Source organism: Impatiens glandulifera, chromosome 2, assembly GCF_907164915.1.
Source record: "Impatiens glandulifera chromosome 2, dImpGla2.1, whole genome shotgun sequence".
Taxonomy (NCBI): Eukaryota; Viridiplantae; Streptophyta; class Magnoliopsida; order Ericales; family Balsaminaceae; genus Impatiens; species Impatiens glandulifera.
In genome coordinates this window covers 59,650,406-59,721,363 of record NC_061863.1, presented here as the reverse complement: position 1 = coordinate 59,721,363, position 70,958 = coordinate 59,650,406, and the positions used below count along the sequence as shown (strand labels likewise).

Genomic DNA, 70,958 nt, shown 5'->3' with positions numbered 1-70,958 from the left:
TCGATTGTGTTTACCAAGTAGGGGATTGGGTGTTTGTAAAGTTACAACCGTACAGACAGTCTTCGGTGAGAGGAAAGATGCATAAACTCAGCCCTAAGTTTTATGGACCCTTTCAAATAATGGAAAGAGTGGGGAATGTGGCTTACAAGATTGATATTCCCTCTACAGCAAAGATGCACAATGTCATTCACGTCTCTCAACTCAAAAAAAGATGGACAATACAATAGTCAATCCATATAATCCTATCCTACAAGAGGACAACATTGTAAAACTAGTGGCAATTCTAGATGAGAGTTGTTTGGAATGATGGAGTTAGTATTGGACAATTCTTGATCAGGTGGTCTAACGCTTCAAATGATGATACTAGCTCGGAAGAAGAGTCATGGTTGATGACAAAATACCCTCAGTTTGTGTTGATAGTGGGAGACACAACTTCTTTCAATCAAGTGTTGATGGGAGGCTAATATTATGAGAGCATTTTAGGATTAGGTTTTCTAACCCTTAATAAGTCGACGAATTGTTAAAAAGTCGGCATGTTCGGTAATTTCGTTTTTAATAAGTTGTGCAAACAACATGTTTTTAGATTTGGAATAAGTTGTCACATAATAGATGATGATAGTTCAGGTAGCAGCTGATTAAACTGCATCAGTTATAACATCAGTTATAACAGAATAGGCAAAAACAACTAGTTTTGCCAGCTAGCAGAGGCAGTTAGATTGTACTGCAGAAGGGTGAAATAATTCTGAAGGCAAGAGCCCTTAAATACCTACTGAACAGGAATGGAAACGACTACTGATCATTTGAAAACTCTTCAGGTACCTAATTATCTCTCTGTACTCATACTCTAATTCTCTTCTAATTCAGTCTGATCTTCCTATCAATTGTCGATCTTGCAGTTATTTTCATTCTCTACTCATCTAAACCCTCATCTACTCTGTAGTTACTAAGGTACTGCCTAACTAGACAGTGTATAAATATAATTCCCAAAGAGGTCCAAAATTTTAATTAACCCCAATAATAATAAGTCTCAATTTCACTTGGCTATAATAATATTTTGATTTCTAAGTTAATGTATTAAATTAATCTAATAAAAAAACAGAATATAATAATAAAATTCAATTGATAGATAATAGCATTGCTTTATGATGATCAGGAAGAAACCTGAAACAGAATATCAATATACAAATAACAAGAACCCCATTCAAATTACCCTTCTTTTCTTTTTGTTAAGATTCTTCTTAATTATGTAAAACAAGTAATGACAGTCGCACCATCGCGACTGAGCTACAAAGAAAAAGACATGATTGAATGAATAACACAAACTTTCAAATGCAGAAAGACAGGATCAGGACATGATTGTTTCATCTTAAGGATGAGCAAGACCGCAAAATAGTTGGTTGACGGGTGGGTTGTATTCAGTGAACAAGCTGGGTTCGTCGTTCCAAACCTTAAAATACAATTGTTGTCCGAGATATTGTCTAGCCCAGTTTGCAGATCTTAAATTCCACATCCCTTTATTGTCTAGTGACACCAATATTACACTCCAACCATATGGGTATACCTATAATAAACATAACAATCAAAAACCATTCTGAATATATATGTATAAAAGTGTTTCAAAAATAAATACCTGAACAGTGTTTCTGGTGGTCGCATCAGCTCGATTGTATCTTCTTCTCATGGTAGTATTCCATTGCCCGTTTCCAAATCTGTTTATACATCAAAATAAAACAACCGCTTTTAAATCTAATTTTATATACATTAGAAGAAAAAAACAGTTTATAAATAATAACATACGCCACTGTCCAGAAATCATGTCCATCCAGATGCCAAGTCTGAACTGTGTTCTCAGTATTCTGGAAGACAATTTCCACAAAGTCGTGAAGACTGAGGCCTATTACAGACGGCTCAAGGCTTACTGGTCCAGGAGGAGTCATGGGGGTGCTCTTAGTCAAGTTCAAGGTGAAGACGTCGGGTATGTTCAACCAATCAGCTAGTTTCAAAGGAGTGGCTGGATTCACATGGGAGACTCCATTAATGGCATATCTTGTCTTTCCATCTACCTTTGCAGCTGTGTTTTGCAAAATAAGTGTTCTCACTATTGGTATTTGTCCATAATGGAATGACCCTTGAGGATTCGGCCTAGCTGCATTTGCTGTCAAATTCCATCTACACAAACAAACAAACAAACTGTTAAAATGCCTAAACATACAGCAAAGGGTTTGGATTCCATAGGATCCAACGAACCTAATTGTTCTTGCATGCTTCATAGACAAGTGAAGTTGATAAGTAGGAGCAACAGGTAATGGTCCACTAGCAGTGACAGTAGAATCATTGTAGTGAAGAATCGCAGTGGTTGTGAGAATGGGCTTTGTGAATCGTGTAGAAGCCACTATGAAATAGTCCTTTGATTCCATGTTTAAGGTTACTAAAACAGCCACGGATTGTCCAACATGGACGTCAATCCATTCGTACTTTTCCTGCAGTGTATGGGAACCTTCAACCTCAACAAGTGTCATGTTATGTCCCTGGATCCTAAAGTTGATCGAGGTTGTGAAACCGATGTTCGACACCCTAAACAAATACCTTTGTCCTGCCAAATACAAAAACAAAAATCATTCTCTCGGTTTTAAAAACATCATCCAAACATGAGAGTATAAATTATTTCGCAATACCTTTCTCCCCAGCAAAGGATACTACATTTTTAGGACTCCCGTTTATGAGGATTGCATCTGGAAAAGGAAATGCATTCCCTGAATCAAGTGTCTGTTGTAATGTCTGCAACATGAATACAAAAATGTGTTGAAATAATGTATCAACAAGAAACTGAAAAAATAAAAATAAAAAATGTTATCTGGCGTGAACCTTGTGATCAGCCTTCCACCAATCGCTGACGAGAACTGTGAATTCTTCTGCAGGTTCGGGATAAGGAACTGGAATGACGGATCTGGCGTGCAAATTCAAGCCCCCGAAACCTCCAGAAGCTCTATGCATCAAAGTGGATGGGAAATAATTGTAAGTTCCTATCTGGTCTTTCATCTGCATTGTGTATGTCCAGTTTGAGTTGGGAGGGATTGGGCAATTCGTCCCAAGAACTCCATCTTGCCAAGATGACTTCCTCTGCTTTATCCCATTCCTGGTTTCCAAAAACCACATTGTAAATCCTCAACTTTTCCCTAAAAACTCTCATTATGAAACAAAGTAGATTGCACTAACCATGTAATAAGAAAAGGTTCATCAAGCTTATTGATGACATTAATAATGATATTATCGTTAGTCACCCAATCAAGAGTAGGGCCAGGAAATTGCCCATTTATAAGGATTCCCTGCAAAAAACAGAAGAAGAAAAAACATGAATATTGAGAGCAAAGACATGATGATGGATGATTAACAGAATGAGAAGAATAAAATTCACCCTTTGTAGGAAACCAAGTGGGGAAATAGTCCCATATGTCACTTCCCATGTGAAGAACCTATAAGGGTCTTCAGCCTTCACCAAACTAACACAGGAGAAAGCCAATATGATCAAAAGAGAATGAAGGAGAACAGCTTTAGTCATCTTCTTCCGCTGAATTATTGCACAAATTCAATTTCTGCGCATGGCCAGAACAAATGTGATTAAGAAGAGACAAGTTAGTTAATAGGAGGCAACTAAGAACAAAACGCTTACAAATGGCGGAATCCAACAACTTAAAGGAGTGATCTCAGATAGGTAAGACAATGTAAAAGTGATACGCAGAGGATGATGATGAGAATTGGGAAGAAGGAGGGAAGTATATATTGGCGCGCACCGGCAAGGACACATGAGTTGTGGCGGTAACATGGCCTTGAAGAAAACAACTAATCGGAGTTAAATTGCGGCGCAATTCGTGCAGACCTCTCTGTAGTTCCCATCTATAGATCAAGTTGGTGAAGGTGAAGAACCCTAAACGATCCATTTTGACTGGAATTCCTCGAACTTCGTTACTCACCAATCGCGAGGTAAGAAAAAATGATTAAAATATCCTTCTTCTTCCTTTCTTTCTTGGCTTCTTCGTGGATATTCGCAGATGGACTCGTGTGTGAAATGGGTCGGGTTGAACAGAGAGAGAGAGAGAGAAAGGAGATAACGTAAGAAAGCGATAGCGATAACGCCGCAGACGAGAACGGATCATATGATTAAATAGTAGTATCTTAATGGAGAAGAGAATAATCAAAATCTAAGAGAGAAAAGGGTAGATTGAAAACAAATTTAAGGTTTTTGCAGATGCCGATTCACATGGGGGGGATGAAACGTCGAAGACAGTAAGAAAGAGGCTTCTTCAACTCTCAAACCCTAGCTTGTATGAACTGCTTCTTCGAGCACTTACCTTCTTCAACTGCTCTTTCAATGGTTTTCCAGATTTCGTCCCAATTGCAGGATTTCGACTTTCCCGCCATTCATAACAGACAAGAAGACGACCTTTAATTTCCTACTTTAATAATCTAATAATAAGTTAGGCCTTCTTCAAAACTTTGCTTATATTTAAATAATTTAATCAAAATTGAGTTAATTTCTATATATATAAATACATAATATAATAAAGGTAAAGAAACAATTTATATAAACTTGTTAAGAGAATTTATTTATAGTCTGTTCATTAAAAATATTTTTAATAAGGTGATGGTATAATTTTTTTTTTATAAAATAAATATTTGTTAAACATATTTGAAATTTATCAACGAAATTAAGCCATTAATGTTAAGAACAGTAGATAATCCTCTGGCATAATCAATATTAACATGTTTTTCAGTTTTGTTGGTTGATCGAGACTCTTTTACACGTGTTAGCAGAAACAAATCTCAGAGGAAAAACTAGTTTGACCTTATTTATTTAGGTCTGAGCCGAACTCGAGTTTTGGACATCAAAACCCCAATTGGCTGCCCTAGTTCTAGCTTAAAGTTTTGATAAAAAAAATCATTTTGGTGAGATTTAAACAGGATAAAATAAAAATTTTAATTTTTTTTATCTTGAACTACTCTAACATAAATCTTTTAGGTTTAAAAAGACTAATAAATTTAATTAAATATTTTGTTTTTATATTAAATGAGATGCTCTGGCACATGGCTCGTTAGTTGGGGCTAAAGATGACAATGAGGCGGTTCGAGGCGGAGAATATATTTATTATTATCTCCCTGTTTTTATTTCGAGAATTCTTTTAATACCATCTCTGTTCTGTTTGGATTCGGGGAATTCCCGCGGGACACAAATATCATCCCGCTCCATTCTCGTTCGGTTTCGAAGAAAAACCATTCAAACGAGATAATTCGGTTCAGTTACCGCGGGACGATTTCAAATTATCATCTTATTATCTTATTGGAGCTAGTCACCCCTAATGTAGTACTGTCTTTGTGTCTGAGTTGTGTGTGATTGATGTTGTGCTACATGTAATTTTTTTAGCTATGATAGAACCATTGAATGAAGGGCCATTGATAGAAATCTGTGATATGTGTGTTGTTTGTGTTTGAAGTTTTCATGATTGATGTTCCCTTGCTTTTTGTCTAGGTCATTGACAGTGGACGGTGGTGTGGATCAAGAAAAGTTTGGAGATGATGAGTCTCTTTCTCAATGATCTAACACAAAGAGATCTGAATCACCAAATCTGCTCCAACCCATAACTGATCCCATTGAACCAGTTGGTCCTGTTCCAAATCGATCCCAACCATCAACCATTTTGGAATTGGAATTTTAAATCTGTCCCATCTTCTAATTATTTGTTCAAGGACAAACAAACTTAGACAGATCATTATAATCTCAAACATCTACAAAATCAAATGTCTTCACTATATCTTAGAGCTTCTTTTTTAATAGAACTTAAACATTTGACATCTTAAAAAAAATATAAATAAAAATAAATCTATTTGAACTATTAAAACTATTTCTTCAAGGAAAAAAAAAGTCAGCACTTAACAAATTCTAAAAAGTCAAACTAAAATATGTAAGAAAAAAAAAAACTTTTGGGCTGGTACATATATAGTAAATCCCAAGGACAGATCATCATAGAAAGTTGCTATTGCAATAATAATAATAATAATAATATATTATTATAGGCACATGCAATGGAAGTTAGCATTTCATATATAATAGATGGAATTAAATTCTCTTCACATGTTCTACCAAAAATAAAATTGATATCTTCACATGCTCATATAATTATGCATACATTAATTAGGAATATTAATCAAAGAATAAAAAAAGTCAACCTCGGTGGTTTTTTTATTATTAAAAATTAAATAAATTAATTTACCCTTCAACTTGATAGCTAGTCTTAATATATATAATAATTTGAGATTATTAAGCCTAAGAATTTAAAATAAAAAAAATTGAAAAGTTCATGCAATTAGATATAAATAAGACTTGATTAAACTTAACCACACAATCAATAAAAAAACAAGAGTGCTTAAAATATCACAAAATACATAAAAAGAAAAAAATCAGATTAATCATTTGAAAAAACACAATAACAAAATATAAGAAAAAATGTTCACCAACTAACAAACCTAAAAATTAACTTTACGAGTTCAAAAATCTTAAAAGAATATTAATGAGTTCACCAACCGAATTCACCGATTTTATTTATAAGACATCCTCCGTAGAAATAATAATATTACGTAGTAATGGAAATAATAATTAACTTAATTGACAACAATTTGTTATAAAATTAATTTATTTTCATGTCAATAACCCTTATTTATCACATTAATTCATCACAAAACTAAATAATGTAATACTTTTATTTTCAAATGAAACTCATCGAGATAATTCAAATGATAAAAGTCGATGCTACAAGAACAACGTTGCCAATTTAATGCATTGTTTGATGAATTTCTGTTAACAAAAACATGCTAGAATTAATTAAGAAGAGAGTCAATTAATGAGCAAATTTGTATGAAAAATATTAATAAATTTATATAAAAAAAATTAGTGAAGATCAACTCAATTGAGATTTATTTAAAGTGACAAAATATACCGTATACATAAATGATAATTTACATATGAAACAAGTAATTAATTATATTATAATTTTAATTAAAGAAAGTGTATAGACTTGTAGTACATTAAACAACAAGAAACAATATATATATAAGAAGTGGACATTATAAAACTAAGGATATCCTAAAGCCATACTCTCATGACCGTTAAAAACACTGTAAATATGATGATGTGAGAAATTGAATTCTTCATGGTTGTCTTCCAACGGCTCTCCCGCAAAGCAATACATTGGTTGGAACATTGTATTCGTTGGAGAGGCTATGAACAGGGTCGTAAACTCTAAGGTAAAATTGCTGTCCCAAATACTGTCTCTCCCATATGGCAGACCTCAAATTCCACATTCCTTGGTTATCCAATGAGACCAATATCGCTGTCCACGAGCTCGGGAATACCTGTCCAACAAAAACAACCCATCATCATCATCATCAAGATTCAAGATTCAAGACAAACCTTCTCCACTAATTTATCTGACCAATGAAATGAAAAACCTACCTGTGTAGTATGTCGGGTCAGGGCATCCTTTAGATTGTACCCTTTTCTACTCGCTTGAGTCCATTGTCCAGAACCGAAGCTGCAGTGATATACACAATATGAGAACTAAAAGAGCTTAATTTTGCTAAAAGCTAAAAGAGATGATTAACTAATTACCCAACAACCCAGAAATCATAGCCGTCGAGGTGCCAAGATTGGATGGTTTTTTCGTTATTCTGAAAAACAACTTCGATGAAATCGTGTAGAGAAGTGGAAACAACTGGCGTCGCCATGTATGAAGGGCCTTCGGTTGGATTGCTTTGGAGGGAACTCATGTTAAAGACTCCGGGAATGTTAAAGTAATCGGCAAGCTTCAGGGGAGTATCTGAATTTACATAGGAGACTCTGTTTACAGCATATCTCAACTTTCCGCCAATCACAGGGGCTGAGTTTGCAAACACGAATGCCTTTGTTATTGGGATGCCTCCATAGTGGAACGAGCCTTGTGGGTTGGGACGGGCTGCATTCGAGGTCAAGTTCCACCTATGATAATTGAACACAAAATTATATCAGACAGAGTTCGATTTTCAATCAAAACACTTGCTGATTTTACCTGAAGGTTCTCGCTTGCTGCATAGACCCGTGAAGTTGGTAAGTAGGAGGCGGTGGAAGAGGTCCAGAAACGGAAGTTTTGGAGTTCGAGTAATGCAGGATGGCAGTTGCAGTGATCACTTTACCATTAAACCGAGATGATGCAACAATATAATAATCCTTGGAAGTTTGATTCAGAGTGACTAGAACCGCAACAGATTGACCTACATGAACGTCGAGAGAATCGTACACGTTCTGAATAACATTAGACCCTTCAACTTCAACTAGCTTCAACAAGTGTCCTTGAATCCTGAAGTTGAACGTGGTTGATAGTCCCACATTTGATATTCTGAACATGTATGTCTTTCCTGAGAGTTATAATAAAGAAAACACAACTCTTCCCTTTTAGCATAAGAATATATATGTCAAAAGCTTACAAGAAATTTGAAGTAAAGGGCTCACAATTACCTTGATCACCCGTAAAAGTAGTTGTGGTCTGTCCGTTTATGAGGAGAGCATCCGGAAGTGGAAGCGTTTTTCCATTATCAAGAGTCTGTTGGAGAGTCTGTTCATGCAAAAGATATTTCAAACAACTATGGATTGAAGTAGCATCTAATTCAATTACATTTTTAATACAAAATGTAAAATAATTTGATCATCATAAGTAGTGAAGAAATGAAGTGACCTTGTGGGAGGCCTTGTGCCAGTCACCAATGAGTAAAGTGAAATCTTCGGCTGGTCTAGCATAAGGAACGGGGATTACAGATCTTGCATAGACATTTAATCCTCCAAATCCTCCAGCAGCTTTATGAAGTAATGTTGAAGGGAAGTATGTGTATGTTCCAATTTGATCTTTGGTTTGGAACTTATAAGTGTAGTTTGAATTAGTAGGGATAGGACAATTAGTACCAACAACTCCATCTTGCCAAGAGTTCTTCCTCTGTTTAATTCCATTCCTATAAATAAAATAAAATCCCAATTATCATAACCTAAATCAAATGAGGTTATTTGAAAATAACCCCAGTTCAAACAAAGTGTCAAGAACAAACCATGTCAATAGAAAAGGCTGGTCTAGTTTGTTGATGACATTTATGATAATATTCTCATTGGTTATAGTGTCAAGTCTAGGCCCAGGGAATTGACCATTGATAAGAATCACCTTCAAAAAAACATCAGACCTGTTAAAACTAATTGCAATGACACATACAGGGGCATTAACAAACAAACCAACCTGCTGGGAAACAGCAAGAGGAGCAGCAGTTCCATAAGTGACAGTCCATGTGAAGTATCTGGAAGCATCCTCTGCTTTCACCACCAGAGTGACAATCAAGAAAGCCAATGTAAACAGTAATATGGCTGGTCTGCCCATTATACTACCCCCAGTCCCAGACCCAGATAGAATACTGTATACAAATTACAAAATAAGAGAAAAGGATGTCAAGAAGAGGAACCCTTGAAAGAAAACTTGAATCTTGACAGATTTTGAAGGAAGGAAGGAACATACCCAACAAATGTATGCTCTATCAAAAGCAATAAGGAATGAAGAAATCTAAAATGGTGAAAGAAAAAGAGGTCTGAATCTAAAATCTAGATCAGATATCAGAGGCAATGGATTGCATTGCATATAAATAAGATGCAGTTGTAACAGGGCAAGTAAACAGCTTCACTGCTGGGATTTGTATTTGGAAAGTAGAAGGAAGGAGGGATTGGTAATGAATGAATGAGAGAGCATATAACGGCGGGTTTCACGCGTTGGCGCGTCATCATAATTGCTTCAAATGGAGGTTTGGTTTATTATTATATTCAAGTGGGTTTGTTGGTTTGTTCTCTTTTAACTTGTTTCATTGAAATAGATTATTGTGTGTACTAATAATATTCTCCTCTCAGCCAGGCCACAAAATAATTGTAATCATCTCTCTTCATTCACACATTACTCGCTTTACTAGTTAGCGTATTCTTCATTCTTTTAAATGTATCAATTGGCTTAGTTTGGTTCACACTTCTTTTTTAAATGGTTCGGTTTGATTTTCATACATTACTCGTTACTCATTGCGTATAATGTTTTTACGGCTCATTTGTTAATCGTTTACATATGGTTTATAGTAGAGTTAGACATCAAAAAAAAAAAGTATTTATTCAAAGTCGTGGTATTCTAGTTAGTAAGCAAAATTAACTTTACGTTTTTATTTATAGATGACGTCTTTCTATTTGTCTAGTTAGGATCTCCTGTGACGGATTGTCTTATGTGTGTCCTCGTAAAGTAGGGTAATAATGTATTTTTTAAAATATATTTAAATTATTACCCCTTCTAGTATCACTTTTACAATAAAATCACGCTGCAATAATATTCTTAATTTATAATAAATATATATATATAGTTTTTGCTTAAAAAAAAATGTTGTTTTTAAGTTAGAGTGAGACGTGATGATTGTAAAGTCGTACTACATTCCTAAATTCAATATATAAATACATATATAATTAATGTACATTTATATGTTCATGGACTTTATTAAACATAGCTTGAAGAAGAGTGGATGTTAAGAATATTTTTAAATACTTAAATAATGACTACAATATATTATTAGAATATGGAGGAAAAGATATAAAAAATAACACAAACATTTGAAAGAGTTATAAGTAGGATGACACTATGAATTGAAAGAATTTGGTAAAAAAATCATTGGTAAACTTGAAATGATTCCAAGCATTATTATCAATAAATTTGTAATGTAATAATAATTGAGTAATTGCATATATATAAACAAATAATATATGTTTTTCTCATCATAAATTAACTCAAAGACTCTCCAATGTTATCACTACTCAAATAAATCATTACCGGACCTACAAATCATAATTTAATTAAGAGGAATGATAGAGAGCGCGACTCTGAGACAGCGACTGGGAACGCGATGCCTACGTGGTGTGCTACGTGGGTTGACAGGTAGAATATTCTCTTTTTATTAATTATTTTATCTCTCTTCTTATTAATTAATTTCTCTCTCCTTTTATTAAATAATTTTTCTCTCTATCTCTACAAATTAATTTATCTCATTTATCCATATTCTCACGATTATTATTTTACTCATTTATTTGATATTTACTATCTCTCGTTTAACGGTTAAAATAAATCAATAATTTACAACAAATTCTCACATTAAATATTTTAATAATATGTTTAAATAAATTCTAAACTCTAAACTTTAAACCCTAAACTCCAAATCCTAAACTCTAAAACCTAAATACTAAATTCTAAACCCTAAACCCTAATTAATATCAATGATTAGTTGAATTATGAATTTATCTCTTTTATTTTTATTTTATTTTTATGACTTTTCAATTCCTTTATTTATCAAATATTTTTTATGGCCTCTTTTTTCTTTTTTTTACTATTTTTTTTTATATTGACTTATTAATATTTTTTTAGTTTTATTACTTATAAATAAATGTTTATCTAATATTTCTATTTTCACGATTAATTATTTTCTCTCCAGTAACTAATTATTAATAATAGGAGAGAGAAAATAATTAATAAAAGGATAGAGAATATTCTACCTGTTAACCCACGTAGGCACACCATCGCGCTCTCAGTCGCTGTCTCAAGTCGCGCTCTCTATCATTTTTCTTTAATTAATTAACATGTATCCGAAAATAAAGGAGTGACATAAAAAAATGAAATTTAAGAATAATTATAAGTAATATTAAAATATATAGAAAATTATTACAAAGCGGGGATAGCTCAGTTGGGAGAGCGTCAGACTGAAGATCTGAAGGTCAGGTGTTCGATCCAACTTCACCGCAAATTTTTTATTTAAACGAAATATAAAGTCTATGTTTTTTTAAAGAAAATTAAACCTTTATAAAAATAAACCTTGTACTTATAAACAAATTAAATTGTAGGAATATTTAATTGGGAATAGTAACAATAATTATTATTTTATCAAAGTCAATGGTCTCTAATGAATTAACTAGCCCACACTTAACCTAGCTAGGGATTTAAGAACTAATGGTTCCTCATCACTCGTGTATCATTGACTTAAAAATATACTTATATTACAAACAACTTAATCAAACAAATAATTATCATGACATTTAATTTATTTTTTTCATAAGGAAACAATTATATTGAGCTACATACAATTTACATTTTCAAATTCGGTTGTAATACGATAAAAATGTATATACATTGTTGAAATTAAGAATGTAAAACAAAAAAAACATAAATAAACTTTATAATAGGTAAATTATGACCACGCAATATCTAAGAATGTACAAGTCGAGATCAACAAGATTAGTCATTAGTGTATTTGAATTCTATTTTGATGTTAGGTTTGATTCCTTCTATCTTGGTTTTACTGAATTTTTTATTATGAACATTATATATTTAATTAGCAAAATCATCATTAAGTACTTTAAATTCTAGAGTTTTGTTTCCTGTAAAATATGTCATGAAACTTTTGTTTTTCATGTTAACTTGTACCAAATTTATGAAGAATCTATCTGTATAACTCATTATAAGTATACATTATACACCATTCATTTGTGTGTAAGAACATATAAAACATATATAATGAAAATATATAGTTTAATGCAACACATTAATGTGACAACTAATTATAAGATGGGATTGGAATAAAATAAAAAGGAACATGACAACTTTATATTTATTTATCAATAATTGTTAGATTTTATTTTAACACCGGTCTGCACATGGTATTGCAATTACATTAGTATGTCAACCTTGTTCACCTTTTGCCAAGTCAATGAATGATAAAAAAAAATAGAAAGTATTTTTCTTTATTTTTTTAAGAGAAAAATCATTTTATTGATTATCTATTCTTAAGAAAATCAAAAGAAAAAAATTGGCTTTGATTACTAAACAAATTTACAAAAGAATTTTTTTATTATTCTTAATTAATGGTCAAAATTAAAACATTTCTAGTCACAAACCATGACAAATTCTTCAAACATTAGTTGAGGAGGCCGTTAACATTGTTTGTTTTGTGCATCATGATCCAGTCCAACAAGCTATCTGTTTTTGATATTCAAAATCTAGTTGTTTCATATTGTTTGTTTCTTCGTTCTTTTGAATAAATAAAAAAAACTTGCGAAAATCGTACAACTAAATTCCGATCAAAAATAATTTATTACAGATTGTACACAATTTTTTTATATCATAAATTATTAAAAATACAACTAAACTAATGAAACACAATATGATTTGTAAAAAAAAACCTTTAAAATGTGCATGTGTAGTTACAATATTCTAATTACAGTTCTCAATTCTGGGAACTGTTATTTGGGCTTTATCTGTATTTTCTTCCAAATAACCTTGTTAGATGAAATTAGGAAAAATAATAATTTTTTTTAAATTTTTATTACCATTAATAGTCTCCTCTCTCATAATTAATAATATATATTTTTTAAATAAATAAATTTAATTTATATTAAAATTAAATTTAAAAATAAATATTAAAATCTATAAATATTTTAATATTAACTTTTATTAATACATAAATAAAAATTTAAACGAATACTAATTTTATAAATCACTGCTATTATAATTTAAATATTATATAAGATAATATAATATATTATAATTTTATTTATATTGTATATTTATTTTTATTTAATATAATTAATATAAAATTTTATATGAAATAAACTTTATAAGGAAATAACCAAAAAATCAAACAAACCTATTAGAATATTTATTTAGAGGTATTGTTTAAAGTTAGTCTATACCAAAAAAATATTGAATAAATTTCTTTATAAATATTTAATATATTTAATTTAGATGAGATATATTTATAAATTAATTAATATTTTTTATTTAAATATATTTAATTTTATTTTCTAGTATAACTATTTATTTATTTGAATTATTTAAATTTTAAATGTTATATTAGATAATATGATATGTTATAGTTGAATTTATATGGTGTTTTAATTTGTATTTAAGATAATTAATAAAAATGAATAATTTCATAATTTAATTTATATTAAAAAAAATTAAAATGTAAATAAATATTATATATATATATATATATATATATATTAAAGTGAATTTTATTAATATAAAATAAAATATTTAAGTAGAGGGTAATTTTGGTATTTATATGGATAAAATTATTAATTAGATATGTGGTATGATATTTTAAATTTGGGATAAAATTCAGATAAAATCTCAAATATCATTTCATCAAACAAGCAAGATTATGCATCAGTTTTCTTTGTAAGATGTATTCATGGTTCTCTTGAGTGGTTAGTGTTGCATGTTCGGAATTTTATAGAATTCTCGATTCACGCGTACACGTCTTTTAGCCATTTTCACATATTTCTCACATTTTCAATCCTATCGAACTTGGTTTTCGACATATTACTTAAAAGTGCCCAAATTAAAATCAAAGTCAACTATTTCCTTTTTAAGTTTATAACGTTTTATTACTTCACCAACACCACATGAATAGAACTCGAAACTTGTTCTCGTATACAAGTTTTTTAACGACTATCCTATTAATTATAAGAGTGTATAAGTATCTCAATTATCTGAGTAACTGAATATATAAATGTACCTGCTTCATTCAAATGTATACCTGATTATGAATATGAATTCACCAACACCTAGACCAATGTCAATGTGTCAAGCTTAAATTGTCAATCAATCAAGCAAATCTAATTTTTATAAATACGATTCACACGTTAGTGTATCGTGTTGTAATCATAAACGCTGTTGTGATGATCCAATGCTTCTCGGACAACCAATCGAAACATATTTATTCTTCTTCCTTCCTCCGCAACACAAATACACAATATCTCTCGACTCCCGACGTAGTAAGCTAATTAAGTTGTACTTTTAGAACGAGCTCACAATTTGCATTTATTCTCATATATATTTGATTTTAATCGTGTTGTAACATAAATACATGAGATGACGTAAGCTAATAAAAATGACACATATTTTAATGTGGTTATCCAAGATAAAACTTAGATACGTCTATCATAAGAGAGGAGATTATTAAGGAGATTAATACAAAGATTATATCAGTAGACTATGGTTATGACACGATTTTATATAACACTTGGTCCCTCAAAACTTTAACCAATACAAAATTGAGACTGAAAATGATGTTCTAAAGTGATCGATTGCACCTTTAAATAAGGCTTAATTATGTCAACACTAATATCTTGACAAATAATCTCTAAAATATTATCATAATATTTTTTTACTTATATTATCATAATAAAATATTAATTTTTTTATATTTCTTTAAATCAAGATTATACACTTAAAAATGTAATTTTATTTTGTTCAATCTTATTTTTTTTCTGTTCATTCCAGATAAGTCATCAAATCGAATTTGTAAAGAACTATTTCAAATTTGAAAATTTGGAGAAGGTTTAATCGGATAGGGAGGGACACATGGTGGTATATGGTAATGACAGCAAACCTAAATCAGTGTGCCATGACACATAGTTTCAATTTATAATGTAGAATATTTAATCTACTATACATAATTCATAAAAAAATAAATTGTCTTATATGTTGATTATTAATTAACCCGTTATATATATTTATAAGCTTATTTAAAATAATTTGATTCTTTACAAAAACAATATAAAATAGTGTGATTAAGCTATTAAATAATATATATAAGTAGTACGTAATTCTTGCATGGCGACCACGTATCTTCATACTTTGCACGTGTTATTCCCATCTTGGATTCTTTCTCTTATATATATTCTAATGCGATGGATGCCCTAAATTGAAGAAATTATAATATTAACATGTCGCCAGACATCCAACCATCGCCGGAGCAACCAAACTTAGGTAATTATATCAATATAATATTATTAATTGAGATTGTTATGAATTATATATAAATATAGGTATAATGATGAAGGACATATGCCAATGGCGGAGAAAGAAGCTAAGTGCCGCCGTTTTGGTTGGTGCCACCGCCTTCTGGGTGGCGCTTGAGGTTTATCAATTCAACTTCATCACCATCGTTTCATGGATTGGCTTAATCGTCACCGCCGTGTCTTTCCTCTCCGGCGCCATTTTCAGGCTTTTTCACAAGTGTGTATATATTTTCAAATTGAACTAGTTTGTTTGTTTGTTTTGTGGGTTGATGATGAAATGTGTACTCTTAGGGAAGCACCAAAGTTGGAGAAGCTAGAGATGAGAGAAGAAATGGTTGAAGAGATTGCGAAGACAATTGGAGAATGTTTTGATGGAGGAATGAAGTGGATGTTTCGGGTGAGTATGGAGACAGAATGGTATGCTTTTCTTGCAACATTGGTTTGTCTATGGATACTTTCTGTCATCGGCAGCTGCTTTGAGTTGCCTTCACTTCTCTATTTCGGTACACTAGTGGGAATGGCGGTACCGAAAATATATGAGAAGAATGAAAAGAGGATGAAAGAGTTGGAGAAGAAGATGAGGATGAAGATGAATGATTTGGAGAAGAAGATGATTGAGTTTCAGAGGAGGGGGAAGGAGCTATTGAAGAAGTATTACAATGTTGGATATGATAAGGTGGTTGGAAAAAATAAGACCAATAATCCTGCAATTGCAAAGGAGGAGGAGAAGGAGAAGATCAAGAAATTCAAGAAAGTGAACAAGGATGAATGAATATGAATAGATCTGTGTCCTGTTTTGGAGTTTTAATGTTCTTTTACATTTTCAAACTTTGCTTAATATTTAGTAGTACATGTTTATGAAACTTGTTTCCATCCCTCAATTATGTTTTATGTTTTTTTGCTACACTACTTAAGCAACTAATTAACAAGACAAGGAAACATGTAGGAAACAAAGTCCATTTGAAAACACTTTAAGTTGATTAAGTTTTGACTAAAAAATGTATAAATTTAGTTATATAAACTCATATTGATTAATATTATTTGATAAATTAAGTGAAAATAATAGTAAATTATAAAAGGAAAAAATGGTAAGTAATAATAAAAAAAAACTTTGTAACTAGGTCACAAATATATATCTCTTCAAACACAAGTTGTTATTTGATGTCAAAATTCAAGAGAAAAACATAAACAACATACAAACACAAAGACCATGTCAGTTGCAAAAACAAAATGAAACATGTAGCAAAAACTCGAAATAAGGGCTCTCCATATTTTCCAGCAGAAACTTGTATAGAAGAATCACATACCATAATCATTCGACAAGGTCACTTTTATGTGCTCTGGTCCTGGACCATGAATCTGATATCTGATAGGTCTTTTTTCAACAGACTGCATAGATGATCTCCCCACTACTGTCAATGTCAAACTCGGAATCTGTCTCCATATCTTCGTCTAAATCATCACCATCATCATCATTCCTAAAAGGGGGAGGCAGTGGAACTGTGGCTTCAGCGATTATTTGCATGATACTCTCCACACTTTGCATAGGTTGATCAGGCTCTTGGTATTCTCTACTCATCATATTCTCCTTTATAAGTTCATTCGGAAGGTTCCTTACGAACCACTCATGCTTCATTATCTCTGTAATACTCATCCTCTGACCAAAAACCCAATTATGTCACTAAGTAAATGTTCAATACAAATTAACAAAGCTGGAACAACCTTAAAACAAATGGGTCCATATTAAGATATTTTGGTCATTTTACACATTTTCATCCAAAAGAACAAAATAAACAGACTATTTCAAACCCTGAGGTCATATACTGGGAAATTAATCTTCACACCACTTCCATAAAAGCTCCCCTGAAGGAGTAGAAATTAAGTTACCAACCTGTTTAGGATCATGGACAAAGATCCTTGAGATCAAGTGGCGACATTCCGGTGAGATTGGAATGTTATCAGGAATTGCATATTGCACCTGCAGAATCCTCTGAAGGAAAAGAAGGAAAAAAAAATAGTAAGAGACAAATATGCTGTGACCAAAAGAAATGGATATTTATACTTGTATCATCTTGGAGAAATCCTTTGGCTTAACAGGATCCTCAAATGGATATGTCCCAACAAGCATGACATACAAAGTCACCCCACATGACCACACATCTGCAATCTGAAATTGTAAAAAAAATCTTAGAGTAAGATTCATGTTTGTAATTGGATTTCTCCAGGAGTGAACAGAAAGCCACTGCTAACAATATATGTACATACTTCCATATAATAGTCATAGATAGCTAGCTATACACATAACAAGCAGTAATACATTCTTATCACACAATTTACCATAAATATGTTTAAGACTAGGTATGGACATTGTTTATTATTTAAAAAATCATTCATCACTCATCTCTAAATCCAATGTACCACAGTGGTGAATCTACAATACAAAGCTTTTTCACCAGTTTTTGCAACCACTTTGAGGAACAAACCAACTTAGGGTGGTCATGTAGGCATCAGAAAATTCTTAGTGATCAGCATGAAGATGAGCAACAGTGGACAAGGAATCATGAAACATATGCATCCAAGAACCTATAGAAAGTGGTAGTGTATGAGCTGAGATTGAGAAAAAAGAACAATAAGAAGAAAACAACAATATTTCACTTTCCTTTCTTATAATTTTTTTCCCCTTACTACAGAGTATTTCAATGATGAATTAAGACATAGTCAAGAGAATTCTTGAGACTTCAACCAGTTGAATTCTGTAATAACATGAACAAATTAAATTATGACGAATAACTATCAGATGATTAACTAGCACATCAAACTAAACAACTAAAAGGTTGTACAAAAACAAATTGTACCAAACAAGAGTCATCTGGTTCAGGGTCACTGGACTAACTAAAAGCACTCTCATTGCCCGATGACATTTAGTCAAACACAATGCCTTACCTCGCCATCATAATTTTGCTTGAGTATCACTTCTGGAGCAATATATGCAGGCGTCCCCACAGTTGAGTTTGGTTGTGAATGCAACAAAGAAGACTGAAGACATTACCAATATTGTGTTAATACATAATAAAAACTGAAACAATAAAGACTTAATCATGAAAAAAAATATCAATGTCAAAATGCTATGTGAAAAATCATGAAATATTTTTTTCACGTTTGGGCAACCTTGAAGAGTACTTTCTTTTGATTATTGTCTTCTTTTTTTCTTTTCTTTTTTGATTATCATGTTTTCAGTTTGTTCGATTAACTTGTGACAAATGATGTCACAACTTGGTTTGTACATTTTTTGTTGGGTGTTTCTATGCAATTTTGCGATCTTCTAAAATGCAATTTAATGAAATGCAGAAATGGTTTCATCCTTTTCAAAAAGAAAAGTGCAAAAAAAAATTCACAAATATGATAAAAAAAAAGTCCCCATTGCCATTACAAAAGGAAGCCATATCACATAGCTGGAAGCTTTCATTCTTGGAGCTTTTTGATGCAGGGTTATTTGAAAGAAAAAAACATTGCCCTTACTAACTAATATTTTTAAATGTTATAAAAAATTAAGTGGGGTAAATTTAGTATTTTGATAGATGATTTGATTGATGGTAGGAAAAGAGTTATTTCGATTAAATCCAAATAACCCGTTATCAAACAAGTCCTTTGTGACCTAACAAGAATACAAGCTATTTCTCATTCAAGCTCAAAATGATTGCAAATGCATCAAAAAGCAACAAAATAGAAGTGGAAAGAAGAGCATGAACTGACAAAACCTTGGAGTATCCAAAGTCACAAATCTTCAAACGAGGAGCAGGACTTCCATCCAACAACGTATTTTCCAACTTCAAATCTCGGTGACATATATTCTTCAACAGGAAAGAAAGGTAACAAAATTCAACATATGAAATTGAGCATAAAATTGCAATGACCACACATCACAGAGAAATGGGTACTATTTACCATTGAATGACAGTAGCCGACACCAGATATAAGTTGCTGAAAGAAGAACCGAGCCTGTGACAGAAATCCATGTGAAAACTAGCAACCAGATAGGAGAAAACACACAGTATCAAAACATTTAATATGATGGAGATGGAGATGGAACCTCATCCTCCCCGAATCTCCCTGCGTTAGAAATTCGTTGAAAGAGCTCTCCTCCTGATGCATACTCCATTACAATGGCCATATGTGTCGACGTCAATAAGACCTAGAGCAGAAAACAGTAACAAATTGTTGAATGACCTAGTCATAGTATCAAGGGGCATAGACAAAGGAAAGACTAATTAAATTACCTCTTTAAACCTCACAATGTTTGGATGCCTCAAAGATCTATGGTTTATGATCTCCCTCTGAACATTTTGATCAATCTGCATCAAAGAGTACATTTCAGGAAACCAGAGGAATCAATACTTGAAGATTTCCATCTAAGAACATACAGAAAGCAATCAACTCTCCCAGTTATCGTTGCATGTCTGTCTCCAACTAGTTCTACTACTTTAGTTGGTAAAGAATGAACGGAATTATCATCAGACAAATCAAACTTAACTAAACTAAGCAATTAAGAACAAAAGTAAGCTCGCATGATTAACTGACTAACCTTCTCACCACGCTCAATGTACTTGACGGCGACCAGCTCTTTGGTTTGTTTATCCATCATTAGCCTTGCGACGGCGAAGTTTCCGGAGCCGATGTCACGTACATAATCATATCGATCATTGTGGTGCATGTCCATGATATGTCCACTTGTGATCATCGCTGGATCGATTTCTTCCGAATTCCCCCTCGGAGCAACCAATTCACATTCACCAATTACCACACCGTACTTTTACTACAAATCCTGCTGCTTCCTCAAACAGCCGATCCACGACGGAAAATCTGCCGATTCTTCTCTCAGATTTCACTTCAGATTTTCCTTCAGCTCTGCGGCTGCTGATGACGAAGCTGCTTCTTCAGTCGGTTGCAATTTTCTAGACTCCTTCTCTTTCTAAAGTCTATACATATAATTCTGTACAGAGATCTATTATATAATATTTAATTAGAATAAATGTAAATTAATAAATTAAAAGGACTATATAAATTAATAAATGTTTGGTCATAAAATAACTATTAAGATAAAAATTTAAATATTAACTATTCCCTTATAGCCTAATTAAATTTTTAATCATTTTTTGGCGGTAAGTTTGGTACAGTGAACCAACCAGCGGAGGAACAACGGTTATATTCGGTTTATCAGTTTTAAAAACGGTTTCATATATACAATCTGATTTCAGTTTCATTCAATCTGTTTTTCTTCCACGTGACAAAACAAATAAAAAAATAAAAAGATTAATCACCAAAATTTCTTATATTTAATTCCACGTGACAAGTTGATCCATCGAAGAAAAAATCGTTTTCACTGAAAATAAAGAATTGGTGAGTAAATCTTTAAACGATAATTTATATATATAAAAATTATATATATATATATATAATAATGTTTAATTTTAAAATGTTTGGATTGTCAATGATGTCGAGAACTATGGTTAATTTGGATATATATATGAGTGTAAATTGATATTTGGGTCGGATTATAGGTTGACCCGCCCATAAACTTAAACATTTAAAAATAAAAAATAAAAATATTATAGGTATGTTTCAAACTTGCAACTTAACAAAAACAAGTACAATCATTTAACCAACTAGATTAATAAGATTTTATATTTTAAATTCAACACCAATTTTAATAAATTAGGACATTCTTAATAATATAAGTTCAAAATTTTAATTAACTAATCTATATATATAATAATGTTTAATTTTCAAAGTGTCCGGATTGTCGGGTCAAGAGTTGTGGTTAATTTAAATATATATGTGAGAGTAAATTGATACTTGGGTCGGATTGTGGGTTGACCCGTACATAAACTTAAATCTATTAAAAATAAAATTAAAAATGATATATGTGTATGTTTTAAACTTGCAACTTAACAAAAACAAGTAAAACAATTTAACTAACTAGACTAATAAGACTTTATTTTTTTAATTCAACATCAAATTTGATTAACGTGAGACATTCTTAACAATATAAGTTCAACTTTTTAACCAATTAATTTCTCTCTATATATATAATAATGTTTAATTTCAAAGTGTCTGGATTGCCAGGTCGAGAGTTGTAGTTAATTTGGATATTTTGGTCGGATTTTGGGTTGACCCGCCCAAAAATTTAAAACGGTTAAAAATAAAATTAAAAATGTAATATGTATGTTTCAAACTTTTTTTTTGAAAAAAAGCTTAGTGCTATTTCATTAAAAAACAAAAGAGAAAAAAATACAAAAGTTTAAGACCAGATCTAGACAATTTCTAAATTTGACAATGAAACAAGAATTAAATTACAGACAACAACAATCAATTAACACATATAACGTTTTTACTTTGATTATACTTGTGACTTTCTTAAACGAAATATTTCATATCTGACAGAGTTTTCTATTCTCTTCATTCATTTCGATTCCTCTCTAGGATTGAATAAGTGCATTTTTATCTAAAGTTATATCTCCTCAAATATCTTCAACAATTTTACTTCTTCCAATGTGAGTCATTTAATTTCTTTTTTTTCTAGATATTGTATATTACTGCTCCAAAATAGCATTTCAGCATACTTACATAGAAGGATTTCCTTTTACTTTATTCTTCATCCACTCTTGGATTTCTTCATATGTTCCTGAAAAGTTGATGATATTTATGTATGTAACATACCTCCTCCAGATTTATATTATAAAAGAGCATTCCCCAAAAAAATGGTTTATGCTTTCCTCAACTCCTAAACATATGACACAGTTGATATAAAAAATGTTTATGCATTTTCGAATTTTGTCTTTTGTTGTCAACATTTTCCTGTTTATCAGCCAAAAATTGTATGTTAAAAAATTTAAAACGGTTAAAAAAATAAAAATGTAATAAGTATGTTTCGAACTTGCAACATAACAAAACAAGTATAACACTTTAACCAAGTGTGATTGAGATGTGGTTTGTCGAGTGATAATAAGCCGGTAATAATTCAAAGTTAAAAATATTAATCAAATATTCGATTGACCAAAGTGTGAGGTCACAATACTTATTTGGTTTATTTTTTTAGAAATAACAGACGTGTTAAAGTGTGATTGTGATATGGTTTGTCGAGAGATAAGTGGTCGGTAACAAAAGATCGTGAGGTCACGAGATTAGAGGATACGAGACGTGTGACCGTGATGGAAATTGATGGTTGGTTTTTCGGAAAAAAAAAATATATATATTTTTGCGATAAATTAAATTGGTGGGTGAGTAAATGATATTCACAAAATATATATATGAATGAGTGAATGAGTGAAAAGAGAGTTTTATTAATTAGGAAAGAAATTAATACATTTTTTATTTTTTATTTGAATAATAAATCTAAATAAATTAATTAATAATTTTAAATTTATTTTAAATAATATTATAAAATTAAAATTAATAGTATAATAATAATCCATTCTTATATATATAATAAACCTTATAAGTGAAAAAGTGAGTTAAGTTAATTTTTAAAAAAATTAACACATAATAATAATAAATCAATAATAATAGTATAATAATAATTCATTTATATATATATATATATATATATATATATATAATAAATTTTATTCAAAAAATTAATAAATTTTAAAACTTAAAAATTAATTTAAATATATTAAAATAATAAGTATTTATTAAATATTTAAAAAAATACAAATATTATATATAAGTATTTTTTAATTGTTAGTCATATAAATTATATATGCATACAAAAAGTTATAAATATAAATCAATAATCTTAAGTGATATAGTGATTGAAGTATTAATGCTACATAATAGAGACCATGATTCAAATCTATAACATAAAAACATTGATAGTTAATATATAACGTCATAAAAACGTTGGTTTATGGAAGTGAAGAGATGGTTTAATACGAATGATATTTGTTAAATTTTGCGATAAATTAAATTGGTGGGTGAGTAAATGATATTCACAAAATTAGAGGTTGATTGTGATGGATGGTTAAAATATACAATGAAATTAGTGGTTAGGTAAATGACATTTACGCTATGGAGTGGTTTGTTGTTTGTTAATTTTACCAAAGTGAAAGTGTAAGGTCATAAGATTAGAGGTCAACTAAGGTGGATAAAAATATGGAATGAGATGGTTGTTTATTGTAAAATATGTGAGGAGATTGATTGTTTGACCGAAATGAAAATAAAGTTTGAGATGAGAGGTCGATTGAGATTAGTGGGATAAAAATGTGGAATAAGATGGTTTTGCTTAATCGATGTAAGTAAGGTCAAACTATGAGATGTCCTCAATTGATGGGTCAAAGTGTGGGTAAAAGAGATTGATAACGTTAGAGATGGTTGATTTGACCGGAATAAAATTGTGTAAGGTCACACAATATGAGAGGTTGATTAGGGTGTGGATAAATATGGAATGAGATGGTTAATTATTCGAAGTGAGGATAAAAAAAGCAGGTTGTATATCGTAAAATATGTGAGGAGATGGGTCACGAGATAAGAGGTCAGTTAGGGATTGATGACCAAAGTGAAGAGTAAAAGAGATTGGTGATGTTGGAAATGGTTGATTTGACCAAAGTGAAAGTGTAAGGTCACAAATGAGAGGTCGATTATTAAGGTGTATAAATGTGGAATGAGATAGATGGTTAGTCGAATTGAGGATAAAGAAGATCGGGTTGTATATTGTAAAATATGTTAAGAGATGAGTTGTTTGACGAAGTGAAAGTAATGTCTCGAGATGAGATGTTAATTGTGAATTGATGGATAAATGTAGAATGAAATGGTTAATTAGTCAAAGTGATAGTAAGGTAACGAGATGAAAAGTCAATTGTGGTGGATAAATGTGGAATGAGATGTATGGTTAATCGAAATAAGGATAAGAATGTCAGGTTGTATATTATAAACTATGTGAGAAAATGAGTTGTTTTATAAAGTAAAAATAAAGTCTTCGAGAGAATAGAAGTCAATTGTGATTGGTGGATACATATGGAATGAGATGATTTTTGATTAGTCAAAGTTAAATTAAAGTAGAGAGATAGAGGTTGATTTGAAGAAAAAATTGATATTGGTGGTTAAAATATGCGAGAAGATTAATTGTTTGACCGAAGTGAAAGTTAAAGTCACGAGATGAGAAGTTCGATTTTAATTGGTAGATAAATGTGGAATGAGATAGTTGGTCAGTCTGATTGCTTTAAGGTCACGAGATGAGATGTCGATTGAACATTGATAATGTTTGAGATTTTTGATTTAACCAAAGTGAAAGCGTAAGGTCACGAGATGATTAGTTCATTGAGAATATTTTACTGAAGTGAATAAAATATGCAATAAGGTGTTCTATTTTTTATTTTTATATATTATTTATGATTTATTAAAAAATTTAAACATTGTAGATATATTATTATATATATATATTTTATTAATTTATTTATATTTTATCTGTGTGCATAATTAAATTAGGAATTTTTCTAGTTTAATTAAGTTTTAAATATCTACCTATACATGATTTTGTTGTAAATTGATTCTTATACATTAATTTTTGATTGAAATTAATTTTTATACATTTATTTTTTTGTTTAAAATATATTTTTATAACATTTGTTTTTGTTTGAATTTTACCATAAATATTTAAAACCATTTAAAATGTTATAAACTCGTTAAGTTGTGTTTAAAATATGCACAAATTTCTCTTATATGTGGTATATTCGTTTTTATTTTTCTAATTGCTAATCCTATTGCGGGCAAACTCAATTATCAAACAACGACGCATCTATTATATTTTATTTTTACACAACGATGTTACAGACTAAGACGACAATGATGTTGTTACTAATTCGTCTCCTCCATATTTAGATATTATGTGTTTGTGTTGTGCTTCCAAAATCATCTAAGTTATAAAACAAATACATACATTTTTTTTTAAATAAAGAGAATTAGCATGACACCCACATCCATGTCCTCGCTTCAACTCAAAACATTTTCAGATGAAATCGAACCCGTGACATTTTGGTCTCTATAAAGAATATTGATATTGAAAAAGAGAAAAATATACGATAGTTATATAATTAAAATGTAAATAATATGATATACATTACGATAACATGACACCCACATCCATGTCCCCGCTTCAATTCAAAACGTTTTCAGATTAAATCGAATCCGTGACATTTTGGTCTCTCTAAAGAATATTGATATTGAAAAAGAGAAAAATATACGATAGTTATATAGTTAAAATATAAATAATATGATATACATTACGAGATATAAAATATGATAACATAATACAAAATTCATAAGTTAGTTAAATTGGCCGGCTAGACAGAACTTACACCAAAATGACGACTATCCCCTTAGTGAGAATGAATTTATTTTTATTTGAAGACGAAATTAGTTTATTAGTCAAAATAAGTTCTAATCCAAATTATAAAACACAACCTAATTTGAACTTTAAGATCAAGAGTGTTCGAATTTGACCATAAAATAAGAATTATTTATATAAGTTATGTTCTTCATTTTTTACTATTTAATTTTTTTTTAATTATTTAAACAAAAATAAATATACAAGGAGAAATTTCAAAAATAAATTTACAAAGGAATAATTTCAAACAAAATTATATATAATGAGATATTTAAAGCTAATTAAATGTACATGAAGTTATATATATATATATATATATATATATATATATATATATATATATATATAATATAAATCAATTAACTAAGTTATTTTTATTATTTTTCGTTTAAAAATATTATATATTTTAATTATTTAAAAAAATTGTTGATATCATTACAAAAATATTAAAAATTAGATAGTTTGGCCGGATTTGCCTAGGAAGTTAAACAATTTTATTAAAATGAGCCTGAACTTAAATTAAGTTTTAAAGTAGGAGCTCCTTTTTTAAAAATGATTCTTTTTTTTTGGTAGGAATGTCCAAGGCTGTCAAAATCGAGAGTTTACGTAAAATCGTTAGGCAGTTGTAAACTCGTAAAATCCAGAGTTTACATGAAATCGTAAGAGTTTAATTTGAAAAAATAATTGTTATATATTTTTATTATTTATATATATAATTAAGTATTTTATACTTAGACAATTTAAAAAAATTATATATTTTAATATAAAATTAATTAAAAATAATAATAAGTAAATAACACTATTAAAAACTTATACTTACAAAATTAATTATATTAATTAATTAATTTAAATAAATAATAACTTTATATTTTAATATTTAAATATAAATTTGTTTTTTTTAAGTAAAACCGTATAGAATCGTAAAATCGAAATTATTTATAAATTTGTAAAATAGTAAAATCTTATTATCGTAAATTTAAAATCGTAAGAATTTACCTATTTAAGAGTTTACTTAAAATCAGATTCGTTAACCTAATGTGAAATCGTAAAATTTTAAAAGTCAACTCGAGATTTTAACAGCATTGGGAATGATTGTGATTATTCAAGCTGGAGTTCACCTTACATTAAAATCACTTTAAGAAACTATTTTCTAGAGTTGAATATGATTAAAAAATAGAGGAATGATAAATCCAACGACTGACTAGCGAAAGCAAGGCCACGAATCCTACGTGGCCTTGCCAGCTAGGAGAGAGAAAGAAAAAAAAAAATAAAAAAAAAAATAAAACGTTTCTGCATATCCTCTTTCACCCAATAGGGTTTCATATTTCTGCATTTCTTTCTCTCTCTGAAACGCTTCATTTATTTCTCTTCTCCAGCTCCGGCAGCATTTATTTCTCTTCTCCGGCTGCATTTATTTCTTTTCCACGGCTGCATTTACTTCTCAATGGTATCCTTTTTAAGGATCTTTATTATTTTTTTAATAGATCCAGAGTTTAGATTTTATAGATCTAGGGTTTAGATTTTACAGATCTAGGGTTTTACATTTTACAGATGTATATATGGATTTAAACGGTTTGAATTTTCAGGATACAGAAGCACCAAACTTGAACAACCCAGTAGATGAAGAACTGAACCTGAACAGTTCCACCCCCGTTGAACCCCAAAGGTACCCTGAACAGATCTAGTGGTTTCGGGACAAGAAAGGGTCCTTCCTTGTCCCGAAATGGTTGGTTTCGGGACAAGAAAGGGTCCTTCCTTGTCCCGAAATGTGTGGTGTCTTGTAAGAAATTGTTGTGTTTTGGGTAAAAAAAGTTTGTGTTTCGGGACCAGAAATGAGTCGTTTCGGGACAAGAAAGGGTCAAAACCAACCATTTCGGGACAAACATTGTTTTGTTTCGGGACCCGAAATAGGTCGTTTCGGGACAACAAAGGTAGTTTCGGGACCCGAAAGGTGGTTTCGGGACCCGAAACGGGTGGTTTCGGGACCCGAAACGGGTGGTTTCGGGACCCTAAACGGGTGGTTTCGGTATCCGAAACTGGTTGTTTCGGGACCCGAAAGGTTGTTTCGGGACCCGAAAGGTGGTTTCGGGACTCGAAACGGGTTGTTTCGGGACCCGAAATGGTTGGATTCGGGACCCGAAATGGGTGTTTTATGGACTTTTTCTTACGGTTTCACATAATTTTTGCAGTCAAATTCCTAGTGTTGGAATGACATTTTCCTCCGAAGAACAACTTCTTGAATTCTACACGTCATATGCCCACTTAACGGGATTCGGCATTACCAAATTAGGGAGCAAAAATGTAGGTGGTAAGAGGAAATATTTCAGCGTTGGTTGTGCCAAGAGTTTTATGAAAGAATCGAAGGCAAAAAATAAGTTTCATCAGCCTAGACCAATAACGAAGACAGATTGTAAAGCAAAGATTAATGTTGTTGTTCGAAATGAAGGGGAATATGTGATAACAAGTATTTCTCTTGAGCACAACCATACATTAAGCCCAAAGAGAATACGTCATGTTAGATCCTACAAAGTGATTGACGGAAATGTAAAAAGAAGATTGGATACAAACGATGAAGCTGGAATAACTGTGGCCAAAACATTTCAATCACTTGTAGTTGAAGCTGGAGGGTATGAAAACATGTCTTTCGATGAGAGGACATGTAGAAATTACGTTACAGAAGCACGACGGTTGAGGTTAGGGATTGGGGATGCTGAAGCACTCACTAATTATTTCTTAAGAATGCAAACCAGGAACTCAAACTTCTTCTACCTTATTGATTTGGACGAGGAATCCCGAATTAAAAACGTGTTTTGGGCAGATGGTAGGTGCAGGGCTGCCTTTGAAGATTTTCATGATGTTATCTCTTTCGATACAACCTATTTGACAAATCGCTATGACATGCCTTTCGCTCCGTTTGTTGGTGTTAATCATCATGGTCAATCCATTTTGCTTGGATGTGGATTATTGTCAAGTGAGGATTCAAATTCTTTTACTTGGTTGTTTAGAACTTGGTTGGAATGTATGCATGATAGACCTCCAAATGCCATAATCACAGACCAATGTCGATCCATGGCGATTGCAATTGAGAAGGTATTTCCTAAAACTCATCATCGATTTTGTTTGTGGCATATAATGAAGAAACTTCCTATAAAACTTGGAAGCCATACTGAATATCATCTAATAAAGAAGAGGCTGAAAAACATAGTATACAATTCCATAAATATTCAACAATGTGAAGAGGATTGGAATAGATTAATTGAAGATTATCAGTTGGAAGATAATGTTTGGTTGAAATCTTTGTATTTGGAAAGATCTAAATGGATACCTGTTTATGTCAAAGGACAATTTTGGGCCGGCATGTCAACATCTCAACGGAGTGAAAGTATGAACGCATTCTTTGATGACTACGTGCAGTCCAAAACATCTCTCAAACAATTCGTCGAGCAATATGATAGGGCTCTGTTGCGAAATATCGAGAGAGAAAAGAAATTGGATTTCAAATCTTTTAATTCTTTGATACCAACTGTAAGTGGATTTGCCTTTGAAAGACAATACCAAACCTTCTACACTCCAGATATATTTAGATTGGTTCAAGAAGAAGTTAGAGGTTTGATGTTGTGCGACATCTCAGTCATTGAAGAGGAAGGGTCAGTTAGTATATTTAGAGTTGAGGAAATCATTCTGGGGGTTAATGGAGAACATGTAAGAGATGTTTCTTACAAAGTACATTACACAGAAAATGATTGCAATGTGAAATGTCAATGTCGATTGTTTGAGTTCAGAGGTGTTTTGTGTAGGCATATCATGGCTGTATTGAAAAAAATGAGGGTGAATGAGGTACCAATGCATTATATAATGGACCGGTGGCGTAAAGATATTAAGCGTGGGTATCAAAATATCACCAACATTTATGATTCAGATATGTCTGTTGAAGAAAAAAAACGTCACAATAGTCTAACTCGATTGATGCAAGAGGTTCAACAAGTTGGAGTAAAATCTGAAGTCAGCTGTTCTTTTTGGATGAACGGAATAAAAGGCTTGATGGAACAGTTTATGTCACTTAATCATGGAAGCCATACTGAAGCATCTAAAGACCAAAGCACAGAAGCATCTCCATCTCCATCTCCATTTCAATCTCCCGCTACATCCATTTTGATACACTCTCCTAACAAAGTTAGAAGTCGAGGACGACCACCAACAAAGAGGAAACAATCCTTAATTGAAAAAATCCCCAAGACTTCGAGATCAAAAAAGAAGAGAGATACGGCCACAACATCTACAGTTTTGGATTCAACACAACAACAACAGCAATGGAATGATCCACTTTCAACTCAATTTTCCTTTACATCACTTTTGTCCTCTCAAGTATATGTCGAAGATAATGCGTGTGGGGATAACATTCAACGAAGATAGTATGTATTTGATAATGAAGAGAGTACTTATTTGATAATGTTGTTGTCACTTTGAATATTTTGACTTTTTTATCATTTTTTTAACGAAGATAGTATTTATTTGATATTGAAGAGAGTACTTATTTGATAATGTTGTTGTCACTTTGAATATTTTTACTTTTTTATCATATCTTTAACGAAGATAGTACTTATTTGATAATGTTCTTGTCCCGAAACCATCCATTTCGGGTCCCGAAACAACATTTCGGGTCCCGAAACCACACGTTTCTTGTCCCGAAACAACTTTTCGGGTCCCGAAACCATCCATTTCGGGTCCCGAAACAACTTTTCGGGTCCCTAAACCATCCATTTCGGGTCCTGAAACCATCCATTTCGGGTCCCGAAACAATCCATTTCGGGTCCCGAAACCACACGTTTCTTGTCCCGAAACAACTTCTCGGGTCCCGAAACCACACGTTTCTTGTCCCGAAACAACTTCTCGGGTCCCGAAACCACACGTTTCTTGTCCCGAAACAACTTCTCGGGTCCCGAAACCACACGTTTCTTGTCCCGAAACAACTTTTCGGGTCCCGAAACCAGTCATTTCTTGTCCCGAAACCACACGTTTCTAGTCCCTAAACCAAACGTTTCTTGTCCCGAAACCACCCATTTCAACTCATATTATACTTGTTTTCTTGTCACGAAATGGCATTTTCAATTCATATTATACTTGTTTTCTTGTCACGAAATGGCATTTTCAATTCATATTATACTTGTTTTTGTCCCGAAATGGCATTTTCAATTCATATTATACTTGTTTTCTTGTCACGAAATGGCATTTTCAACTCATATTATACTTGTTTCTTGTTTTTTTAACTCATACTATAATTGAAGACTATAAAATAATTGAAGACAAAAAATTTATATACTTGGATTATTATACAGGTTAAATGTTTCAGGACAATCTTCTTTCAAAATTTCCAGATACTTCAATAAGATGTTCCTCAGATTTCGGTTCAAACTTGAACGGATGATCATTGCGGTGTATTTGGCTCGCAAAGCTTCAATCATTCCCTTTGCCTAAGAAAATGATAATTCACCGGTTATTTATTAAAGATTTGTGAAACAAATAAAATGTGAAAATATTTAACTTACATTTTTTTGGCTTATAGCACATTCCCAATCTGCATTGCCATAGTAAGTATGAATATGTCTCATGCAGTATATTCCGCAATCCGTTTTATTTGAACTGTCTTGCCAATGTAAATTTAAAACATTGACCGGGAATTGGGCAATTTGGGTTGACATCTCTTGGTCGATAGTATTGAAGTACTCCACAACGTTTTCAACCTGTTTTACAAAAGAAGTTAATAAACATAAACACTTTAACATACATTATGTGTAAAAAACACTTCAACAATACCAGTTTCCGAATTGTAACATATTTATGTTCCCATTCTATATCTGGGTCCAGTGGTAGATTGTCGAGGACTTCAATTACTTTCTTCGCAATGTTGATGACAACAACATAATAATGACTTTCGTATAAAATAGAGAAAAATATCTGCAAAATTATGACCATGAATCAGATGACATATATGAGCAAGAATAAGTATTTAATATAAGCATATTGAACTTACCAGATTAGTAGTTTTCATGTCTTCGGGTGTTATTTGGAAAATTCTCATTTCTTCAATTAGTCTTTCGATAAAAAGCTCTTTCGTTCTCCAAAAGTCCTGCAAATTAAGTCAACATGACAATAAGATATAGAGACAATTGGTTTATACAATAATGAAAGATATAGAGACTTACCGTAAGGACTGTTGAAAAAACGATTTTCGCTTCGGAGGCCATTTTGCAGAACAGTGTGATAACGTTTGCCCAAGCATCAATAATACCACTTTCAACATGGCATTTACTTTTCATCGATTGAAATTGCTCTATGTTGATATTGGTATGCTCGGATACATACAATACTTCCTTCCTGAAACCACATATAGAAGAGATGAAGTTAAAAAAAAACCAATTTGGGTCCCGTAACCACCCGTTTCGGGTCCCGAAACCACCCGTTTCGGGTCCCGAAACTACCCGTTTCGGGTCCCGAAACTACCCGTTTCGGGTCCCGAAACCACCAGTTTCGGGTCCCGAAACCACCTTTCGGGTCCCGAAACCACCTTTCGGGTCCCGAAACCATCCATTTCGGGTCCCGAAACCATCCATTTCGGGTCCCGAAACACACTTTCGGGACCCTAAACCACCATTTCGGGACAAGAAACACCCCTTTCATGTCCCGAAACCACACTTTCTGGTCCCGAAACCACACTTTCGGGACCCGAAACAGCCAAACACATAAAGAATACACATACACATAAGAATTCAACTTTCATGACAAAAACAAATGAACTAAGAAAGATTGATTTACCTCGCATCCTCATCAGCTTTACTGTCAAAAACCATTCCCAAAACGACCTCATCCTTGTCAGCTATATTGACAAATTTGAAGAAATTTTTATATCTTTTTTTGTTCTCCATCAAATACGGACATTGAAGGCGTGGTGGAATTTTCATCATGACTTTCAGGGGATTTTTTGAGCAGCAGGCTCCTTGTCACCGGACTCATCAAGACCCACCTCCTTGTCAGCGGCCTCATCAAGACCACCATCATTTTGAGCAGGCTCCTTGTCAACGGCCTCATCAAGACCACCGTCATTTTGAGCAGGCTCCTTGTCACCGGCCTCATCAAGACCCACCTCATTGTCAGCAGCATCTTTGTAACATTGTGCTTCAGAAGGTGCTTCATCCTTGAAGTATTTATGCATGGCATCCCTGAAAAGCTTATTCTTGTCCATTGCTCTGTAAATGATGTGCATGGCGTTGTCATACAATGGTGTTGCATCCCAGCCTGAACTTAAAGATTCCATTTTTCTCATCGCTTTTTCAAGCATCACTGTACATTTCGTAACGCACACCAAATTCTCTGTAAATGTTATTCCGACCTCATCCGGAGCTGTGTTAAGAGGTGGTGACCTATTCCTAGGTTCTGTTGCTGCTGCCGCCGCCGCCTTTGGGGTCTGAGACACCCCCCCATCAATATCATCCTCCTCGTTCTCCTCCTCGTCGTTCTCTCTGAAATCATTATCCTCGTCGTCGCTCTCATCCCACATGCCGGGTAGTGGAATGCGTCCCAGAACGCTTCCACGTCCGAATCCTCCACTTTCCAACTCTGTATCCAGCCTAAACTTCAACGTTGTGTCATTCCAACATGACAGTATAGGAAATCGTCGTTCAGTAACTCCTCCCAGTTCAGGGTTGCTCACCCTATACACGTAGCATAGCTGAAAACATACATATGTTAAAACTACATATTTTTTAAAACATGAAAATGAATGAGTGATAACTTACGATAAAGAACGTATGTGGTCCTTGGAAATGTCTTTTTTCATTCTGCTTCACTTTTGCGCATGATTGAACTAATCCTTCAAGTACAAATTTGCACCAATTGAACTTCTTGATATTGTCAACATCTGAAATAGATTTCAGAATTCTATACCTGCAAATGAAAAAAACATATTTGAGGATTATTTAACAATACAAATTTGTTGTCATGCAATTGAAAATACTAGAAATGAGATATACCTGGATAGGTTACCTAGGTGATCACACCAGAGAAAGCAACTGACAACAAATAATACGAAGTCTATCTTGAAATTGTTGTCAGCAGCTTTGTTCTCAATGATTTTGATCGGCATAGCAGTAGCTAAAGGAGCGCCATTAACGGGGTTACCCCATCGAGTCCTAAATGCCTTCAACTTGTCATCAATCTCGTTATTCTGATATTCTAAAATATCCAGCTCCCCTCTGGGGAGACCCAATACCATATGAACGTCCTCTTCTTCGATTTTCACTTCCTCGCCATTCTCTAGGGTGAATGAACATTTATTGCAGTCAAACTTTCTGACTAGATAACGAGAGATCTCCCCGGGGCATTTTGAAAGAGATAATGAAAGTAGAGCGCCAAAGCCTATTGACTTCACAGCATCTTTTTGTTCCTTAGACAGCATTTGAAGAAGATTGAAAAGGCCACTAGACGATGTCCTAGTTAAAAATAAGTTGTGGGGGGCTGCTTTAGGAGCTGTTGCTCTAGGGGATTTTGGAACTGATTTGGGAGCTGCATTTGGAGCTGTTGGTCTAGGGGATTTGGGAAATGGTTTGGAAGCTGCTTTGGGAGCTGGATTGGGAGCTGATTCTTGGACAATACTTTTACGTTTATTTGCCCTACAACAACAAATGATAAACATTTAAAAGCCATGAAGCAAATAATCACTAAAATGAAGCAATTCGGGTCCCGAAACCATCCATTTCGGGTCCCGAAAGAACCATTTCGGGTCCCGAAACCATCCATTTCGGGTCCCGAAACCACCAGTTTCGGGTCCCGAAACCACCAGTTTCGGGTCCCGAAACCACCTTTCGGGTCCCGAAACCATCCATTTCGGGTCCCGAAACACACTTTCGGGACCCTAAATTCAGCCAAACATTAAGTAATCCAACTTTCGGGTCCCGAAACCATCCATTTCGGGTCCCGAAACACACTTTCGGGACCCTAAATTCAGCCAAACATTAAGTAATCCAACTTTCGGGTCCCGAAACCATCCATTTCGGGTCCCGAAACACACTTTCGGGACCCTAAATTCAGCCAAACAATAAGTAATACAACTTTCGGGACCCATAACAGCCTATTTCGGGTCCCGAAACACACTTTCGGGACCCTAAATTCAGCCAAACAATAAGTAATACAACTTTCGGGACCCATAACAGCCTATTTCGGGTCCCGAAACCACACTTTCGGGACCCTAAATTCAGCCAAACATGAAGTTATCCCACTTTCGGGACCCATAACAGCCTATTTCGGGTCCCGAAATCACACTTTCGGGACCCTAAATTCAGCCAAACATGAAGTTATCCCACTTTCGGGACCCATAACAGCCTATTTCGGGTCCCTAAATTCAGCAAATACCCAATAAATTTAGTTTTGGCTAACAATAATTCAACCATACACAATTAAATCAGACTTTCGGGTAACGAAAACTTTGTTTCGATAACCATAATGCAGCAATACCCTAACCATAACTCTGAAACCCTAACCCTAACTGCAAAACCCTGACCCTAACCGCAAAACGCTAACCCTACGATTCTAAAATAGAAGATGTCTTATTTACCTTGTCCTTGGAGATCTTGGGGCCTTGCATGGAGATTTACCTGAAACACCAGCCTGAAAAGAAAATATTACGAAATGAACACGAAGGCTGACGATTCTGAAACTGAAATATTAAAGAATGAGAAGTGTCTTACCATTTTCGAGCGAAAGAAGAAAGTAGAAGTCGGGATGCCGGAGTGATAAATCGCCAGAGAAGACGCCGGTTCGTTCGCCGGATGTGATAAATCGCCAGAGAAGAAAGAGAGGGAAGAAGAAAGAAGAAAGAGGAGCTGAAACGTTTTATTTTTTTTTAATTTTTTTTTTATTTTTTTTTTTCTTTCTCTCTCCTAGCTGGCAAGGCCACGTAGGATTCGTGGCCTTGCTTTCGCTAGTCATTCGTTGAGAATATCATTTCTCTAAAAAATAACATTCATACTAGTAATTTTTATGTGAATTTTCTAATGAGTGAAAAATTCAACCATAATGATTATACTCTTAATTAGCTAACCCATAATGAACTAAATAAAGTTAAATAATTAATTATAAAGAGAGTAACTGTAAGATTTATCTAAAAAAAAGTTCAACGAAAAAGGATCAGCGCTTAGACGTTCTTCGCTACTAGCTTATAAGTTAAAGTGCTGATTGCTGCTGATGATGGTCCGGTGCTGATTGCTGGTGAAGCAACAATTCCGGTTGTTGTTGAAATTGATAAACACCATCATGATGATGATGAGAATTACCCAAATCCAGAAGAGGTTGATCATGCATTTGAACCTGTTTAGTAACATCTACGTCAGATCCACCATTATAACCCTGCATTCCAGCAAATTGTTGCAACTCCAGCATTTGTTGTTGTTGTTGATGATGATGCGAGGCATTCTGATGATAAAATTGTTGATGTTGTTGTTGATCTCTAACCATCAATTGTCCATCAGGCTGCTGCATCCCTATCAACTGATGTTGATGCGACATGTGAGGTCCGCCGGCGGAGTGTTGTTGTAGATGGTTTGGATGAGAATGAGATGATAGATTTGGAAAAAGAGCAGAGGAACCGATATATCCGGCTAATTCTCCTCTTGCGATTGCTAGATCGTGTTGGAGTTTACTTAGGCGGTGTTGAAGAAGAGAGATTAGGCCTACGCAACCGTATACCGGATCGCGAAGGCGGAATTCGGCTTCGTAGGAGAGGGAATTGACGGTTTCTTCACGTTGTGAGGCGTGTAATTCGCCGAGGAGCTTGGAAACTTTGCTGGCTCCGAACACGTCGTGAACGTTTACGAACTTTTGAGGATTATCCGGTGGGAAATACGGCGCAAATACGCATTCTTGCGTGCACTTACGGCGGAGGAACTTGCAGGCTGCACATGGAGAAGAAGACGATGACATTTGTTTATTTGTTTGTTGTTTTCATTCAGATCTGCATGCAATTAATGATGAGAATGGAGATATTAATCAATAATTAAGCTGAATTTGAAGATCAGATCATATATATACACGATTTGCTCACGCTATATATAGCTAGCTAGCTAGGTATGAAGAAATCAAATCAAATCAATGATGGCACCATCCATTGCATGTTGAAAGACGACGATGATGATCATAAAGATGATAAAGGAAGGATTAGAAGATCGATCAATCAATCAATAATCGATACATTGTAACATTGGATGGATCCATGGCAGAAGAAATCTAGCTAGATCTGATTTATATGACAGTTTCCGTAAAAATCTCTCTCCCCTCCCACTCACCCCCTCACACTCCCATCTCTCTCTATCATTGCATACTTTTTCTTTAAATGGACCAAATATTCTATTACGAAACCGTTACAACTTTCTAATTAATTCTAAATAAATTTACTTCCAATTGAAAATGGTTTTAATTTATACCATTTTTCTTAGAACAGGTTTTTTTTTTTTTTTGTTATTTTAAAAATCCAAATAAAATTAATTTTTTAATCAATTATTTATAAATAATTAAATCACTTTCATTCATCAAAATATTAAAATACCTTCTATTTTAAATTATTATTTTTTATTTTATTTACATATATCAATACCATTTAATTTTTTTAACAAAAATAATCTCACCTCTTCAAAATCATTAACAATCATTCATTTTTTCTCTCTCTAAATTTTTAAAAATATTAATAATATTAATTTTTTTTTCAAATAAGTTACACTATTCTATTAATTATATATTGTGAATAATATCATATTTATCTTATTAAAATTTTAAATTATTTTTTTATAGTTAATCTTATTTGAAATATATTATTAAAATATTAATAATTTTTTTAATATTATGAAAATAATTTTTTTAAATAATAATTTTTAAAATGGATTAAAATACACTAATGTAAATTAGTGGATGATAAGAGTTTTATGTAATTGAAAGTTGTGTAGGTGAGAGTACGTCCCGAGTTTTGGGCTGAAGGTCGGCAGTGGGCCGGGCTGGCTCAGCCCGACACGTCCACAACACATTTTTGGCCCGGCCCGACCCGACGAGTTTTGACAAGCCCCGAGTCAGCACGATAACATATCATGGGTTGGGCTGTGTTTGACTTTTTAGTCCATAGGGGACCGGGCCTGCTAATAGTCCATGGCACGGCCCAACCCACGGCACGTTAGTAAATATAAAGACAAAAAAACGGTAAAATTTATAGAAAAAAAAAACAGTAACAAAAAATGGTCACATTTATACAGACTCCATAAATTGAATATTTTTCTTCATTTTAAAATCACCTATTATTCTCTCTCTTAATTATTTTTTTATCAATGGCTCAACCTCACTCATTAATTGATCTTCTCTCTCAAATTTTAACATTTAATTATCATTTCTCATTTAATCTACGTTTTTTTTCATCAATAGGATAAAAATGTCTCACCATTTCATCATCAAGAGGATGAAGATGTCTCACCATTTCATCATCAAGAGGATGAAGATGATGAACTCCAAGTCGATGATGAAACCCAAGAACAAGTTCCAAATATGGTTGCCGAATGTACAAATAGGACGAATATGAAAGAGTTGAATATACAAATGTGTATTCTTTTGAAGTGAACAATATCAAGGTTGTATGCCAAGGTTGTATGCGAGAAACTGAAGGCACATCTAATATCGATACCACCCCGTTTTAATTTCAGGGATTTTTTAAATATCATTCCCGTCCCGTTCGTTTTTTTTTTTGTTTCGGGGAATCCAATTTTTTTAATATAATATATACAGTAATATATTAAAATTTTATATTATTATAAAGAAACAACCTTACTACTCATATAAAATATAGTGAATAAATAAATATATTGGTGATTTAATATATTTAATTATGTTTATGGTTTTTGGGGAAGAATCGGAGTGAAACCGGGATAGGGTGGGGGACACAAATACCATCCCCGCTCCATCCCCATTTGGTTTCGGGGGAAAAACCGTCCCAAACGGGACAATTCGGTTCGGTTTTCGCGAGGCGATTTCAAATTGACACCCTTAATTTGAACCCATAACCATATAAAAATTTTAAGTTTTTATCTTAAACCACTAAGTTACACAATTTTATATTTAAAATTACAATAAATTTAACTAAATACCTTAATATTTTTAACAAGTGAGCTGTCCTAGTTCGAGGGCTTGTCGGGCTTACCTCACGACCGATCCTAGGTGAGAGCATATTGAATGTTAGATTTTTGTGACATTATGATAAGTCGTTGTCATATGTGTCATAATGCGGTGAAATCAAAAACTCGCTTATTTTTATATTGTCAATGATAACTAGTATTTGAAATATTTTGTAAAGTATATTTGAGATTCACTAGGTGATGCCCAAATTCATGAATAGTTGAAATTTTGGATTGAGACAACTATTATGACCCAAATACATATTTGAGTTTATCTAATTTGAGATATCGTCAAATATGATAATTATTTTATTATTATTATTATTATTATTATTTATGACTTATTTGTTTTGAAAAGTGGGTTGGTATGTTAAAGAGTTATTTTTTTTATTATTTTTATGAATATATGAGTTTGATAAAAAAAATTTATTTATTTATTATTTTTTAAATTATTTTTAATATAATAGATCATTTTAATAAAATTATAATAAATTTATAATATTAAAAAATATTATATATTTTAATAATATATTATGAATATATATATTAGAATTATTAATCTTGTTAAAGATTGTAAAATAAATATTTGATTTGAAATTATTATTAATTTTAATAAATATAAATAAAATATATATATATATATATAAATTAAAATTTTTAATTTTTTAATTTTTTTTGAAAATAATAATAATAATTTAAAAATATTTTATTAAAATAACAATTTATTTATTTAAAAATTGCTTGTCTTTTTTTATTGGAAAAGTAATGGAAATTGGCAAGAACTTGATAGTGAATATACCCAACACTTTCCCCGCCCAAACAAACAACCAAATAATACGATATGTCTAAGAACCCCTTTACACACGTAGAGACAGAAAACGAAGGAAACATATTTCTCCGACCCCGACTCCGACGACGCTACTACGCCTTCTTCGTCCGCTCCGTTCTGATCGCCGTCAAAAGGTTCTGTCCGCTAAAAGATCCGCCGGCGCCTCTGTCTGAGGCGATCGGCGTTTCTAAGACGGAGTTTTGTCCACAAAACCTACAATGCCTTGGTGGAAGAGCAACGATTCTCGTTCTTCTTCGTCCTCCAAACGACATTCCGCAGATGAAAGTTTCTTCACCAGGATATTCTCAGTGCAAGGCCGGGGCTACCGTTCGCACCTCCAGCGTATGAAGAAGCTCAGACACGTAAACGACGTCGAAATCGGAGGACCTGGTCGGTTATGGAGGTCGCCGAGCATTGATCATGATCACCATTACTCGTCCTCGCGGTCTTATTCCGTAGAGCCTCAGCCTCTGCCTCTTCCTGAGTTGGCCATGCTGCTCTTGCGTGACGACCTCGCGTGCGCAAATCTCTCAAACGCCAACCCTCCTGCAGGTAGTGTTCCTCTTCCATCGCCGCCGATCAGGGGATTTGAGGAGAAAGAAAGGTCCGGATTGGTCGGAGATCTTAGTAATGATATTGGGAGGTAATTTTGCACTTCTTTTTTATTGATTAGATGATGCCAATTTCTTTCTTTCCTTCTTTCCGCGCATTTATCACACCTAGAGACGAATGCTATTGTTATACTTTACATGTATTTTTCTTGCAAACAAACCCTAGGTTCAGATTGACTGCTTTACTGGTTTAAGTTCAAATTTCCCCTTCCTGTCATCATTATATTTCTTCTCATTTGCTCAATTTCAGTAAACCGTCCACCAGCCATGTTACATCGAGGAACTCAGAACACACAGAGACACAACGAGTGTTGAATGATATTGAAAGGCATCTGGATGGGGGCATTGCTATTAGTGCTCCAGCAAGCCTTTATTCTAGTCCTGCACGTAGTCCTACAAGACAATTTCCATTTACTTTCACATCCAATCATAATCATCCTAGGGTTCAAGTTTGGTCTTCACCAGAAATGCCAGCTTCAGAGATGAATCAAGGGTTCTTTTTCCAGATGCTTTCTGAGAAAGCTGCTTGCGATTTCCCACAAACTCCAAAAATAAGTCCACCCAGACATGCAAGGAATCTGAGCGGCGAGACTTTTCTGTTGCGTGAAAATAATGTTCATCCCTTGCCTCTTCCTCCAGAGCCCACATTTCCTGTTCCTAATTCCCAAGTTAGTCCCAGACCAGAAATGATCCCAATAAGTTCTCAATGGAACAAAGGAAAACTTTTGGGAAGAGGCACATTTGGAAGCGTGTACTGTGCCTCCAACAGGTATGCAAAGTTCCTTATGATAGATTTATTAAAACCTAAGCATTGAAATAATACCGAAGCAGAAATGTACCTGAATCTATAATTATACACACGATTCTTGTGAAAATCTAGTGGGGCTTAGGTCCTCCAAACCCTACCCTGTGATTGTTTTCTCAACTTCTCTTTAGCATAATGAGATTATTTGATAGAAGAATAGGTTATTTATTGGGTTGGACGAGACCTAACCCAAAATTGCTCATTTACTATTCCACCATCATAAAACAGTAACTGATGTGTGTCTTTACAAATATATGTTCCCTAGATCTAATTAATCTCCTAAGCTTTATATACTTTAATAGATGATTTTAGTTGGGCTTACGTCTTTATTATGATAACACATAATATACAATTATTAACATCACGTGTTGGATTAATTCCAACACCTTCCTTACAGTAGTTTGTAGCAGTATTTCTGATAATGTCCCCTCTTTATCTACAGGGGAACTGGTGCTCTTTGTGCAATGAAAGAAGTTGACCTATTTCCTGATGATCCAAAGTCTGCAGAGAGCATAAAACAGTTAGAACAGGTTTTCCTATTTGTTCATACTGTACAGTCTAGAGTTTGTTCCAATTTTTAGTTTCTTCTTGAAAAATGCTTCAAAATTCTCCATGTCTAATGCAAGGTTAATCCAAACCAACCATTCCTTAATTGATGATCTTTTCACATGTCCTTTTGTCCTCCTGCATAAGCAATGCGCTTCATGGTCAAATACATGAATATCGTAGCAAATTTGTGAGATAAATGAGCATCTCAAATAAAGTAAGAAAATACACTATAATAAAAATAGAATCCGATGACAAACGAAAAAACACCATTTCAATTGTAACTTCGACGATATTCCAATGGAATCGTGAGTGTGTCAAATAACATGACAAAATAATTGTTTCCAATTATGCTCGGTAACTTAATGATTCCATGCTTTCTCAAGGAAAATGTTGCCCTTAAGTTGGTGTTGCATAAATCATGTCTTTCTTGTATATGGATCCAGATACAAAAATAAAAATAAAATTTTGAATCTCTAAAGCCTGGTTTGATGTTGGTTATTTGGAATTATTTTCAAATAACCCATTATACAATCTACTAATCAATCACATCATTCAAATCATCAACCAAAATAACAAAATACCCTTTAAGAAAATTATTTTTTCAATATATATTTATACTCCTAATATATTTTTTACCCAATTAACCTACATCAAAAATATTATTTGAAAATAAGCACCTTGTGTCATACAAATAATCCTAGATCAAACAAGTTGTAGTTTTCAAACAGTTCTGAATCCAAATTCAAATACAAAACATAAATAAAAAGTGTTTTGAAATGGGGCCAAAATAATAATAACAGAATTGCCTTCAGGGAATGAATTGCATGATATTATTCTTGTAGTCACATCTACTCTGATTTGAATAGTTTACTATTGTATAACAACTTGTTTTAGCTGAAGAAAATATTTATTAACTTGTGAATTTTATCGTGAAGAATTGTTTGTGAAAATATTTCTTCAGATATTTAGGAATTAGGAACCAGTTCGGTGCCTATACATTAATTTCTGTTACTTATTTGTTGCAGGAAATTGAGGTTCTTAGCATGCTAAAGCACCATAACATTGTTCAGTATTATGGTAGTGAAGTTGTAAGTAATTATCCTAATCACGTTCAGGTAACTCTTGATGTTCAATATTTCATACTCACATCTTCATGAATTCCTATATATGTGTGCAGGTAGGAGAAAAGTTTTACATATATCTGGAATATGTGCATCCTGGATCAATTAATAAGTATGTCCGTGAACATTGTGGATCCATTACAGAATCTATTATACGGAATTTCACACGCCATATTCTATCTGGGTTGGCTTACTTGCACAGCAAGAAGACGATACACAGGTAAAGTCAGGTTCTCTAATTATTAGCCATGTCAAATGGATAAGCAATGAAATGCATTTTATTTCCATGCAAGAATGGTGATTTGAAGCACATAAGACATCAATATTTTCAGGGACATCAAAGGAGCTAATTTGCTGGTCGATGCCCATGGAGTTGTCAAGCTTGCGGATTTTGGAATGGCTAAACATGTGAGTTCTTTAACAGCTATTACTATGTGAACAAATTTTAATATGTAAATATATGGAGTTTGATGTAGGATTTTCTTGAAACAATAAATTGTTCTGGAAAAAAATTGTTTGATGAAAAATAGATTATTTACATTAAATGACTAAAATATCTTTTGTATTTAAGATTTTTAAATGATATAAAAAATAAAGTGTGTTTAGATGATGATTTGAATGATGATAGGATAAGGGATTATTGGAGTAATCAAACAAGAATTTGGTACACTTACATTTCCTAGTGCTTAGTTATAACTCTTTCAAAATTGGATGAAAAAGTAAAAAGTTACTATAATGGAAGTCATAATATAGAAGATAATGATTGGTTGTACATTGTACAATGGAACTTTTAATGATATTGCAGGAAGTTATTGTAACGGTTAGTTCTTGTATCACTGTTCTTTTTAATATCTTATTTTTGTTCTTTTAATTTTTCCCCATTTTCTCTGTTCTGGATTTATGAAATTGTCTTTATATGAGGTCATCAATATTCTGAATTCACTGCATAAGTTTTCATTGTCATATACAGCTTGCTGGGCCATTAGCTGAACTTTCTCTAAAGGGAAGTCCTTACTGGATGGCTCCTGAGGTGCTAAAATTTCCCAATATCAAACCCTTTTAGTTAAGACTTGTCATTTTCCTTCTCAACTGATCCGATGATCTTCCTTGCAGCTCATACAATCTGTAGCACAGAAAGATGCTAGTTCTGATCTTGCTTTTGCTATTGATATATGGAGTTTGGGCTGTACAATAATTGAGATGATGAATGGAAAACCTCCATGGAGTGAATTTGAAGGGGTAATCACTTCACACACATAGAGCTTGTTTGATGTAGTTTTATTTTTCTGAATAATCTGATTATTTTGAAACGAAAAACTTGTTTGATGAAAGAGTGGATTAATGTCTAAAATTTCCTTTATTTTAAATATTATAGAAATAAAGGGTATTTTGTATTTGAATGATTTGATTGTTGGAGTAATTGTTGATGGGATTAGGGGTTATTTGGATTATAATCCTTCATCAAACAAGCTTGTATCTTAAAAGAATGAACATGGAAACAGTCACTATATCTTTTGTTATATATTGTCAAAAACTGTCTACATTTTTATCTGTTTCCTTCATGAATTCAGGCTGCAGCAATGTTCAGGGCTTTGAAAGAGAATCCACCCATACCCGAAACATTATCTTTGGAAGGTAAAGATTTCCTCCAATGTTGCTTTCTTAGAAATCCAGCAGAGAGGCCTACGGCTACTGCATTACTAGACCATCCATTTGTTAAGAACTCACAGCAGCTGGACATACAAAATTGCGCTCAGGCACTCAGTGAGACTCACTTTACGGTAAAATTGTGATTATTCTTCGTGATCTTTCTGGTTTTAAGAGTTTCTCCTTACAATAATAATAATAATGTGTATGCTCTTGTTGATAGGATAATGCCCTTGGATCAGGACAACTATTTGAGCAAAGATCGGTTCGTCTGATTCTACCTCCTGATATTAGTAGAGGAAGGCCAGCTAACAAGTAGTAAGAACTTCTTTCTTAGCTTTCCAGTTTGAAAAAGAAGACAAAAATGCTTTTTAAAACTCACAAGAGAGAGTGACAAGTACTTATTTGATTTGGATTTTGTCCGAAATAAATTGACTTTTTTTTGAGGAAAAATTGATTATTTGGGGTATTTGGATCAACTAAATTACTAAAATATTATTGTTATAAAACTACCTAAAATCTGAATTATTCAAAGGGAAGTCTTGTCTGTTCTCCTACAATTCAAAGGCATTTTGGACAGCATATATGCAAGAAAACCCAATTATCTTATATCCCTCCCTTAGAAAACATCTTATTTTCCTTTTAAACCCTTCCTCAAACAAGCTCCAAATAAATAATTCACATCAAATAAGGCCCAAAGATGACTCAACTGTGAAGCTTGATAATCAAACTTGTAGACTTTTCTTTTTGGAGAAAAGTCAATCCTTTTGACTTATTTAGTCCTCTTACTTATAAATGTTATTAATCAATAGTCTATAAAATCCTCACTTTTTCCACATATCACTCTGTAGGTTGGTTGATTCATGAATCATTTCTCCATTGAGATTGGATAAAAATCTCGTACATAACCATGCCTCCTGAATGAACGGTCTGGTCACTGGTCAAGCGATTCGATGTCCCCTGCAATGTGCACACACGCAATCCATGGGGGGTATTAATCACCAAAGAAACCGTCTGGACAGACCAGTTTGATGCAATAACTTTGTTGGAGCACTTAACATTCTTGTGTTGCATGCATGGTTGGTTATGCTTCAAGGGGGGGCTTGTTCCATGAAGCTATGCTTAGTCTAGATGTTCTAGGTCTACATGTTTATGGTTTTAGGTGCTGGTTTGTTAGAGCTTCTTCCATTATTTTGCTCTTGTAGGTCTGCATATCTTGTATAAATCAGCAATGAAGCTTTAACCTAATTTTGGTACTTCACTAGTTCAAACTCATTTTCACAAATGATGGATATGCTTATTTAAGAAATATAATGATTCTTTTATAGATTTATAGAACTAAAAAATTGTATTTTTATTAGAAGTTGGGTTTGATATAATGATTCTGATATAGATTTGTAGAACTAAAAAATTGGTAAAAAAATAAAATATTTGTCAGAAGTGGGGTTTGAACCCACGCCCACGTTAGTGGACCAGAACTTGAGTCTGGCGCCTTAGACCACTCGGCCATCCTGACTTTGTTGATATTAGTTCATATTTTAATTTACTTATAAATAAACAATAATATATATATATATATAATACATATTTCAGTTTTAGGAAAAGTTATTAATATCGACCTCTTTTTTTCTTCTTAAGTTATTAATATCTACTTTTAATATATTATTTACTATAAAAATAAATAAAGACTAAATTATAGTAAAAAATAGAATTAATCTCACTCGTGAGTAGTGATTAAACATTTTTATAATTTTTTTTAATATAGATGGACAAATAAAAAAAATAAAAATTATTCCAATTTTACTGAAAATAGAAATAAAATAAAATACTCGGAGCAGGATAGTCCCGGTCCGGCCCGACCCGACCAATCTATTGCTTTGCATTATATGATGTCAAAGCTTGAAAATGCTAATTCAATGGTTACCTGATATGATCTTCATTTCATTTTGCAAAATCGGATTCCGGCGAACTCACGTCACCGGCACCGGCACCGGCACCGGCACCGGCTCCTCTAGAGCAACCGTAATAAGATTAAGAGGTTCACTTTTTTTTTCTCACTACTGATGGAATTTTAGTTTACGTGTTTTGTTTCCGACCACCGTTTTCTGATTTCATGAATTTCAGTTTATTAAGTACAAATGAATTTTAGTCAAGTTTGTTTGCTATATGGTATGGGTTAACACTCTGAATTTTGCTAGTTTAACTACGCTAGGGTTTCATTTTACGCTACTTGAAGAGAATTATAGTTCAAGTTTCCATCTCTTGGGATAGGTTTGGAGAATGATTGATGTTATATAAAGCTCACTTGTATTCTTGGGTAATTGCAAGAGGGTTTTATTTTGATATAGGCTGGATTTTCTCTGCTTCTGTTGTTGCTAATAACCACATTCTCCACAAAAGAAAAAAAAAAAAAAAAGAGTTCTATGTAGGACCTCATTTGATTACAAAAATGGAAACAGAGTTTACCTAGTTTGAGAAAATTTGATAGCATATGTGGAAATAGATTGACAGAAAAGGTGTATATATTATTCACATGTGTGTTGATGTAAATACAAGTAGAGTATTCTTAGGATAACTTACAATTATGGTTATCTGGCTTTTTAGGAACTTTCTAAAAACTAGGAACCTCAATGAGGTATTTAGGAATGATTATTAGCTTTACAATATCTGATCATTTATCATTTTAACAATATACTTATCCTAATGGATTATTTATCAAATTATCTAACATCATCACAACCTCGTCTCATCAAGGCACAACAAAATGATGGGTTCTCCTTGATGATGCCATAGCCTAGCTGTGGCAATCATGCCTCTTCATAACTGACTGGTGCAAATAAATTGTTCCTCTCATGTCTCCTTCTGTGATGGGCCTAGGACTCGATGGGCCTATCTCTGTGTCCTGACCTCAATGGGCCTGCCTTAAGCCCAATCGTTGAGCTTACTATTATAAATAAAGGAAGTAGCTAGGGAATTTTCTATCAGATTATTTCTCCCTCAAGTTCAGGCTATCTATGAACCTCAGTTTATCATCTCTTCCAGTATAAAACCTAGGGGATTGTTACTTTATCTTTGAAACCTACATTGAAAAGTTAAAAATAAAATAAAATATTTGTGTTGTTGTGAGAATACAATTAACAGAATCACCAACCTTAGCCAGGTTCCTTGGATATAAGCTTTTGCTTCACAAAGTACCTTCCTCATACTCCATTCCTAGCTGGAAGGAATTACCTTGGTTACTCATTTTTCTCTTACCTTGCAGTCTTTCCTGGTGTGTTCTTCTCACAATCTTCTTAACAAGCTTGTTCATGAGCTGTTGACTTTTCCTATTTCTCTTAGACTTCATTGTCTTATCCAACCTCCATTACCTTACCCACTTCACAACCTAGTCATTTTTCCACTTCTTGTTGGACTCATCTTAACTAGTTGGTGTTTGGTTCTTGGGTACCTGCTGCTGCCCACGGCCAAGAGGAGAGTCACGAGGAAGCTAGTGAGACGACACACTTATTGAAAGTTGAAACCCACTCCTATGAAGCACCCTTTGTGGAATTCATTCAAGGACCATATAATGATTTCCCGTATCTGATCTGCAAAGCCTGAATAGATTAACAATTTCTTGAAATAATATATGAGTAAAAAGAAAAAGGGTGCATTTTGCTATATATTCCCTTATATTTTTTGGCTCATAGATTTCTAGAAGTAGAAATCTTTGTGACTATCCACCTTATAGAGGAATAGATTTGCTTGAAACTGGTGGGAGTATTAATAAGAAAATTTTTTTATATTTAACTATGGCCATTAATTTGATCAAGAAAATATATATCCTAAGTCCAGAATCTTCTATAAACTTCCTTATTTCTGATTAATTTATCTTTCTACAGCAATGTTTTGGTAATTAAAAGAACAAACAGTCATTCAGGTTTCGATACATGTGCACATGCATGCAGATTAAGCATATTCATTTACTGATCATTACCAAATTATGCGAAAAACTTGTAAGATGGTTTTTTGTTAAAATGATGATCAATGACTTATAATGTTTGAGGTTGAGAAAATATGGAAATATATGAAACATTGAATTAAATCAATTAATTTATCTCCTCTTTCAGGAAGAAGCTTGTCCTTATTCATTAAGTTTCATGAAGACGATTCCAGGAACATATCTTACATCGATGTTTGCGCCTTTTCTTTTTTCTTTTTGGAACGTGAATAAAATTTCATGTTTGTTAGTATTGCATTATTCATCCCTCTTCTTCCTTGTGTGTAACCAAAAAAATAGATGCAATTTGACACACATGTATGCATGTATGGAAAAGGAAAAGTAAAGACTTTTATTAATAGGCAATAAATCATATTGCAATGACTGGACATTGGTAATTCAGAATATTACATAAGATACATGTCCTATGTGAGACAGACATACTGCAATGAATTTTGGTGAAATTGATAATAAATTTAAACGGCTATACTTACATGAGTTACATACTTGATTACAGTTACTTGCTGCCATTAGCTTGGATAACTTATATCAGTCCTTCCATCATCTGTCCTTAACTGTATTATGTAAGGAATGGCCAACACCGGGGCTGTGACCTGGTCCAGTGGGTCGGAAATCATCTGCATTTCCCGTCATTACATGTCTGACCCCCACTCCTCTAGTTTGTTGCATGGTCTTGTCATCATTCTCCCGTGGAGGAAAAGAATGGCCAACTCCAGGGCTGATACCAGGGGTTGTGGGTCGGAAATCATCTTTATATCCTGCATCAGATTCATCAAGGGCCGGGCTGTGGTAAGGTTTCTCAGATGTGGGCATTTCTTGTTTTCCTGAAAATTCATGGTTAACTCTAGGGAGATCGTGTTTTGGACCATTGGTGTCGTTGTCTACACTGAAACCTTTGTTGGTTTGTACCTTTGTTTTGCTTTCATCTTTAAAGGAAATTTGGTTACCTTTCTTCATATGTTTTAGTTGTCTTCCCTCCACAAGTTGATTACTTATGAATGAAAGTAACATAAAACTGAGAACACAAGTATAGATGTGTTGGCTATAGGCCATGGGAGAGAAGGAACCTGTTTATAACTTCTATCTGTGATATATGTGTTGGCTATATGTGTTGGAGGGAGGAGGAGCTGTGAAGACAATGGGTATAACATTTCAAATCGTCATTGATATTTATAGACTAGTTAGTATGGGAGCTGTCTTTTCGGAATCTTTAGAATAATATTCCTTAAAAACTAAAGTCTGCTTATTTAAAAACTTAGGTTGGTCCTTATCACCTCTGTGGTCTTCTCTTGTGAGTTTTAATATCGTTGTCTCTTTCTCCCTATTCTCTAGGTGCTTGAGGTATGGAATTTATCTCGGTAAATTAGATATGATATGGTGCAGCCTTTTTAGCTTGAATATTGCAAGATAGAGTACTCTTTATATTGTTTGACCTTGGAAAACTGGCTAAAAGAGCTTTAGTTCTAATTACTATAGGTTGGAATAGAACACATGAGACATGTTTACCTTACTACTAAGTTTGGCCGGACTAGATAGAAGACAAATATGTCCTAATCCACAGAACAATGGGCATTGTACAAGCCACCATACAATTATCTTACTATACATGGTTTTAATACAAACAATGTCCATACCAAGTCTTGAACACATTGCAGAACGTTCCCTTAATTGAACCATCAAGCTGTTGATTTTGTTTTTGAAAGGTCAACTTTTGTAACATAAGAAGGAAAATCGTGAATCAATATAGGTTGAATTGTTTCAATAGTATATTATTATCTTATGGTATCCTATTAATAGATGCTCTCTCCCATGGTTTGACTTTTCCCTAGCCATAGGATAAGCTTATTGGTTTTGATGTTGATTTCTTACAACTAAGGCTTGTCTTAGTTGGCATTTGCTACTTAGAATTCAAGATATTGTTTCTTGTGCCCTTGAAAGCGAGAGACCTTGGGCTTGATTAATGTTTCTTTAGTTGCCTCCACCAATAGCGGACCTAACCACTAGGGGAGGACTTCATTGCTCCAAATACTGTTTTTGTGTTTTTTTTTTTGTTGATTTTATCATTTTGTTGATTATCGATTTTAGTTCTACTTAGACTCTTACCTATTTTAATGGAGGCCTCTAAATTTCCATCTCCACCCATGGAAAAGAAAGGGTGAAGCAAGCTGGCTATAAAGCAACTAGAGAAAAATAGCAAGAGTTGGTGGCGCCATAGACGAGGCATGTTAAAGATAAACTGTTTGAGACAATAGCAATACAACAAGAGATGAAATCTTACTAGTCTAAAACAAAGCCTAGAGAGTGGGATACAGTCCCGAGATTTGGGTCTTTTCGGAATATGGTTTTGAACATCCACATCAACCGTCATTTGAAAATTTGGTTCATCTATTTAAAAGGGCCCTGATAATTTAGGTAATTATTTAGTTGATCCAAGTTAAATATGTCCAGATATCCATCTTTATACCAAATAGTCTTGTACAGGTTGAGATGTTAATCTCAACCGCATATACAAATTTACTAAAACATAGTTTCTTAATGAGTTCATTATTTAAGATATATTACAAACCAGGTCAATATCATAAATTTATTGAGTTGTAGAGGAACATTGAATTTTATTTTGTAAGTTTGCATATTTTCAATAATATACCTCTTTAGTTTCTTACAAAGGCATGTATAACTTTCATAAAGCCCTACTAAGCCTGAACCACGTTTCAGAATAAGCAGTTTTGGCCGATATCTCCTCTCATCCATCTTGTTTTTATTTGTGCTTAGTTGCAAAAATAAAATAAAATGAGAGTAATGAAATGAAAATATTGCTCACACATTTAATGCATTTAAATTTGTAACTTTAATTGAATTGCATGCATTTTGAATAATGTGAGAATGTTCTGCTTTGATTAGTTTCATGAACTCGAAATTTATGCATTACTGTGGAAAATAAACTCAAGCCTATTTTTTAACCAAATAATAATGATGTGTTGGCAGTTATTTGCTATCTGTTTGGTTATGGACAATATAGAGGTTTAGGTGGTTTAATTACTTGCTCTTTATTTGGTTGTAGTCAATATTAGAAGATTAGGAGGTTTTAAATGGTTGATGAACACCCCTACTGTAATTAAATGTGGCTGGTGTTCTACTACTGTAAATGCTTAAAGGTTATACTTAAGTATACAAGTAAAGGTTAGTGGCTGCGGGGTTCCAACAATTCTAAAGGAAAAGGAACTCAAAAAATCGAAAAGGCAGATTCTACTGTACTATTATATTCCACTCACAATAAGTATATTACTTTATATGGATGGCTCATGTGCTAGATCAGAGATGGACAAACTGAAGTGAAATACATCTGTCACTTCATTTCTTTTCAATTGATTTCCTTTATTTTGATATTAATACATACTTGTTTTCTTTGGCATGGGCAACTATTTTTTTACTTGTTTTGGTTGAAATTTCATGAAATGATCACAGCGATGTAATATTAAAGAGTTGTTTCTATTTTTAAAACCTCTTTTTTTTTTTTTTTTTTTTTGAACGCTGGGTTCCGCTGCTCCTATGGAGTGCGACTAATCCCCGCGGGTTAAGTACATAGCCCGCAAACATACTTAACCAATTAACCAGACGCAGAACTTGCCGCCTGACGGGCTCGAACCCAGGACCTCATGGAGGCCTGGGGGATATCCACCTTTTGTTGCCACTAGGCTAGAAGAGGGGATTTCTTTTTTTACTTGTCTGTAGATGATTGCAATGCACCCACAGTTGATCTTAGTTTGTTGAACATTGTTTCCATGGAATAGTTACCATTGTTAACCAGAAGTTAGTTACTTTATAGAATCAAATAATATGCACCTCTTGAAAGTTTTAACTGTTGTAGGTCGTTGATATTGCCACTACTGTAAAGGATGGAGAACTTTTTGTAGAAATGAATGGTTCAGATTGCAAGCTGGGACTCTAAGATATTGTTACTTTTATTTTCCACCCATGTATGTGTGTTTTACTTTCAGTTCGATTTCCTTCTTTCCTTGCATGTTATTTCAACCGCCTTCTTTCTCAGCTGAATCAAGACGATTCCATTGAAATTGAATACAAAAACATGCATCCTCTTCCATAAATGACTGATTCATCTCTAACCCTGCTTTGTGTTCAATTTGGGAATTCATTGTCTTTTTTTTTTTATCACATAAATGACCAAGAATCTTTAGGTTGGTTATATATAGGTCAATGGCTAGACTAGGCTAAGCTTAGCACGTGGGCATCTTTTTCCTTGACCACTATTTTCTCTCAAGAGATTCACATTTTGATTATTTTACTCATGTGGTGGTAGTACTGTTTCCTTTTTTAGGTAAGATGCAATAATAGAATCCCTACATTGTGACTAAACATTTTCAGCAAACTTTCCCATTAACTCACAATGTTTAGTGGTTGCTTTTGTGACACTTTAGTTTGCAAATTGTTCGACTATTCTTAGGCTCCGTTGGTTTTAGTTAGCATTAATAAGAAAACTGGGTCAAAGCCACTAAAAAGGCAAAAGGGGTCCGCAGCCACTCCTCTTTGTCATGTACCAGTTAGTTGTTTATTTAAACAAATAAATCAGTCATTGAAATTTGATGAGCTTGAGATTTCTGGGCTCCACTCCACTAACAACCTTTTTTCTCATTTCCTTTTGCTATGATGGGAATTGAGAATTGATATATTTAGGAAAAAGGACAGTGCCTGGTTGGTTCCTAATTGCCTGGAGACCTCTCGATATCCCACTTTTTCTTTTTCTCCCTTGACTATTTGAAAAATAAACTATTCAACCTTGATTCTTGATTGATGGCAGCAGCTTGCTTCAGTATGAAGGTTTAGTTCTTAATTAATGGTTACTACAGCTTCCTTTTTCTTTTTTCTTTTTTTAGGTATTATAAAAAAAAGTATTAACATATTATGATTGTTTGTCTAATACCCGGAAATAAAACTGTATATGCAGGCACGGGTTACGATTGCAGCGCTTCTATGGATGATAGTTTTGACTGGTTTCACTACCATGGTATTTACTATCAACTTATTATGTTTGTTCCTTTATGTATATGAGATTTTATTCAAATTTCTGTATTTTGCCAAATGAATCGAAGCCTTGAAACGCATACGGCGACAACAATAGTAGCGACAAGTTTATGCTGCTTCTGCTGCTGCATGTATGAATGCATTTCACAAAATTAACTATACGAGACATTTAGAGTTGTGTTTAATTGCAAATTATGAAATTAATCTAGCTACTTTTATTAAATTTTGTAACCAAGTGGCTCTTTGACATTGTAACAGTATTACACCTTACTCCATATTTATTATGTATTTATTGGATTTTGTTATGGGTGGCAAATCTTACAAGAATACTTTTGATAAGAGTATCAGAGACTTTTATGATGGATCATGTGAATTCATATATATATAATGAAATTAAATAAATATAGTCCAATATTTATATTTATTATTAGATATAGTTTTTTTTTTATTTAATGACATTTTGTTTAGATTAAAAGATAACAACGTACTCTATATTAGGATGGCAAATGAGTCAAGCCGTTTGAACTCGACTCGATTAAATATTTATTAGCTCGACTCGAGCTCAAACGAATTTATAAATTTGAGCTCGAAATCAACTCGACTATTTATTTACGGACTCGAAAACTTGAACTAAAATTAAATTTTCAAATATTTGTGAAAAAAAAAATATTTATTTTAAATTTTAATATTAAAATAAATAAATATATTATAAATAAATATATTATTTATAATGTGGCTCGAAAAAACTCGACAAGTTATCGAGCAAGTATTATACAAGCTTGAGACGACTCGAATATTAAACTAGCCGGCTCGACTCGAACTTAATCAAAGTTAAACTTTGACGAAGCTTAATCAAAGTTAAACTTTGACCGAGCGGTTCACGAGTAAGTTGACTCATTTACATCCCTATTCTATATAATTATAATCCCATATATTTGTATTAATATAAATTCATTCAAAAAAAAATTTCTAGTGAGTATTTAGCAATTAACATTAGTTTTTTTTATTATTATATTAATTATCATATTTTTTATTGTTATTTTTCAAAATGGTTAAATTTGTATTTTTATATTATTTTTGTCATTAAGTTTAAACCACTCTTATTTACCCTATTGTATGATTTTTTTTTTTTAAATAAGTAAACAAATTTAAAGAACTAAAATGGATGGGATGTGAATTTGCAAACAATAAATATTGTTTTTATGGCTGGGTAATAAAAAAATCAATGCATTAGAATTCATAATAAAATTGATTAGTGAGAAAGTTTTAGACAATATAGGATGTGTTTGGATCTTAATAAGATTTTGTCAATCTATTTTGTGATAAAGATTTCTTATATTGAGTAAAACAATATGTGGTTTTACTAGGACATATAAATATTCATTTAATAAAATAAATATAAAATTGATTTTAATTAAGTGGAGAGAATTTGAAAGAGAGAATATATGTCACTATATCACTAATTGGAAAAAAGAATAAAGAGTGATGAGAGAGAAATTTTGTTTATTTTTCTGTCAATCAAAACGTTATTCTTTTAAAATTTTCTCTCCCAAAATTCTCACCACAATCATTTCTCTCTAAATAATTAAATTTTCAAATAGATACATTTTTTATTGTTTAATTAGCTTAAACACAAACAATTTGTATTGCCATAAAATTCTAACAATTAAAGATATTAATTAATTTATTTAGACAATCCCTTAAAAAAAAGATCTTTAATAATTATTAACCAATTTTATCATATCCTTTGCATTCACATTTCCTTTAGGAAATAAACTAAATGTTATTATATATCTTGTTTGCATTTATTTGTTAAGGTAATGATGATTTTTATAATTCACTTTTATTATTTAAAATTATTCTATCCCTATTTATATATATTGTTGGATAATTGAGAAAAATATGTCTTAGATGTGAAAAATAGCAATGGCAATTAAAATAACATTTATTCTTCTGATCAACATTTGCATCGTGATGAGTTTGATGTATCTTTCTACTATAGTCTACAAGTGAAGGTGGGTAATTTCTCTATTCTCTTCTATTACGAGTTAGAGAAAATATTTATTTATTTTTCAAATAAAAAATATGAGAGCATACAAGCTTGTCGATGAATTTTGCGATATCGAAAAGTGGTGGAGGCAGACAAAAAGAGAGGTTGTGTGTTGCTCCGATGGGGGCGTTGTACAGATTCTGCTCACTGCAATATGAGGAGTGATAGGGGAGGAAATGACGTGTCACCACATCACTAGTTGAAAAAAAGATAAGAGATGAGAGAGAGAAAAGAGCGATAAAATTTGTTATTATTTCGGCTAATTAAATTGCGCCGCATCATTTTCTTTAAAATTCTCTCTCCCAAATTCTTTTCCTCCAATCATTTCTCCTGCAATATGGAGAGTGGTGTTGGTCATTGCATTACTTCCGGAACTAATTGATGTTGTTATGGTCCTTATAGAGATTGATATTTCAATAATAATCATTATTTTTAACAAGAATAATCTATTTATGAGGATTTGGAGTGTCTCGTTGATAGGAGAAGGAGAAATGCTAATGTTTAATCTTTAATGAGTGATCAAATCAATTAAGATAAGGATAGTTGAAGGTATATGTTAGATCAATTATTCAGATTTAATATTCATGAAGTTTGATTCAACTCATAGATACTCTAACCCATATTATTTGAAATAATGATATAATAAGTTTGCATTTTATGTCACTAACACTACAATTTACAATAGAAGGGTTGTATTAATAAAATTTTATATTTTGAATAGCAACCATCTTGAAGTGTGAAAGTTCAATTTCAATGTCTGAAAATTTTAAACTGAGAATAGATGAAAAATACAGATCGATAATGCTCTTATCGGTCGTAATAAGCAACATTCAAAATTTCAAACAATGTGTTCAAGATATTATAAGCCGTCAACTCTATTGATATAAACTTTAATATTTCAAAACACAAAAAAATCTAGCCATACTAATTACCTCTGTGGAAGTGTATACATAAAAAAAAATACAATGAATAAATCAATAAACACAATCTCTGTCAATTACAAGTCAGTATACAAACTCCCTAGGCAAATATTTGCTGAATAACTGCTTCAGCGTTCCCATTGTATTGAGCAAGAAGATGGATGGCATCGGCCCTTGGCAATGCTAGAAATTCCTGCATCAATCAAATATAAATCCCGTTTGCCTATGTTTTATGCAAATAAATGATATGTATTTCGCATTGGAAAGCATCAATAAAAAAGACATCAACATCTAAAGTTGTAAAGCTAGAAATGCAAGTTGAAACTACTTACCATGACTTTAAGTATGGCACTTTCGTCACAGACACTTTCGCTCGATAATGCTTGATTTGGACTGCTAACATCCTCTTGCATTCGGTTGCTTGACGAAACAGTGACCTGAGAAGACCCTTCGCAAGTTTCTATATTTGACTTCAAGACAGGTCCACCCGTTAACAAAGAACTGCTCACTTCTTTCAGAGAGTCTATCCTTAACAGACCTTCAAACCGATCTTTACACATTTGAAGCTTAAACCATTCACTATGTGTGTAAAGAGTTGCTTGTAAAATCTTCATAAGCTGCGGCTCATCAATTCCTAACCTCCTACCAAACTCCACCTGCTCGATGAGAAGTTGTTGAATTTGAGTAAATTGAGCAGAAATTTGAGTTTTAGACCTATAAGAACACTAGTAGTGGCCCCATTTGAAAATCATGTTTGGATCAATAAATTTTTAAATCTATGTCTGACTAAGTAAAATTTATCCAAATGTGATATCATCTAGATCTTTGAAATGAGAAATCTAACAGAAAAAGGGGTTCCAAATGGTGATACAAAGCCAAATAAATTTTTGAATCTGTATTTAGCAGGCCCTTGTATAGGGTTTTCAAGTCCTATATAAGTCAATTCTGTTTTACCTTCAAATAAACTATACTAGTACGTTGGCATGTATCAATCAATTAGTATACCTGAAGAGAAGATGCAACATCATGTAAGGGCCAGTCTAGCTCCATAGTATCTTCAATAGGTCTCAACAAGGTAAGCAATGTTTCCTTGAGGGGTTTCAGCAATGTAGGATCTTTAGTTGCCAAAGCACCCAAAAACGAACAAGCGACTCTTAATGCACTTTGATAGTCTCCAGAACTAGCCAGTTTCAAAAACTCGACCTGAAAAACCACCCAAGCAAAAGATTCAAAAATCAACTCGTTAACAAATCTTGAACAATCAGTAACGATTCAAATGTCATTTTCTCACCTGCTTAAGTTTAAACAGCAAAGTAGGATTTTGTGGGAAAAAATTTGGGTCCAAAGTATTTATTTCTTCCACTGCCTCTGCAGCCATTCCTTTGGAAGCAAGCTCCTTTATTCCCAGGACAATGGAATACTTATCAGTATTATTTCCACTCACACTTCTAAACATATGTGAGTCACAAACCTGCAAAGAAATCATTTTCTATCATGGTAGCCCATATGGAAACTAATTTTTGTCACAATCACGGTCTCATTGGAAAATCGCCAAAATTAAAATTGAAGTCATATTTTGTTTGGTATAAGATTCTTGTTTATCATAATCATACTATATTTTGGATCACGGTCTAGATTATAGTGAAATTTTGTTGCTTCACTTGATATACAAATTATTTTCTTGATGATTGAACCAAAGTGTAATTTTTTGCTTTATTTGGTATATAATTTCTTTTTCTCTCCCGATCATGATATGATTATCTTTTACATTAGTGTGATTTTTGGAAAACATCACAAAATGTACATTTTTCAGATCATGATCAACATGAAAATAAGTTGGTAATAAAACAGCCCAATTGAAGTCAGGATTTGTTTAGATCTAAAGATAATTTTTTTCTAAATAAGTGTATTCTTGAATTTTAAAAAGTGAAGTGTATAGATGTGAGGATAAGTAGACTAACTTCAAAACCAGGATCAAGTTTCTCCTCCCGGCGCCTCCATTTGTGTCTACTCTTTTCAATCGTGCCATGAATTCTGGTTCTCTTGGCAAGACGTGATTCATGATGACATCCACTCTGAAGGACGACTCCACTGGTGCTACAGTCTTCAAGATTATCTGTTGACTCACAATGATATCGCTCCTCAATATCTAGAACTTTGCCAACTGTATCTGATCTTACTTCTGAGGAGGAACAACCGTTATCATCTAAGTTGCTTAATGAAGTTTCACCATCTAAAGGATTGCTAGTGACACATTCTTCTCCTAGAGAACAATTCACAGGCTCAGATTGCTCGACACTAAATGGCTCCGATTGTATCTGCATTTCAGAAGCTGAACAAAGAGAATTTTTTTTGATAAACACATGGACAATGAAACTGCGACTCTTCAACTCTAAGAAAGAAAATACTAAGTATAGTACTTACCATTTGGAGATGGAAGAGATGAATCCACAATACCTCTGTATATGCAGTACTCGTGGATGAGCCCATCTAACATGGATAAGTTAAATCTCATACGAGATAATTCATTCTGTTACATAAAGAAAATACTCACAGTTGTAAGCTTAAGTACAGCAACTAGTTTAGAAACAAATGCAACAGTAGTAGCAGACTTGGCCCATATATGTAAATGTAATCATTAATAAACATGCTCTTGAGACTAGGGGTTATGTTTGAAAAAACTAAAAATTAAGTGTTGAAAGTTAACTACCGAATTTTAAGTGTTGAATGAGTTAAGTGTGGAAAATAAATAAAGAAGAAACCAAGTGAAAATATCTAAATTTTAAGTAATTGATATGCAAGTTGGTTAGATATAAGGTGGAACTAATATCAGGAAAATACCTAAAGACTATTTTCCTTTATAATGACGTAATTTGATTAATTTTAAGACTTAAAGTTGTCTTTGGAATGTTCTACTGAATTACCGAGTTAAGTCATTCGTAACTTACCAAATTAAGCTTAATTTGGGTTGAGTCTAAATAATTAAGTGATTTTAAATAATCATTATTAAATGAACTTAATTCAAATAAACAATTAATAATTTAGATTAAATGACAAACTCTGTTATCAAACACTAGTTACTGTTCCTAAAAAAGATTGGCATTCTACCTCCACTTTTCATTTTGTTTGCCACAATTTTAACATATTAAACAAATTGAACCTGTTCGGTTTGGGTTATTTGGGTTAAATCTTACATAACACACTGTCCAATCATATGTCCTATCATCGATCACATCACTCAAATCAACAACCAAACTACCCTTTAATTAATTTTTTTTTAAATCATTATATATTATACCCCTAATGTCTGCTTACCCAACTAACTCATTTTCAAGAAACTATACCGGACAAGGCTACTTGCTATCCAAATAACCCAAAACTGAACAAGGCCTTGGAGGACGGTGAAAACATCTTACTCAAGTTTAGGTCTCACCTTAACACAAATAAGACTGTAAGGGCTTATTTTAATATTTCACAAATTGAGGTCCTTTAATGTTTTTCTTCTATAATCCTCCTTATAGGTTAAACAACCGAAATTGCTTAGTGAGGTTAATGTTGCATCAAGGGCATGCTTATAAGCGAACATATTCGAATTGTTACAAGGACGTTGGGTAACTAAAAATCAAATTTTCAATTACTAAGAAATATTGAAGATATAAACTCTTTTTTGCAACAATGGCAACTTGAGCAAAGATGCAAGTACATGTAACCAATTCCAAATTCCAACCAGAGGCAAATAAGAAAAGTATCGAGGAAGACAATAAGAATTTTTGGCATGACCTAAGTTCTCCCACTACTCATATATACCTTATCTCCCATCAAACGAGGACACATGAAACAAGACAACATCTTATATGACTATCACCATTCTAAAGCAACCATCAACAGAAAACAATATATATACCTTACGGCTTTAATAACCAAAATTGTTTAACGATACAACAAATGCAACCAACCATATAAGTATTTGGTATACAAGAAAGTTGCGACTACTTAATCTTGCAATTACTAGACAAATAAAGACATTACCTGTTTTGCAAAGACAACAACAAGAGCAAGGATGGCACCTTCTATGCATATCCAATGTTGAAATTACAGTCGAAGGTGAATAAAAAAACTAACAAGGAACCTGAGTTAAGAGCCTCTTTGCAACATCTCATGTGTTCTTTTGTTGCATAATGAGATTGGAGTGAAAGAAATCCTAGACTTATTGAAAAAACAAGAACTCTTGATCAACTCTGAAAAGCAATCATGGTCTGCTGCAACCTTCAATGCAGATTTTGGAGTAAAATTCTTAATACTAATGTTAATCAACTTTTGTGCATGAAATGGGGAATTGATACAAGCATTCTTATCCAGTTGTCCCATTTCAACGATAATTTTAATGCACCCTGGTGAGATTAGTGATAGCTTTTTAGTTATGTCAATCTTTCTCTTAATTATGCATTTTAAGGCTCTTTTGATGTATATGTTACAGTCAGACAGGTTATTGTTCGCAGTTTTGTAATCAGTTTGGTGGGTATCATTTATTTTTCTTTTCTTCCACTATGTAATGGTTGTACTTTTTTATTTATTAACAAAGGCAATTCGCCTTTGTCAAATAAAAGTAATTAAATAATTATAATTACACCATTACAGTCCACTCCAAAAAGATATCTCATAGGTTCCTATTATATGCAGCCAATTCTAAATTCTAAGCAAGGCGAATAAAGCTAAAATATTGAGCAAGACACTGAGAATTTAATCACTTCCAATGTTCAACCACCCTCTTATGCATGATATTGACATCATCTACAAAGGTACGACATAATAATCAAACTGCCATAGTTTCCCAAAAGAACACCTCAAGTACCCATATAGCCAACATCTCTTCTTATAACCCAAAGGCAAGTGCTTGAGACATAATCTTCTCCCCAATCTCACCACAACTCATCATTAGTCCCAAACTAGATTTCAATTAAGATCAAAATATGACTCCCAATGTCAATGTTTTTCCACAAGATCAGGTGACTCACATAGCACATTGATTTATCACTGGTCACTTAATAGCATAGTGTGGGTCCTATATTGTTTATGCATGATGGTGTCAACTACAAGGATAAATATTTGGAAACTAAATTTAGATTCAGAAATTTATTTCTGTTTTGTATGCGAAACGGAGTGTTTCCCAATGGGGGCAGATAGCAGCCAAACCACCACAAACCGTCTCAAAAGGAATCTCAAGTGGTTATGCTTAATCTTATAAAATCAAGGGCATGCATGCAATACATTTTATGGATGCTTGAAGCATGTTTGAAAATGCAAGCAACCTGAAACGCTTTGAACAGATCTCCCCTAGCAAACTTCAGCCCATCTATAGAACCTTGTCTAGTGAGTTCCACAGCATGTGCCAGCGCTTGTATGTCCACCTGATCATCAAATAAATACAGTTGGTTAGCTAACATAAGTCATATTGGCTCAACTTTAATGCCATAAGGAGAGAATGAATTGATATCAAAATTATAAAATGTGAAGACTCCTTTCTAGCCAAAGAATTGAACCTATTTGAAAACGGGTATTTTGTCAAAATCATGACCCCATTAGAAAATTGCCAAAAGTTAGAGTTGAAAGTGATTTTTTTTCATTTGGTATAAAAAAAATATTTTCTAAATCCTAATCCAAATTATACTGTAACTTTTTGTTTCATTTGGTATAAAGATTTTTTTTTTCTGGATCATAATCCAAATTATTTTTTAAATCATTGTGAATTTTGACAAACATAATAAATATATTTTTTTTCGGATCATGATTAACAAAAAACAAAAAGTGCATAAGAAAACATGGCATTATTACCTCATCAAATGGAGATGCCTCATATAGACTCTCTGGAGGCATTGCAGGAGGGTCGCGTTCTTCAGGGAGCAGCCTCTCAATAAGATTTGAAATAGGCGACACTATTCCTTGACGAAAGCAGAAAACTTTGTGTATACTGCACAGGTAATCAGTCTTTACTTTAAAAGGCACAAAATTGAAACAATAGCAAACTGTCTCATGTAATAAATACATGTGCATACGTTGTGCAAGTGAGGGTGGTAGAGAGAAGGAAAAAAATGGAAAGAGACGGATTAATAAGAATTTAGACCAACCTTATCAAGTATCTCAACGACATTGAGAATATGGGATCATATGCATGTAGGTGTGCTCTTAGAACAGAAGTCAATAATCCAGCAATTTCAAGTCTCCTCCTTTCAGACCACTAAAATGGTAAATTTAGTCACTCATTTCAGATATAGTGAAGAAATGAAAATAAGAAATACTCAACCAATCATAAATTGCTTAATAAACCTAGACATCGCTTCATTTGAGTAATTATATAGTAAAAAAGAATAGCTTCATTGTCACCTATCTTAACTACTGAAAGTTACAATTCAAATAAGCTCTCTCTTTTTCTTTTTTCTTTATTATGAACAGGGTAGGGTGTTTTGGGCAACTTGAGCGCATCTCAGGTAATCCTTAAGAAGGCTAACACAATCCTTAAGAGGTAATCCTCTTGCAATCTGAGCTACCCAGAGTGGGTCAAAATTCAAAATTATAGGTCTCACATTGGTATGTGATATGAGTTTAAAATCCATTTATCTACTCATATTTTCTCTCTATGTCATATCAACCTTAACACTATTTTCATAACAAACATGACCAGAATGATAGTAGCATTCGACATTCTGAATATCCTTGCCTTTTGCTTGTAGGCACACGAAAAGAGAACAAGAAACAAATATTACCTCAACTGCCACGGGAGAGTTTTGATCATCTTTATCATAAACAAAGGCAAGAAGAACATGCTTAAACTCCTCATATGCTTCCTTAAAAAAACCCAGAAATGTTAGCAGACAGACTGGCAAATGGCAGCAAAAGAAGCCATCATCGAAATGGAGAATGCTGAACATACCGGATAAGCATCAAGGGCACAAGGAGCGAGTGCCGTTCTCAAGCAATTAATAGCAGAATCCCGACCCTCGGGGGTGCCTCTCCTCAAGAACTCAATAAATTTCTACCATAGTCAAGTTCAGTAAAGAAAAAAAGGGACGATTTTTCAGTTTAATAGACAGCAATTACGTTTCCAAATCAATCACATCAAATGGTTATATCTAGGGCACCATCAATATAAGGTACCTGCTTCTGCAAACGGAATAGAATCCGGTGATCATCAAGAACGGAAGGAGCGTGAAGTCGGAGGAGATCCATAGCGGCGTCAATATCGCCAGTCTCTACCGACCGTCTGATCTGACGAGTCAGCAAACGACCGTGATAAGGAGAAGGGGGAGCTTGGGCGTCCTCGAGTAAACGTTCGGATTTGGCAAAATCAATGACTAGGGCATCAAGAACTTCCCAATTGACAGGCATCGAATCCATGTGGTATGAAGTTGGGTTGTTGTTTCCGACAGAGGTAGAAAGACGGCGACTTTTACGGTGGGAAGAAGAGAAAGAGTATATGCATACGATGAGCTCAAGTGTCTGTCTGTGGGCCATTAAATTATTTTGACCTATTTATATATATATATAGGTTGGCTCAGAAATTCTCTCACCGGCAAATCTACAAGTCCTGTTTGTTTCTTCATAAAACTTAACTGGGTTTTTTTCTTGTCTATTTTGCTCTTTCCCATTGGTTAAGAGATTCTCACAAGTACCATGAACTTAACTAAGGACGATGATGTGACAATGGCCGGAGGAGAATGCCCTTACAATTCAGGTCCCCGTTTTGTTTAGGGTTTTTTTAATTAAATTTTAATCTAATTCGATTTGTTTGTATTAATATTTTGATCTGTTTTTTTAAAAAATTGTTTTTTTTTATGTACATGTTATTTTAATATTTTTATCTTTAATAAATTATCAAATATTTTAATAATGGATAATTTGATATTTTATTTAATAAATTAAATAATTTAATTCATGAAAATTAAAAAAATTAAAGATTAAATTTTTGTTTAAATAGAATCCCCAAATAACTCAATCGTTAAGCCCTGGATATCTAAGTAAAAAAAAACTCAAAATAGGAATATTTGAACGTAATAAATGCGTATTTTGATGCTATTGTCTCTCACTCATAGAATTCTATGACACATATATATAAAAAAAAATAAAAAAATAAAAAAAATTAAGTATTATTCTCTTCATTTGTTGTTGTTTGTATGGGTAGCATCAAACAAATCGTAATAAATTATAAATGATTTGAGGAGAAAATTTGAGAAAGGGACCTAGTCAATTATATTGACTAAGGCCTTGTTCTCTTTAGGTTATTTAAAAAACCCACACAAAATCCATTTTTCAATCAATTACTTTTCATCTATCACATCACTTATATCATTAACCAAAATACAAAAATACTCTCTATTTTAAATTATTATTTTATATTTTATTTATAAATATCAATACCCTTTAAGTCTTTTTACCAAAAATAATCATTATTTTTTCAAAATCATCACCTATCATCTAAATTTTCTCTCTCTTGATTTTTAAAAAAACTCAGAACCGAACAAGGCCTAAGAAAATAAAATAATTTTTCTCTATTTTCTTTTTCTTTTCTTTTCTTTTTTTTCCAACTAATGAATTAATGTTAAATTTTCTCAAGCAAATTATAACCCTCTAAATTGTAATGATCATAAAACTCCTAATCAAAATTCAAAGGCCTTATTGACAGTATATAATCATTTAAAATTCAAAGGTCTAACGGCTTAAAATCAGTATCTATCAAGAGGATGGGAAATTATTTAAAATAATTCAAATTCAAGATTTATTAACATAAGAAAATAGAATTCTTTTCGAATTTGAATTATTCAAAATTCAAACTGAATATCAAATTCGAATAGGTTCAATTTTATTAGAGTTTATTCGAATTGATCAGTTTGGTTTTCGAATTAGCTAAAAAAATAAAAATTTAAAGAAATCGAACAGTTGAACTCGAAAAACCGAACCGATGAACACCCCTAGTGTTATGCCCTAATTTCCTACTTTCATACACCTAAATCAACGTGATTTTGAACATAAATACGGAAACGCTAGGGTGCCTATTTGACATGATCATTGAAAATGTTGATATAAAAGTCGGTCCTACGGTCTCGGTCCCTCCTCCCACACACATCTCCAACACATTGCTCCACTCCTAGCCTTTCCTTCACCCGTCATAAAAATCGTGGTTGGATCCACCTACTCCAAACAAGCATAGTGAGTCGATAAACCCAGCAAAAATTTAATAGAAGACATTCATTATGCATTGTATCTATGAGTGTTTTTAAGGGAATATTATAATGTACAGTTACATCTGAGCCATATTGGGATCCTTAGCCTTGAGAGCTGATCCTCCAAGGAAGGCATCCATTCGTCAATTCCGTCAGCTATATTTTGGAATCAGACTACCAGAGTTCATGCCGGTAGCCATCCTCCCATATATCCGTCAATTCCATTGAATCCATATCCCTTCATAAAATCATCATTCTTTAAAAATCATGGACATGCATTAAAAATATACTTTGAAAACCTTTTTAAATCGTTTATATAAAATACATGATAAATAGTATTGTATGGATTTTTATAAAACGTATAGAAAAGTACTTGCACTAAAATCCTTCATCTGCATGATCATAGGTAGGGTGCCATCATCCACGGTCCTAGATTTCTGTCAAGACCGCAGATTTCTCAGTCTAAAAAAGTGTCTGCAAGGCAGGTCTCACCCTCGGACGGGAGAACGAGGTAGACGTTTTTGTGATTTATGACTGTACTTACGTGTACATTGACTCTTCCACTTCCAAGTGCACCGATCAACAGCAGGTGAAATTATGGTCACTTCATTTAATATTTAAAAGCAAGGCATGGGTAGATATCTTAATAACTAGACGATTAAGTCGTTTGAATGAGATTATATATCTATCATACATATTAGAAATAACCACAAACATAATTATAGGGCCCTAGATTATTTGGTATTGTCCAAATAATATATATATATATATATATTACAAAATTAATAGAAAATCAAATAAGTAATAGTTGATCAATTTAACTTGGACTCTTTGCCATTAAATAAGTTTCAAATAATAACAAACTCTAATAACTTCTCAATCATTTTTAATATAAAACATATCTTTAAATAAAATAAATAAAATTACTGAATAATTAATCATAAAACAAGCAAAATAAATTCCAAATGATTACACCAGTATGAAATGACAACTTAATAATAATAATACAAATACACACAAATTAACCTGAAATCCTCACTGAAAAATAAAACCAGTAATAAACACACTAGCAGTATTGCAGAATATTAATGTTAAGAGACACAAATAATAACATATTTTAATTTGCTTAATTAAACAGAGTGATGCACGTAAGTATTTTGTATTACCATGCATGTAGCTAGATAGCTACGTACGTACGTATGTATATAGTCAATCAAATACATACCTTGCTTGTAATCTTCATCCACGGCGCCTCATCAAATTCAATACTACTTTTCTTCATCTCCTTTCGGTGCCCAACAAAATCCGAATTTTCATCCCGACCCCTCTTTTTCAGCCACACCCCGAACAGTTTCAGACAATCTTCTCTTCCTCCTTCTCCTCCAGATGATGCTGATCCATCATTATTATTATTACTATTAATCTTCTTCTTCGGATAGATATTGTCCACGGAATGATCTGGTCCGTTATTGTTGGACCCAGGTTGCATGATCTCATTGATCTGATCGGCCCCAACCTTAACTTGCTTAGTCAAGTACGACACCAGCTTGTGACACTGTTTCTTTGCCTCTGTTAGCTCCGTGCTCAGCATCTCGTTGTCTTTCCTCAGCTTCTCGTTTTCTTCTGCCAATTCATCGTGAGAATATTCATGAGTTATTGCTGCAATTGCTTCCACCGTGCTGCTCCCCGGGTTCTTGGAATCCGGGGAACACGAGAATGTTGAGTCATCGCCCGAGTTTGAAGGGGTTATCGTCGATAATATTGGGGCAGCAGCAGCAGGAAGAGGGACCTGGGAGGACTTGTGGTGGAGGGCTTTCCGGCGCCGAATCTTGATCAACAGTTCTTTTTGTCCTCTCTTGAAATTTTCGTTGGAGAATTCCCACTTGTCTGCCGTAATCTTACGGAATCCCTGATTAATTAATTAAAATATCAATAAAATAACATTAATGTACACTAATTTTAATTATAGACCTGACCGGGTAAACATCAATTTCTTACCAAACAAACATATAATTAAATGAATAAAAGATATTACAGGATGCCTTTGAATGCTATGATCTGAGCTGGTGAAATAAATCACAAAAGTCAAATTCAATATTCAAAATCTTATCATCTTTCAGGTGTGAAATCAAGAAATTACGGTGTGCTTGGAACTTGGAAGAGTCAACATATTAATAATAATAATATGTACAAGGGAGAATAAAACTATTCTATGACTTTGATCATTAATTTGAAAATTATATACATTTCTTTTTTTTAAATTGTAAAGAGCTAGTACCAACTCTAACAATCACATGAATTTCAATTAAACTTATTACAATCATAGTCAATATTTTTTCAATTAAACCAACCTGATGAGTTTGTAATAAAATATTAGAATAAAAGTGTTAATTAATTAATTTTGACAATGTCCAAGGTACGTCACATATCTTTAATTATACAATTAAGCTTATAGATTAAGATAACATGATTAGGTAAATTTTGACTATTTTGGGCCGGGGTGGTTAGTCAAGTCAATATTTCATATTTGACCTATTTGTTATTAAATTCAATGACCCGCATCATGAAAATTCTGAAATTTGGTTAAAATTTACAATAATTTAAAACATAATTTTCATACAAGTAAAATAAGATAATTATATAATAATCTGAGTCATTATTCAAAAATCAAATACTAAATATAAAAGAAAAAAATCACTTTTCAACTTTAAATTAAAAATACATGACTAATCATTTTAAGTTTATCAAAGATATCTCTTTGTAAATATTAATTTATATAATTATTAACAATACAAAATGTGTCTAAATATGTTAAGTTATATATTAAATGCTAGACCAAAATGTAATCATTAAGTCTGTTAATTAGTAACATACTTTTTTTCATTACTCTATATAAGATTATTTAGACATGATTATAACTTTTTGTATATTATCTGATATTTTTTATTTAATAAAGAAATGTCACATTTTGAATAATAATTATTTTTATTGATATGCATATTATATATTTTTTTATCATGATTTACATTATTTTTGTTTTAAAATATAGTTTAAAAAAATGATAATATATATTTTTTAGAATCAGTCAAATAAATTATAATAACAAAGACTGTTTCCATGATTCATATTATAATGATTCTGTCCCTTAATAATTAGTTACATTAACAAAATCTCATTTTTAAAGTTTTAGAAATATTTATTAAATAATAAGAGAAATATAATACAGATATAGTAAACTGTCAAAATAATAGATTAAACTTTGCTTTCAATTTATTAATTTTGGAAACGGTTTTTGGTCACTTCTACCTCTATTTCTAAGTTACCTTTCATTTATATATTAAGAATTATTCATATTTAACTTTTAAATTGCCAAAACTAAATTAATGCTAAGGAAAAGGACAAAATAGATATTTGAACTTATTAGCATTATTGAATTTAAGACTTCAATATTCCTTTTCTAAACATTTTAGGTAAATTTTGATTCAATGAAATAATTAATATTTTTAGGAATATTCTATTCAAACTAAAAACAAAATATGAATTTTATTTTTCCATTTCCATTTCTAATCCTGGATGGCTCCCCTAACCTATTCCTATTCATGATTCATCCCCTTGACTAATCGAATATCTCATACGAATCAGTCATGATCATACATACATACCATGGATTGATTTATCAAAATAAAGAGAGAAAGAAGAATGAAAGAGAACATACGTAAGTGTTGAGTTGTCGAACGAAGCTGGAGTAATTGCAATGCTTGAAGTAATTCGGTAGCAGATCCTTGGCGAAATCTGCAGTACTCCAGATTATGAAAGTCGTTCCGATTTCATTCCACGAAACGATTTCGTCCGTACTTCCGTCGTCCACCAATTGGTACGTCTTCGTCAGGAACGGCGCTGGCGCCGATCTCTGTACCATTTTATATTCGCCGGACCGGATCAGGTAGCGGTTTCCGATTTAGTTCACAATCGGTTTATCAATATTGATGATGATGATCTGTAGAAGCTGCTTAATAATCGTTTGAAATTGTGAGATCTTGTGTGTGTATGATGAATCAGTTGTTTGAGAGAGAATTGAAAATTTGAAAGGATGAGAAATCTAGAAGGAGGAGAAGTTGGAGGAAGAGGAAGAAGAACTAAAGAGCAAAAGAGCGGTTAGGAATTCCCAGCCCCAGCAATAGAATCCAGAAACGAAGAGATGAGATTGAAGCCGCATGTGATCGATACTCCCTGGACGCCTAGATTCTTCCATGGACAATTCCTTCATCTCGATCATTCAAACACATAACTCTCCCATTAATTTCAGAAACTTGTAGATCTTCTTCCCCTGCATTCCGCGTGACTTATATATATATAACAAATTCTTTTTTTTCAGAAACCGTCGCCCTTTGACTCTCTCTCTCACACACACATACAAGAGAGAGAAAAAGAAAGGGAAAGGAAGTGGGGAAGGTTTCTAGAAAAATATTGAATAGCAAGACACTGAGTGGTAGGCCCAAGCCCAATATATAATTTTTGACGATAATTATTTATTTTAAATTAAATATTTAATTATTTATAAAAGTGGAAGGAAGTGAGAGATAGATAAGCATGATTGATTAATTTATTTGGCTGTTTTAAAATATATTTTTTTAAATGATTGATTAATTTATTTGAC

General features: G+C 32.7%; 9 protein-coding genes and 2 non-coding genes across 12 annotated transcripts; 3 read left to right on the top strand and 8 right to left on the bottom strand.

The window, feature by feature from the left end:
• Nucleotides 1-1,201: 1,201 nt before the first annotated feature.
• Nucleotides 1,202-3,587, bottom strand: LOC124926049 (L-ascorbate oxidase homolog). The gene is made up of 8 exons (XM_047466210.1): nt 3,416-3,587; nt 3,217-3,326; nt 2,866-3,136; nt 2,676-2,778; nt 2,248-2,593; nt 1,798-2,169; nt 1,631-1,709; nt 1,202-1,561 (listed from the first exon to the last, which is right to left on the bottom strand). Exons 1-8 carry the CDS (start codon nt 3,557-3,559, stop codon nt 1,367-1,369), a joined length of 1,620 nt encoding a protein of 539 aa, XP_047322166.1. The 5' UTR covers nt 3,560-3,587; the 3' UTR covers nt 1,202-1,366.
• Nucleotides 3,588-7,091: 3,504 nt separating this feature from the next.
• On the bottom strand, nt 7,092-9,805 carry LOC124927736 (L-ascorbate oxidase homolog). Its single transcript, XM_047468197.1, has 9 exons — nt 9,579-9,805; nt 9,306-9,477; nt 9,124-9,233; nt 8,760-9,030; nt 8,543-8,639; nt 8,097-8,442; nt 7,661-8,026; nt 7,505-7,583; nt 7,092-7,404 (listed from the first exon to the last, which is right to left on the bottom strand). The coding sequence occupies exons 2-9, from the start codon at nt 9,441-9,443 to the stop codon at nt 7,201-7,203; spliced, it is 1,611 nt and encodes a 536-aa protein (XP_047324153.1). The 5' UTR covers nt 9,444-9,477; nt 9,579-9,805; the 3' UTR covers nt 7,092-7,200.
• A 1,997-nt stretch (nt 9,806-11,802) lies between these two features.
• On the top strand, nt 11,803-11,875 carry TRNAF-GAA. Its single transcript has one exon. It is a non-coding gene; the product is annotated as a tRNA-Phe (tRNA).
• A 3,987-nt stretch (nt 11,876-15,862) lies between these two features.
• Nucleotides 15,863-16,762, top strand: LOC124923718 (reticulon-like protein B13). The gene is made up of 3 exons (XM_047463682.1): nt 15,863-15,905; nt 15,965-16,154; nt 16,229-16,762. Exons 1-3 carry the CDS (start codon nt 15,863-15,865, stop codon nt 16,707-16,709), a joined length of 714 nt encoding a protein of 237 aa, XP_047319638.1. The 3' UTR covers nt 16,710-16,762.
• Nucleotides 16,763-17,085: 323 nt separating this feature from the next.
• Nucleotides 17,086-20,718, bottom strand: LOC124925617 (serine/threonine-protein kinase SRK2I-like). The gene is made up of 9 exons (XM_047465669.1): nt 20,520-20,718; nt 20,215-20,289; nt 20,028-20,129; nt 19,883-19,936; nt 19,696-19,788; nt 18,881-18,973; nt 18,000-18,104; nt 17,829-17,927; nt 17,086-17,594 (listed from the first exon to the last, which is right to left on the bottom strand). The coding sequence occupies exons 1-9, from the start codon at nt 20,673-20,675 to the stop codon at nt 17,319-17,321; spliced, it is 1,053 nt and encodes a 350-aa protein (XP_047321625.1). The 5' UTR covers nt 20,676-20,718; the 3' UTR covers nt 17,086-17,318.
• A 15,712-nt stretch (nt 20,719-36,430) lies between these two features.
• LOC124925656 (protein ASYMMETRIC LEAVES 2-like) lies at nt 36,431-37,647 on the bottom strand. The gene has a single exon (XM_047465723.1). It carries the CDS (start codon nt 37,287-37,289, stop codon nt 36,534-36,536), a length of 756 nt encoding a protein of 251 aa, XP_047321679.1. The 5' UTR covers nt 37,290-37,647; the 3' UTR covers nt 36,431-36,533.
• A 2,757-nt stretch (nt 37,648-40,404) lies between these two features.
• Nucleotides 40,405-46,416, top strand: LOC124925655 (mitogen-activated protein kinase kinase kinase 5). The gene is made up of 11 exons (XM_047465721.1): nt 40,405-40,986; nt 41,205-41,723; nt 42,202-42,289; nt 43,334-43,396; nt 43,486-43,649; nt 43,762-43,837; nt 44,400-44,459; nt 44,543-44,668; nt 45,001-45,210; nt 45,300-45,394; nt 45,928-46,416. Coding segments are annotated over exons 1-11 (1,827 nt in total). The 5' UTR covers nt 40,405-40,561; the 3' UTR covers nt 45,929-46,416.
• A 92-nt stretch (nt 46,417-46,508) lies between these two features.
• On the bottom strand, nt 46,509-46,592 carry TRNAL-CAA. The gene has a single exon. It is a non-coding gene; the product is annotated as a tRNA-Leu (tRNA).
• A 2,793-nt stretch (nt 46,593-49,385) lies between these two features.
• Nucleotides 49,386-50,336, bottom strand: LOC124925657 (precursor of CEP9-like). Its single transcript, XM_047465724.1, has one exon. The coding sequence runs from the start codon at nt 50,127-50,129 to the stop codon at nt 49,617-49,619; it is 513 nt and encodes a 170-aa protein (XP_047321680.1). The 5' UTR covers nt 50,130-50,336; the 3' UTR covers nt 49,386-49,616.
• A 6,732-nt stretch (nt 50,337-57,068) lies between these two features.
• On the bottom strand, nt 57,069-64,613 carry LOC124926638. Of its 2 annotated transcripts, none has more exons than XM_047466903.1 (12): nt 64,239-64,613; nt 64,015-64,116; nt 63,848-63,928; nt 63,212-63,321; nt 62,919-63,054; nt 62,396-62,494; nt 59,511-59,616; nt 59,048-59,418; nt 58,378-58,557; nt 58,092-58,289; nt 57,419-57,742; nt 57,069-57,279 (listed from the first exon to the last, which is right to left on the bottom strand). In XM_047466903.1, exons 1-12 carry the CDS (start codon nt 64,593-64,595, stop codon nt 57,187-57,189), a joined length of 2,157 nt encoding a protein of 718 aa, XP_047322859.1. In that variant the 5' UTR covers nt 64,596-64,613; the 3' UTR covers nt 57,069-57,186. The 2 variants fall into 2 exon arrangements, with proteins under 2 accessions (XP_047322859.1, XP_047322860.1); XM_047466904.1 differs by having other exon boundaries at nt 58,378-58,482.
• Nucleotides 64,614-67,196: 2,583 nt separating this feature from the next.
• On the bottom strand, nt 67,197-70,712 carry LOC124927747 (heat shock factor protein HSF24-like). The gene is made up of 2 exons (XM_047468212.1): nt 70,017-70,712; nt 67,197-68,210 (listed from the first exon to the last, which is right to left on the bottom strand). The coding sequence occupies exons 1-2, from the start codon at nt 70,218-70,220 to the stop codon at nt 67,515-67,517; spliced, it is 900 nt and encodes a 299-aa protein (XP_047324168.1). The 5' UTR covers nt 70,221-70,712; the 3' UTR covers nt 67,197-67,514.
• Between the last annotated feature and the right edge of the window lie 246 nt (nt 70,713-70,958).

Bases quoted from the DNA above. Each gene is read 5' to 3' on its own strand.
- LOC124926638 (XM_047466903.1), bottom strand. From the start codon at position 64,595: ATGGCCCACAGACAGACACTTGAGCTCATCGTATGCATATACTCTTTC. The intron at 63,055-63,211 runs GTTGGTCTAAAT...TTACCTGTGCAG, and splicing joins TCGTTGAGATACTTGATAAG to TATACACAAAGTTTTCTGCT. The intron at 58,558-59,047 runs GTTAGTCTACTT...ATTTCTTTGCAG, and splicing joins AACTTGATCCTGGTTTTGAA to GTTTGTGACTCACATATGTT.
- LOC124925656 (XM_047465723.1), bottom strand. From the start codon at position 37,289: ATGTCATCGTCTTCTTCTCCATGTGCAGCCTGCAAGTTCCTCCGCCGT.
- LOC124925655 (XM_047465721.1), top strand. From the start codon at position 40,562: ATGCCTTGGTGGAAGAGCAACGATTCTCGTTCTTCTTCGTCCTCCAAA. The intron at 40,987-41,204 runs GTAATTTTGCAC...GCTCAATTTCAG, and splicing joins CTTAGTAATGATATTGGGAG to TAAACCGTCCACCAGCCATG. The intron at 45,211-45,299 runs GTAAAATTGTGA...TCTTGTTGATAG, and splicing joins TCAGTGAGACTCACTTTACG to GATAATGCCCTTGGATCAGG.
- LOC124927747 (XM_047468212.1), bottom strand. From the start codon at position 70,220: ATGGTACAGAGATCGGCGCCAGCGCCGTTCCTGACGAAGACGTACCAA. The intron at 68,211-70,016 runs GTATGTTCTCTT...TTAATTAATCAG, and splicing joins TTCGACAACTCAACACTTAC to GGATTCCGTAAGATTACGGC.
- LOC124927736 (XM_047468197.1), bottom strand. From the start codon at position 9,443: ATGGGCAGACCAGCCATATTACTGTTTACATTGGCTTTCTTGATTGTC. The intron at 8,640-8,759 runs GTCACTTCATTT...TTGCATGAACAG, and splicing joins GGCACAAGGCCTCCCACAAG to ACTCTCCAACAGACTCTTGA. The intron at 8,443-8,542 runs GTAATTGTGAGC...TATAACTCTCAG, and splicing joins TACTTTTACGGGTGATCAAG to GAAAGACATACATGTTCAGA.
- LOC124923718 (XM_047463682.1), top strand. From the start codon at position 15,863: ATGTCGCCAGACATCCAACCATCGCCGGAGCAACCAAACTTAG. The intron at 15,906-15,964 runs GTAATTATATCA...ATATAAATATAG, and splicing joins GCCGGAGCAACCAAACTTAG to GTATAATGATGAAGGACATA. The intron at 16,155-16,228 runs GTGTGTATATAT...GTGTACTCTTAG, and splicing joins ATTTTCAGGCTTTTTCACAA to GGAAGCACCAAAGTTGGAGA.
- LOC124926049 (XM_047466210.1), bottom strand. From the start codon at position 3,559: ATGACTAAAGCTGTTCTCCTTCATTCTCTTTTGATCATATTGGCTTTC. The intron at 3,137-3,216 runs GTTAGTGCAATC...TTTGGAAACCAG, and splicing joins GAACCTTTTCTTATTACATG to GAATGGGATAAAGCAGAGGA. The intron at 1,710-1,797 runs GTATGTTATTAT...ATGTATAAACAG, and splicing joins CATGATTTCTGGACAGTGGC to ATTTGGAAACGGGCAATGGA.
- LOC124925657 (XM_047465724.1), bottom strand. From the start codon at position 50,129: ATGGCCTATAGCCAACACATCTATACTTGTGTTCTCAGTTTTATGTTA.
- LOC124925617 (XM_047465669.1), bottom strand. From the start codon at position 20,675: ATGATCACAAGTGGACATATCATGGACATGCACCACAATGATCGATAT. The intron at 17,928-17,999 runs GTATAAATATCC...CTTTTCCTTCAG, and splicing joins ATTTCTCCAAGATGATACAA to AGGATTCTGCAGGTGCAATA. The intron at 17,595-17,828 runs GTTGGTAACTTA...GTTTTTGGTCAG, and splicing joins TTGTCCATGATCCTAAACAG to AGGATGAGTATTACAGAGAT.